The following is a 72,089-nucleotide window of genomic DNA, read 5'->3' on the forward strand; positions in this document are numbered from 1 at the left end:
ACGACCTGGACTGGACAGACCAGCGAGTCGTGTTGAATTCGGAATTCCCTCGGGCTAAATTAAGGTGAAACAACACCAAATAATCAGTTAAACATTCTATTCATGACAGAAGCAAACTGAATTTGGGAGGCATAACAGTAGGTGGTGTGGCTTCTCACAACAGGATTTGGCATGGAACTACCTCAGTAATCCGTGTAACCCGTGGAAACCTTATACATCAATTCAGGGAATAAGGAGAGAAAAGGGAAAAGAGAGAACAAGACAAGGAGGAGAAAAAGGAAGAGAGAAAGATTTCACCAGCCCTGGGTCCAGCGTTGGTCTAGTCGGCCTGCGGGCGTGGGCACGTGGGGCTTCAGTTTGTGTCCTTTTTATCGTCTTTTCCCCTCCTTAGGGCGGGCACCCGAACTCATCAGGCCAGTTAGGTGTCCTGATCAGTTTGTGAGCCTTTGGGCTTGGGGGTCGCCTGGGGAGCAACCTCCCCCTCCCTGGAGAAGTGATCTTTTGCCATGCACGGTGAGCTGCCCTGCTCAGCCTACCCAAAGCGGCGTTCTCGGAACAGGGAGCTGCGCACCCTCCGGCACGGCCTCCCCCTCCTGTTGCTGACGCCCGGTGCTGATCGGCTTCTTCTCACCTGCGGCTCCTTGCTAGGCTGAGTTCCTTGTTATGCAGAGTGAGTCGTTAAGCAGAACTTGCCCCTCCACAGTGTTTGAGACATTAACTCTTTCAGTCTCTCAGATACAGTTAGCCATTTATATGGTTTCCTGTCTAGCAGTTGGCATGCATGTACTGGCTAAGCTGTTAGCATGTAGAAAACTAGTAACCAGCCGCAGTATGCCCTGTCACTTGTCTTGCTTAAAATGGAGGGGCGTGAGAAGTAATTACAGGAAACACGACAGGGCAGAATGGCCAAAGAGCAAGAACTGAACTGATAATGTGAGAGGAGGGGAGGAGTTGTAAGAAAATGGATGACTGGGGATTCTTGTTGCTGAGTGGCAGCAGGAATATGGGACACATTCACAGAAATCACACTTCATTAGGTCCACTGTTCACTTGTTTTCTTCTTTGGGGATGAAGTTTATTCTCGATCTTGGTTTTCATGTTTCAACAAGTAGATATTGGTGTTCATAAATGATTGATTCCTAACTGTTATGATTAGAGTGTACCCAACATGGTAATAGTGGATGACTAAAAACCTTTTGGTTTAGGTGGAAGCAGGCTAGGATACCATAATGTAATTTTTTTTTTTTCAAGAACTGACTGTGTTTATTATTGGAACAGTGTAGGGATACTTATGCTGACAGGAGTGTAGAACAATGTAAGTGTATGCTAGTTGAAGTATTCTACACGAAGTTGATGAGAGTTTTCCCTGAGGAATGACTAATCAGACTAATAAAAATCAATATTCAAACTTGATAAAAATAGTAGTTGAAAACAGGTGAAGCTTCACCACTGTAGACAATGTGCAGCATGTCTTCTCTGGCCTTGTTTTTATATGGCATAGTCTGCGCTGTCTTCATCCTAAAGGCTGTGTGCTTCTCCTCCTGCTTTCTGTATGCACAGAACACAGCAGTTCTTCTTGCGTAAGGCCATTCATTTTTCTTCTTTCCCCTAGCTCTGTCCCTGTCTTTGTTTCCTCTGTGAAGCATATGTCTTTTTGCTTATCTCCCCCTTTTGTACAATGCATATCGCCCGATGTTGTGTGTAAATCTTTGTCCTACCGTGGGCCACCTTCTCCCACTTCTCCACAGTAAAACGTGGAATTGCTTTCTGCCTCCCTCTGAATAGTAAAATCTCCTTCTAAATTCAGATAAAAGTGACCGGCCCAGAGGTGAACTCACTCTGCACGATTAAACGACTGATTAAAATGCTAACAGTAATTTATTCAGGAACAGGCAACACGTAAAAGCCAGAAACACGGAATCTGAGCAGAACACCCGCCCAGCTGAGCAGCTGGATGCCGGCTGGCGGTGATGGGGCACACTGGCCCCCACGGCCTCACTGCCGCGGTTGCTTCAGGGCCGGCAAGGCCCTGTCACCTCGGAGGTGCCCACGCTCCCTCCTCGCACGACTCGGGAAGAGCCGGTCCGCGGCCCACCTGCCGCGGGAGCTCACCTCAGTCGGTACGGCCGCGGTGCGCCGCCGGCCTCCGGAGGCTGCAGCTACACAACCTCCACCCCCACCGGGCACCTCCGGGCGGCAGCCGGGCGGCAGGGCCCTCAGGACCGGGGTCAGGTCCCTCAGGCCGAGGGCTGTGGAAGCGGCGACAGCGCCAGCCGGGTCGGGGCGGGGTGGGACCACGCGTCCCGTCCCCGCCCGAGGCACCGCCCCCGCCCTGCCCCTCCGTGGGCGGCAGCGGCGAGCCCTCTCCCTCGGTTCCCGCCCCCCCGGCCGGGATTGGTCACTACTTCTTCATCGTGGCCCAGCATTGGCCAGCGCTCGTAGCTGTAAAGCGACAGGATTGGCTGTAGTGGCGGACGCGGGCAGGCAGGCGGCGGCTACGGGTAGGCGGGCGAGTCGGGCTCGGGAGGGGTGCGTGCGGGCCCCCGCGGGGGCCGGCCCGGCGGCAGCAGGTCGAGCCTGGGCCAGCCTCCGCTCAGGCCCGGGGCTCTGCGTGCGGCCTCCGCCTGGGGAAGGAGGGCGGTCGTGGAGCCAGGCAGGGCCTCGCCGTGGCTGTCTTCCGCCCTCGGGGCGGTTGCTTGGGCCGCGGAGCGGCGGCCTCCCCTCAGGGACAGGCTTGCGGGGGCGGCCCCGGCGGTGCTGTGGCCGAGGACCAGTGGGCCGAGGGAGAGGCCGAGAGTGCCGCGCGGCCGCCGCCGTCCTGCGCAGGGGGCCGTGGTGGCCCGGCGTGTCCCTGTGCGTGAGGGGTCGAGGCCGTTGGTGGGCGCGGTGAAGGCGGCGGGGCAGGCAGCTACAGAGCAGGCAGGGGCAGACCTTCAGTTCCAAGTTTGGGGGGTTTGGGGGGGGGGGGTGTTGGTTGTTTATCCCCCACAACTGTGTGACGGTGACTCGGTATCCCGGGGCGGTAGGGGGACCCTGCTGCGTGGTGCTGTGGCTGGAGAGCTGTCGGCGGTGGCGGGCGTGGGCTCCCCGTCCTGCGTCAGCGTGCCTCCGAGGGCAGCCCTGCCAGCTGGGCGGGTTCTCGCTGCCCTACCTCAGACAGAGTAAAAATGGGTGTGAGCAGGCTCACTTCTAAAGTAACTCACTTGACGTTGCTTAAGCATTCGCACCACCTGTTTGCTGGAGGAGAAGGTGGTCTGAGCCGGCTGTGAGCAGAACCACCGCTAAATTCAGGGACAGAAGGGATGTGTCTTGGGCACGGCAACCAGAGGACTTATGCTAAGGCACATCAGTTAAAAGCATGTGTTTTCTTCCACACGAGCAAAAATGCATTAACCTAAGTTACACTGCACAGGATGGGTTTTGCACCTGGATGAGAGCCGCCTTGAGGGTGTTTTCTGTGCGTGTTTTGATGTTGCACCTTCAGTAGGTTCACGTGAACTGCTTGTCTTCAGCTGTGCTGACAGCGGTGGAACTGAGTTCTCGCAGAACACTGTGCACTGCAGATATGCTTGACTGCATACTGCTAGTGAATTAACAGGTGAAGAATATATGTCAGTTACATAGCATATGAATCTGCATGGTGCACAAAGATACAAAAAGGCATGAAAAGTTGATACTATAACTGGGATGCTGAGTGCCTTATAGGATGTGTTTGAAAGCTTAGAGCCTGCATTTGGGTCCTTTCTCTATACTCTGACATATTCAGACACTACATTCTTTCAGTGTGGTTCTTGATTTGCACTTGTCTGTGTACACACTTATGCAATTTAGAGGAATGATTTTTTTTATTAAAGTTCTGTTAACGTTGTATCTAGAAAAAATAAATTATGTCCTGTAGCAATAAAAAGTGCTGTCAGACTGTTACTGTTCTCTGTTAATGCACAAATCATGAAGAATACATACTTTATAGATGTACATTTCATTTAGGAGAAGTATGCATATTTAAATTTGTGTAAGCAAATATATGTAATAAATTTATTTGCAGCTGAGTCAGACTTGCACAGAATTGATTTCCTGCTCTTTCTTACCCATTAAAGGAAAATATCTGGAAAAAGTTGTTCAGAAAAATCATTATTTTGAAGTTGCATTAAAACACAGGATCAGGAAACTTCTGTGAAATATGCCTATGTTTTTATTTCCTTTGCCAACTTAGTGAATTGCAATGCAGTGTAGGTAGAGTGCAAAAGTTCTTGACAGATCAAAGCCTCATCAAAATAAGACATATTTATGAATTATCGCCTTGTTAAGCTAGCTGCTCCCATGAAGATGTTTACTTGTGCAAAAGCAGTTTAGCATAGCAAATGAAATATACAGATATGATGTATTGGATTAATTCAGCAAATGCTGTTATGGGTATATTTAGCAAAATGTTAAGCTAGCATTTTTACATAGTAATCTCCCTTGTGGTCCATAGTACTTGTTGAGTTCTCTTTTGATTCTTGGTCTCTTACAAAGGCTTGAGTAAAACAAAAAGTATTACTGTGCTCTACAGCAGTAGAGGCCAGAATGCCATTGTACTAAGAACAATACATTTGTAAGGCAGACAGTCCCTGCCTTGCAGTTTGTGGTGTAGTGTGTGTGTTTGGCATCTGAGGTAATTGGAGTTGTGGATGTAATTGAAGTTGCAAGCATAAAATTTACAGTTCAATGAAGGTTTATCCTAGTATTTCTGAATAATATTTTGAACAAACAAAGTATGTGGAGCAAATTTGTTCTAATTCATTTATTCACTGATACATTAATGATCCCCCTGCATTTTTCTGGATAAGGCTGTGAGTCTGATAGAGTCCACTGCAGAATTATAATGATGCTTCAGCAGTGTTTTATCTATATGCTTAGTAGCGTGTTTGGACAGGTCCCAAAGGTCTACTTTGCATTCATTTCAGTTGGCAAATGTATTTAAAAACTGCAGCTAATGCCTTGAAACAATGTTCGAGTTACAGAAACAACTTTGAATGTGGCATAAATAGAGGTAAACCCAAACCACTGGAGGAGGGGAATGCTAGCTAACCTTGGCGTTCTGTTCAGAGCATCCGTGGAGAAGTGATCATTTTGAATGTCCTTAAAAGACACACTAACCTGAGCTTTGGATGGTACTTACCGTCAGTGTTTGGAACTTCAGCTTCTGTGGTTTTGCTAGCCTGAACTTGAACGAAACACACTTCATGCTGTTTATCACATGAATATCCTTAAGTGCTTGGAGTAGTGCTGTATGCATTTAATATAGGGGGACCTATCTGAGTTGTCAAAGTGTAAAATATAGTAGGTCTTGCAAGGACCTTGGTAGTCTTACAGGCTGCACCTGGCTGGCTGTTTTTGTGGTATTTGTGGAGCAGGGCTATGACTTAATTATATGGGAAATGGAGGTAATTATTAAAGAGCTTTTAGTAATGAGTGGAATAGTCTGCAAGGATGATGGAATGGGTGGACATGTAAATTGCTAAATGCTCATGTGTCAGTGGGAGAAAGTACTTAGACATTTTGCTGCCAATAGTGTTAATTCTGAATAGTTTTAAAACAGCTTTTCAAATTTGACTAATTTCAAGTGTGGTGGTTTTTTTATACTAGACCCTTATACAGCATTTCAGGTAGCTAAATATGTGACTGTGAAAGCAGAGAGAATTCCAGCTGGCACATATGTATGTGTCCTTTTGTGTGTGCTTACAGTTATTAAAACATAGAATCATAGAATCATTTCGGTTGGAAAAGACCTTCAAGATCATCGAGTCCAACCATTAACCATGCCCCCTACACCATGCCCTGGAGTACCCTGTCCACTCGCTTTTTGAATACCTCCAGGGATGGTGACTCAACCACTTCCCTGGGCAGCCCATTCCAATGTTTGACAACCCTCTCAGTAAAAAAATTTTTCCTAATATCTAACCTAAATCTCCCTTGCCTCAACTTGAGGCCATTTCCTCTTGTCCTATCTCCAGACACCTGACAGAAGAGACCAACTTTCACTACAACCCCCTTTCAGGTAGTAGAGAGTGATAAGGTCTCCCCTCAGCCTCCTCTTTTCTAGACTGAACAACCCCAGATCCCTCAGCCGCTCCTCATAAGACTTGTGCTCAAGGCCCCTCACCAACTTGGTTGCCCTTCTCTGGACACGCTCAAGCAGCTCAATGTCTTTCCTGTAGTGAGGGGCCAAAACTGAACACAGTATTCAAGGTGCGGCCTCACCAGTGCCGAGTACAGGGGAACAACCACCTCCCTGTTCCTGCTGGCCACACTGTTCCTGATACAGGCCAGAATGCCGTTGGCCGCCTTGGCCACCTGGGCACACTGCTGGCTCATATTCAGCTGGCTGTCAACCAGCACCCCCAGGTCTTTCTCTGCCGGGCAGCTTTCCAGCCACTCTTCCCCAAGCCTGTAGCGCTGCATGGGGTTGCCATGACCGAAGTGCAGGACCTGGCACTTGGCCTTGTTGAACTTCATACAACTGGCCTCAGCCCATCGATCCAGCCTGTCCAGATCGCTCTGTAGAGCTTTCCTACCCTCAAGCAGATCGACCCTCCCTCCCAACTTGGTGTCATCTGCAAACTTGCTGAGGGTGTACTCAATCCCCTCATCCAAATCATCAATAAAGATATTAAACAGAACAGGGCCCAACACCGAGCCCTGGGGAACACCACTCGTGACCCGCCGCCGACTGGATTTCACCCCATTCACCACTACCCTCTGGGCTCGGCCATCCGGCCAGTTTTTCACCCAGTGAATAGTGCACTTATCCAGGCCACAAGACGCCAGCTTCTCAAGGAGTACGCCATGAGAGACAGTGTCAAAGGCCTTGCTGAAGTCTAGGAAAATAACATCAACAGCCTTTCCCTCATCCACTAGGCAGGTCTTCTGGTCATAGAAGGAGATCAGGTTGGTCAAGCAGGACCTGCCTTTCGTAAACCCATGCTGACTGGGCCTGATCCCCCTCTTATCCTGGACTTGCCATGTGAGTGCTTTCAAAACAAACCGTTCCATAATCTTTCCCGGTACCGAGGTCAGGCTGACAGGCCTGTAGTTCCCCGGATCCTCCCTCCGACTCTTCTTATAAATGGGAGTCACATTGGCAAGCCTCCAGTCCTCTGGGACCTCCCCTGTTGACCAGGAACACTGATAGATGATAGAGAGTGGCTTGGCAAGGACCTCAACCAGTTCCCTCAGTACTCTTGGATGGATCATGACCTGAAGATTTTGTGGTTGTTCAGATGCTAAAATCCCCTGTGGTTTTTATGTATTGCTGTAACATCGGCAATATCTCTGTGGTAGGCGCTAAGGAGGGAAAAGAAAATACAAGGTGATGAATGATTTGAGTATGAAGTGATGCATCTAGTTGATACTACAGAAAAGTAGAATACAGAGAAATAATTCTGATCCTGAGGGTTGATTGTGGATGATTGCTCGGGAGATTAGTGATAATCGGTTACATCAAAATGTCCTACCCTGTCAGCTTGGTGTCAGAGGTGAAATTTCTGAAACAATCAAGACAGACGTTTCCATAACCTGAATTATTTTAAAACAATAGCAAAACTCGCCTTCTGCTTTAGTGGCTCTCTGGTTGACTTTATATCTTAAATAGGTGTGTCTTCATCACATGTTTGGTAAATAAGTTATTTGTAGCTTGGTGATAGCTTAAAAAAAATTGTGGCGTAAGATTTTAAGCAGTTCTCAGAGTCAGGAATCTGCAACAATATTTTTGAGGCCTCAAACTTGGCTGCTAGGTAGTGGATCTGTAATATGTTTCCAAGATTGTTATAAGGTGCTTTAAGGGAAAAGTGGTTGCTCTTAAAAGTAGATGACAAAAAAAAAAAAAATCAAGTATTTGTACTACACCCAGTAAAACTGGTGCAATTTCATACAGCATATCAATTGTTTAACCTTTTAGAAGTTCAAAAAAAATAAAAAAAGTGTAAAGTAATAGAGAAGTTGATCAGCAGAGAAATTGTGATTTATCTTGAAGTTATGTGAAAGCAAGCAAATAGTGATTGGGAGTCACATTGTAGGTTGTATCTTATGCTACACACCAGCAGTTTGGGAAAAAAAGCACACAGATTTTCCCCTCCACCCTAACATAGTTACACACGATTGTGATTCCAGGCCTGGGAGCAGAATAAATATCTGAAATTCTGGAGGGCTAGTTTAGGGACATGATTGTGGGGCTGGTAGGGACCTCAAACAGTTATGCTGTCAGGCTTTTCCTCTCTCCCAACATTCCTCACAGTGATTCTTCACTAAGTGTTTGTTTGAATCCCCTTCTCTGAGCTGCATTGCTGACTGATGTTCTTCAGCCTCCCCAGGCAATCTGTTCAAGTGATACGATATTCCTACTCATAGAATCATTTCCCCTGTGTTGTTTCCATGTGTTGTTTCCAAGTGTCAGGGAAGTCTTCCTTGCCACCGTTTAAGAGTGATCTTTTTTGAAGTATGTTACTTAAAACTACATGCAGAGTGCTAGATCTGATTCTAACAGCATCGATCAGGGTGGAAGGGTTACTTTTCCTGTCTTGTAGCCTTCACTCTACTACAGCTCCATATGTTGCTGTTTGCCAAAACAGAGGGAAGTATTGACTTGTGTGTAACTTGTGGTCCTCTATAATACTCTGCTGCCCTTCTGCTTAGCTGCACATTGCCAATTATTCCCCCTTTGGTAATTTGCTCAGTTGTTTGTTCCTACCTGACAATAATATCCTGTGCTTCTCTTTTTGAGAATGATCTCACTTTCTTCATAGGTGTATTAGAATCACTTCACATTCTTTTTCTAAATGTAAGTGTCTTGAATGTCCAACTGACTTTAGGTGACCTCTCCTGTCTGTTGGTTGATCAGAGGCTTTTGTTACCCTTGTATCCAAGATAGAGAATTCTGTTTATGAAAAAAAAAGAGTTTAAAGCAGTGAGTTTTTGTGGTTCTTGAGGAAAAAAATTACTTCCAAAAAATGACTTTTGCTACTTTTGCTAGTGGATAAGGAGTTATTACATGTTTGGGGTTAACTTTGCTTTAATGAAGACAGTTATGTAAGATGAAAGCAATGCAAAAATACATCTTTGGGCCTGATAATTTGCTGAATTGTATCTCTCCATCATGTCAAGAGTTTCAAGTACCTGAACTTCCACCTTGGGATTTTCTTGTCACCTCTTATTTGCTGTGTTTATCAGGCAGAAAGGAAGTGACTGTTCTAACTTCAAGTATGTTGAGGTCATCTGCACTGATAAAAGTGAAAGGGAACCTTGTCTGCTTGAACTATAGAAAAGTTTTGGCATTTTGTTTAGTACTGGCTTCTATTTGCTGTCTTTCAGTTAGAGAGATGCCTCCTCCTCTAGAAAGTTTGTAATTGGAACTGAAACAGAAATGCAAAATGTGAAAGTCATAGGCAAAGGAAAAAGAGAGGAGGGATACGGGGGTGAGGAGGGATTGGTGCTTTTTTTAGTGGATGAGTGCTTTGAGTGGCGGGGAGAGGAGGAGACAGACTACCAGTATATCTTTTGTTAAAAATAAGGACTGAATTTCTGCATATCTTCTGAAAAGCAGTAGGTAAAAATTACTACTTCCATGCCCTTAGTTTAGTACACATATTTAGAATACAAAAACTTGTGATGTTGAGATTTAATGTGGAATTTCTGCTGAAGCTATTTGTCAGGATGAAAACTGGAAAAGCAATTAATTGTGGTAAGCCAGAGCTGGCAGTTGGTAGGACAGATTTGCATGTCCTACCAAAGTCAGGGCTGGGTCAAAGTCAAGGAAGAAGAAAGGGATGCATTCAAACTACTTACAGTTTTGTATGAGAAAGTAGAGAGCTGGGCTAAATATGGAGCAAGTCAGTGTAAATAAACTGGAAATAATGCAGAAGATGAGTATAATGTTGGAGCAGCTAGATCGTCAGAGACAGTGAAAAATCAGCACTGGAATGGTCGCAGACTGGTGCCTGCTGAAAGGTGGGCCCATAGCTGAGGGTTGCAGGGGCCTTGGCAGCAGAGTTTGCATAGTGATTTCTGCCTCAAGCTGCTTGTGTTTGGCTTGGTTCTACCACCTCTGCTGTGCTAATGCAACTCTCTGCTGAGCTTTAAAAAAAATGAAGAGAGAATTAGACCATCAAAGAAGGGGATTTGGTAAAGCTGAGTAAGTTCACACCGTCCAATTTACAGCTGCACAGCCAACTGTTGTAACCACAGCTGAAGATGCATCAGAGCAAGCCAGCCTAACCCTGGCTCCTTGGCTGAAGTGAGCAGATGGCAGACATCTTATCTGTGTAGAGAGATTCTGTGCACCCATGTTGGTTGGAAGAGCCTGGATGAAGGAATAGGAACTGTACAGGATCTTGAACTCTAGGAGGTTATCTAAGGATAGAAAGGAACTCTATCAAGATGGTGGTTTGTAGCAACTCACCCATTTAGACACCTCTACCTGGGAGGTGGTGACTGGGTTCCACTTGCAAAAGGAGTTCTGGGCTTGAAGCAGTTTTGTGCCTCTATTTTTTCTTCATGACTTTACTAATTGCCCTGTGAATATATCTAACATATTTCATTCAGAGCAACCATTTAGACTCTCCTGCATATACTTCAATTCACTATTGTTTGTATAGTGCCAGCACCTGTTCCCTTTAAAGTCTGGCAAAATTTTTCATAATTTGGATAGAGTTGTGAATTGTATATGCTGACTATAGGAGGTCATTAACTGAGATTAGGAGTATGCAGACAATGCCCAAAATACTAATCGACTTACTTCTTTTAGACTGCAGGTTGACTAATGCTTTGATAAATGCAGAAATTGAACTATTTATATTTGTATGCCTTAATGGATTGTAATATTTCAGAACCTCAGTTTTGTATTTATGGCACAAAATGCTTACAAAACTGCAAACTTTTGGGGAAATGCAAAATGGAAACTGTGTAGTATTGAAGTGGAAGGAAGCTACTATCAGCTTGCTGGTGTTCATCCCCTCTCTCTTGGTATTTGGGAAGAGACTCAGAGCAGTATCAGAATATTTTGCAATTATCTTGCTTTTGGGTGTCTTTTGTTGTAAAATATGTGTGTGTGGAGATAGATGCTAGTAGTATTTTGTTTATATATGTATATATATATTTGTTCATTACGTTTTCAGGCAATTCCAAGGGGTGTCTGTATGTTAACGTAGTGTGACACTGAAGCATTCATACGGCATTACGCTAAGACAAATTGTATTCATCAATAAGGACAGGAAGAAAAAGACATAAAGCCTGCTTCAAATTTGTCTTCAGATGTCTTCTGTTGAAAGAGAAAGCTTTTTTTTCCTGAAGCAGCATTTTAGAGTTTCTGTCCTGTAAATTGTTGGTTACTAACCCTTTACATTTTAAGCACAAATAATATACTTCCTACATTAAAATGCTACTAAATACCTGGGAGGTGGGGTCTGTCTGGTGGTCTCGTCTTTCTCCTGTCTTCCAAAAGAGCAATCTCTTACTACTCTTTGATCTGATTTCATATTCCTTGGAGACTGCGAATTTGGCCCATGATAAGAATTGCAGTGGAAGGGTGCTCTGGAACTAAATCCCTCCCCTCCTTTTCAGCCCTGGGAATGCACACTTTTTCCTCTTCTCGCCTGTTAACAGGTGACTGGCTGTGCACTGACTGCCGCTGTGGTTTCCAGCCGCGCTGCTGACCGTAGCACGGTCTGGTCCTGACCTCTTCCTGCTGCTGGAGCTGAAAGCCCATGCGAATAGCCTCACTCCAGCGATAGGGCTGTAAGGCACCTGGGGAGGCTGTGTGCGGGTGAGGTCAGTAGAGAGCAGGGAATGAGTGAACTGTCTTAGAAGTGTCAGTACCTAATTGTGGTACTGTATATGCTTAGTGTCATAAGACTGTCTTGTATCGCTGTTCTACTGTTGCTAGCATTGATTCTGGTTATATCAAAATTGATGAGGTCAGGCTAGTAGTATAAACATGTTGACACCAAGTGTGCATGCATGCTTTGAACTTATGAGTTTAGTTTGGAGTGACTTAACAAGTAGGTGCAAAGAGCCCAGGAGTGTTTTTGAAGTTCACAAAATACAAATTTGCTGTGATCAATATTTTCATTAGCTCTCTAAATAGTGTTAAATGCAGAATTATTTTTGTCATTAAAGTGGGCAAGGTGACAATAAGCATTTCCTTTACTCACAAAGGTTTTCAGATATCTTTAATTGCCTGTGCTGTATTTCCAAAGTTAGGCCCACAGTGGAAAAAATATCTGATTTGTGTTTGCTGAAAGGATGCTTTGCACTATTGAGATTCCAGAGACCTAAACTGGTCAATCCGTTTGAAGGTGCAGCCAGCTGCTGTTTCAGTAATTAACAAAATAATCAGTTTCTGTAATCTGAGAGGTAAAAAAAAAAGTTATATTTTCATTTAAAGTGAATTCAGTGGTAGGCCAGTCTGCCAACTTATTGAACTTGGACCACAGGCTACTTTTAGCCTCAGGCAAAGAGAAGGAACTATAGTAAGTAAAAACATTGACTTAGTGGAATCTATAGCTCAAAGCAGAGTGCAAAATGACCTGGAAGGTTAATGAAAAGATGATAAAGCCTGAAAAATAAATCCCTGAAGCATATTCCATTTTTCAGTGTACATGTAGCTGAGCTGATACTGCTTATGGAAATAATCACTACTGTGTTCTCAAATATCCTAGTGAGCAGCCTAAAGTCACCACTAAACCAAAGGCTTTGAAGAAGGAACCTTTGGATGAATAAATCCATTAGAAAAATGTTTAATTTCTGCTTATATGGTGCACTGGTTTGGGCTGGGATAGAGTTAAATTTCTTCTTAGGAGCTTGTATGGGCTATGTTTTGGATTTTTTGCTGAAAAGAGGGTTGATAACACAGCGATGTTTTAGTTCTTGCTGAGCAGTGCTTACGCAGCATCAGGGCCTTCTCTGCGTCTCACTGCCCTGCCAATGAGTAGGCTGGGGGTGCACAAGAAGTTGGGAGGGGACACAGTCGGGACAACTGAGCCCAACTGACCAAAAGGATATTCCAGACTATACGGCATCACACTCGGCATTAATACTGCTGGGGGAAAGAAGGTTGGCCAGGCTGCTGTTACTTTGGAACTGTCTGGGCATCAGTGGGTTGCTGGTAAGTTATTAGGGGTTTTTTTCATCACTCCTTTTCCTTGCTTTTGTTTCTTTTCCACTTTATTCTTTTCTTTTTTCCCTTTTAAAAAATTATTAAACTGTCTTTATCTCAGCCCATGAGTTTTCTCACTTCTACACATCGGACTCTCTCCCCTGTCCCACTGGGTGGGGAAGTAAGTGAGCAGCTGTGTGGTGCTAGCTGCCTACCGGGGTTAGACCATGACATACAGCTTTCTGAGGTTTAGGTAAATCCCAGACAGTGGAGGTAAATTCTAACTGCATATTCGTTGTTTTGAGTGGTAATTTGCTGGTGTATGTAGTTTGAAGCTTGTGAGAATAGTAAAACTTTTAAAGAATTTCAGTGTTAATCTGCCCAGAGTGGCAAGAGAGGGAAATTGTGACTGGAGTATATTGTTTTAAATTACTGAAATATTCCTCTCCCTTTTTTGGATTATTCCATGCCTTTCTTTTGTTAACTGGAGTAATCTCTCCACTGTCCTGAGCAGTGGTGCTTAGAAAACTGAAAATTCTCCATTCTAATTCAAATTTCTTTTTAATTTATCTGCTCTTGGAAGCTTTCAATACCTGCAGGGAAGAAAGAGATGTAGAATATTGGTTACAGATAAAGAATACTGGATAATACAGTTTAAAACTTAATGTGAATATTTTTACCTGCAACTTTTATCTGAGTTGATCAGGGATATGCTTCCATTATGATTGAGAATTAGTCAGGTAAGGGACCGGGTCTCAAGAATGTGAAATTTTTTAAGTTGCACCCGTTTGACAGCCAAATGCATTCATATACTTCTGGGCGTAAATGCAGATTTTTTTTTTTTAAGATGATAACCTCGAAAATGGTAATTGTGTCAGTATTACATGCATTTCCTTTTCAAACCTGGAATGTGAGATCCTGTTCTTGCCTTGTGGAAGAAAATGGTTTCTGTAATTCACAGATGTAAAAGAAAAAAGAGCAGCTGAGTAGGATGAAGGAGATTTGTTTTTCCTTCTATGTCAAGTGTTGGTGAGATTGAGACCAGAATATGCATACAAGTTTAAGAATGCTGGGAAAAATCTGAGGAAGAGCAGAAAAAGTTATGTAATGTTGAAAGACTGAAAAAAAATACTTCACATATCTTAAAAAAAAAAAAATAGCAAGCTGGTTAAATACCTTCTGCAGCACAAAATTCACACACACACACACACCCACACCCACACACACCCCCCTTCTCCTCTTTGGGATGACAATCTCTTGGGACTGCTTCCCTCCCACCCCTTGCTCTCCCTATGCTACACACTCCTAATTCTGTTTTTCCCCGTGAGGTATGTAATAGGCCTAGGAGGTGACTGTATGTGTGAATCAATGATACCAAGGAAATAAAACTGCACATAATAGGGTGAAAACAAGATCCAGGTAAATTTGATGGAATGCTTAACTGAAAATGCCCCTATGAGGTTTCTAGGTTTATGGGATATGGTTTTTTTCAGTGGAAGTTACGATACTCAGTTGCTTTCTCCTTAAACTACAAAAATTGCTAGGTATGTAAGGGAAGGTTTTTAGTATTTCAGCTCTTGGAAGAGAGGCAAGATTTTGTTCAGTTGTTCAGAACTGCTTTAGATAAACTGTGCTTTCTTTCATTTATATATGTGGTGTGTGTTGGGGTTTCTGTTTGTTTGTTTGTTTTTGTTGGTTTTTTTACTGTTGCTTCTATGGACTAGTCTCTGCTCCGATGAACGGGTGCCGTCCAGGTAGATGAGAGCAGTTCTGGGAGTCACGAATGGGGCCAGCCTGCCCGCCCCACTGGCAGTCAGCATCGCCCGGCTCAGGAGTTGGCGTGTGCCGCAACGGCTGCCTCGCCTCTGCACGGGTGGTGGCGATTTGTTCCATTAGTGTTGTAGATGGAGGTCGTGCACTCCCTGATCCCAGAAAGCTGCTTCTCTTGTTCCTGGCGTGCAGAATGTGAGGGAGGGGATAAATGGAGAGGACAGTAAAGGGAGATGTCTGGGTTTCCGTGGGTGAACGCTGGGATCCTGTGCGAGGACTCAGCATGGAAGTGACTGGGAAACTTCAGGGGTCCTAAATCTGGCTCTGTAAATTCAAATGGTTTGAGATTTATATGTAGGATTGTGGTCAAGGGGATGAGTCTTTTCTGAATGCTCAACTTACACTGCTAGGTTGTGAACACACGTATGCATGCCTCTTGAATATTGTGTTACTCCTGGAAAAACAGTGGCTTGGGGGGGGGGAGAAGGCAAGTTGGTTATGCAAGTCAGATGGATTGGGTCTAGATTCCGAGGCTTTCTGTATTACAGCCTGTAGTTTCCTGCCTCTTGGGAGTGGGGACCTTAGTGCGGTACTTAGAGAAGTAAAGAGGAAGCATGCAGCTCTGCGTTGGTGACTAAGGCAGTGCCTGGGAAAGGCACTGTTCATGCACTGTGCGTTTTCGGAGGCACTCTCTCCTGTTGGTTTTGTTGGTTTTTTTGTTTTGTTTTGTTTTTTAAATCCAGCTGTGATAATCTAAAATGCTTTTCTGCTTTATGACAGCTGCTAATGATCCTTTGAGAAATTCAGGTGACTGTCATACCCTTTTGAAAGGATGAAGGTGTGTGTATAAACATCTTTAGCCTGAGAAGTGAATTACTAGCCTGTTTCCCTTACCTTGGTTATTTAGTCACTGGTGTGTTGCATCTCTAAGACTGGTTTGCAGAACTGTGTCTTGTCAGCAGGTATTGGGCATGTTTTGAACAAGCCTACTAAACTAAGCTTCTGAAAGAAGATAGAGCAATACCCACTTTTAAGGTTGGGTTAGCCTGAAAGAAGGACCTGAGAGAGGGTATTGTGTGTTTCAGGAACTTGATTGCCTTAGAGGTTTCTTGTAAATTGGTCTCTGGATTCAGATGCCTAAACGCTGCCCATTTTAGGCATGTAGGCAAATAAATGCATGGCTCCTTCTCTTATTTTGAGACGTTTTATATCTAGGTAGAAGTTAACCTCCCCTGTAAACCAAATGTGACATATAAACTTTCAGTAAATGGTGAAAGCTTTCACTATATTGATCCAGTAAATTTTTCCCAGGGCAGAATAATAACTGCATGATGAATCTTTTAAGAACAGTTGAATACAGCATGAGGTACTCTGTGAGAGAATTATTTGGAACAAAAAATGTAGTGAATTGCACACAGCTTTAAAGATTTTGCATGCTGTGAACACCAAGTTTAAAAAATAAAACATTTTCATTTGGAGAGTTTGACTTTGAGTGGACATCTGGTTTTGAACAATATGGGTGTTTTAGAGAACAAACTAAAATTAGGAATTAGGCAGTTATGTTTTATTTTTACCTTTTTTGTTTCAACCACTTATATTACCATGTTTGAGAGCAGATTTCTCTGTCGCTGTGCTGTTTTACTAATCTAACTGTTGGATTCTGCTCTGCAAGTTAGGATTTGGCTGCTTGTTGTCAGCTCCCTCTGGCAGTCTGCTAACCAGCCATGTTATAATCAGTGGAAATTTAAGAATTGTCAGAGCTCGCTTGAATAAAAATGACTTGTTGGTTGACTTAGTAAGGATATTAACTGGCTGACTAATTAAGAAAATTAATTATCAGTCCCCTTTTTCTTACATTAGTCGCAGAGACTTTTTTAGCAGAGATGATAGAGAGTTTTCACCTTTCTAAGGATTGCAGGAGTAGTATAGTTAACAACAAACTGACCATTAGAGCTTCTGTTGTTTAATGTGGGATGGGCAGGTTTGGAGAAATACCTGAAAATACTTTCAAGGAAGATTCTATGTAATCAAACTACATAGAGCTTCACAGATAAGCGAGATAAAAAGCCTCTGATACCTGCTATTTTTTTTCTGCAAAGGTTTAACTGAGTTGTGTCCCCAGTCTGTATTGCCATATTGCAGCTAGTGATGGACATGTTTGGACTTGCAGTGTTCGTGAAACTGGGCTAGAGATTTCATGTGTGGAAAGAAGACATGACTAGGATTAGATGTTTTAAGGGAGCTTTAGAGCCATAGATATAATGTGGTGAGTTATAGCATGACATTTTTGTAACAAAATGTTTCTTAGAACTGGCTAAAGATAACAAAAAGTGAAGTGGACAGCGCGTTATAATTTACTTAAATGTTGCAATTTTAAGCAATCAAATTGTAAATATTTGCCTTTTAATTTTAAGCACTTCAAGTATTGTCACTGTTGCTGTCAATTCACCTGGGAATGAAACAGTAATATTTTAGACTCTTGTGGCAGGGGTTTTATTGTGAGTGTAATTTTATTTCGTTTACTCCAACCTAATTTTTTTTCTATGTCGGGATGAAAAAGAAGGTGATTATTTTTCTTTTCCTGGACGTTGCATTTTTTTCTGAGGCCCTGAATCTTCCACCATCATTATATTACTCATGTTTCTGTCTTTTTTTTTTTTTTTTTTCTTTTCTGTGGGGAAAATCAGGCAGAAAGTATTTGGATTTTTTCCACAGAAATTTGACTGAAGTGCAGAATGCTAGAAAGTGTTTTCAGAATTGCCATGCCGGCAATTGTAGACCAAATTCTTGTAGGAAGTTATGCGTCTGGACCTCTTAAGGCTAGCTTCTACTCAAAGTTGTAGCTTACAATATGTAGCTTTCTTCTATTTGTGTCTCCATTAAAGCTCTTGAGGGATCATGTGATTTCTGAGAGTGCAGCCCCAAGAAAAATATTTTTTTCTTTTCCTTGCATTTTATTTTTCATGATTTATGTCAGGTAGGCAGCAACAGAGTCAGCTTCCTGTATGTCAGTCCTAGCAAAATGACGACTTCAGCAGTGATGCTAGTTTCAAAAACAAATTAAAAAAAACCTGCTGGGACTCTGATGGTTGGTACATGTGTGCAGTTGTATCTTCTAGGCAGTCCAAATACTGTAACTACCAGCCTTACTAGTGGCTATTCTACTTGAAGCTGTATAAAATAACTGCTTATAAATGGTGTCTTTGCATATAGACATTTTCTTTTGAAGGATAGTGAAGAGATTGGTTTCACAGCCAGGAAAGAAGAAAGCTTTCTTATTGTTCTGGGTTTCAGAAAACTCTGTGTTAAAGGTTGCAAACTTTATCTTCCTGGACTTAAATGTGTCCTTTTCAGTTTGGTGAGTTTCAAGAACAGAAAAGCTACTGTTAATTCCATATCTAGTAACGATTAAAAGTGACTTAGAGGGACATGGAGAAAGCCACTGAACATCTGAAATACTGAACTTCTAATTGCATTCGTACAAGCAACAGCCTTTGGACATGAACCCTGGTGTTAGATTATTAATAGCTGATACTAATCCTGTATTATTAAAATCTCTCTTCATTACAATATTGGCAGGTTTCCCCCACTGTCTTTCAAGTTTCCTTATACTACTTATCTCATGTTTTCTTGGTAAAAGCATTAAGATCCATTAATGTGGAATACTGCTGTAATAATAGGAGCCATATGTGGGCAATTGCCTTGTATGGCTATGCCTGAACATACTACCTAGTGTAAAGAATAAAGCCTTCTCCCTGGGACTTGGGACTTCTGTTTTAGAAGGTGTGATTTGATTAATTGTACTTTTCCCATCACAGAGATAAGCTAGCTAGGGCTGGCTGATTTGTGCTACATTACCTGAAGGCTTTTCCATTATAGTGCTTGTAAATGTTTTTTTTGCAAGCTGACATATGGGCTGTATCAGAGCTGTGTGCAGATGTGTATCACATTCAAAAAATAAGTCATGTGACATCTGGACTTGATTTTTAATTTTTTTATAAAGTCTCTGTTATTTACTACAGACATGTTAAGATGGGGGCAAGATCGGTGTTTGTCAATATTATTTAGTGTAGATGAAAATTCTATTATGTGCTTTCATAACACATGAGCCCAGAGCACTTCAGGTTCTTAATAATCATATTGTTAGTGAAGCTCAAGACTTTAGAGAAATGGGAAATTCCTTGCTAAAAAAATTATATCAAAGTGTTGGGGAAGAGGGAAATTATAAAGATGTATTGTTGTCTAACAAGTGTCTGTGTCTTTTTGTTTCCTCCATGTAGCAATGGGTCAAGAAGCTGGCAAACTGGTCTGGCCCAGACCAGCAGGAGGATATCGGACTATTACACGTAGAAGATACAGAAGAAGACACACCTATGTCAGTTTTAGACCATCTTTGAATAGCCAAGACAGAGATGAATGTCAACACTATGAAGACCGCGAAGGATCAGATTTGGAGAATGTTCAGACAGGGAGTTCTTTATGTATGTGCATATCTTTGTGTATGTGTCATTTAATTGTGAACGGGGATGCTTGGGGGTGGAAGGGGAAGGCACATAGAGAAATGTGAAGGGAAGAGTAAAGTGTAAAAGTACACGTGTAAAGTACATCTCATGGCTTTATAGAATCAAACTTAGCATGAAGGCACGTTAGTCTATCTTAGGCTGTTTAATTTTCCCTGAAGAAGGGCATTCCTGAATGAGTTAATGCATCCTAACCAACTAGATAATCATAACATTGTATAATTAAAATAATTTTGTCTTCAAATCAAATTACAAATCACATTGGGAAGAGAATACATATTCTAACCTTCTGTTTGGAACTAAACTGTGAAATATTTGACTTGTCATGGTCCAGGTTGTTCTGTCTTTGTCAACTGTAGTGTAGTTACAGTGAGATTTAGTTTAAGCCTATAAAACAACTTTAAAGATTCTCTTTTTAGTTGTTTATACTAGTCAGACCACTTCCCTTGTTTAATGAATATTGAGTGTTAGTATTTACCAAAATGTCTTCTGTGACTTTAGCATCTGAATAATAATTTCATAGAGAAATACAAAATGGCTTGTTGGATTAGAGACGTAGTCCCATGTCCTTGAGTGCATGAAGCTTTCTGCTAAAAGAATGTTTGATATAGCCTCAGGTCTCCTGAAGTGCCAGGTCCTGCACCTGGGTCGCAACAACCCCATGCAGTGCTACAGGCTTGGGGAAGAGTGGCTGGAAAGCTGCCTGGTAGAAAAAGACCTGGGGGTGCTGGTTGACAGCCGGCTAAGTATGAGCTAGCAGTGTGCCCAGGTGGCCAAGAAGGCCAACGGCATTCTGGCCTGTATCAGGAACAGTGTGGCCAGCAGGAGCAGGGAGGTGGTTGTTCCCCTGTACTCGGCACTGGTGAGGCCGCACCTTGAATACTGTGTTCAGTTTTGGGGTCTAGAGCACAAGTCTTAATAGGAGGGCCTGGGGAAACTGAGGTTGTTTAGCCTGGAGGAAAGGAGGTTGAGGGGAGACCTTATCGCTCTCTACAACTACCTGAAAGGAGGTTGTAATGAGGTGGGTGTTTGTCTCTTGTCCTATTGGTTGTTACCTGGGAGAAGAGGAAGGGGTCTCAAGTTGCACCAGGGAAGGTTTAGACTGGGTATTAGGAAAAAATTTTTTCACCGAAAGGGTTGTCAAGCATTAGAACAGGCTGCCCAGGCAAGTGGTGGAGTCACCATCCCTGGAGGTATTTAAAAGATGTGTAGATGTAGCACTAAGGGACATGGTTTAGTGCTGGACCTGGCAGTGTTAGGTTTATGGTTGGACTAGATGATCTTAAAGCTCTTTTGCAACATAAATGATTCTATGGTTCCGCAAAGTAGCACTTTTTTCTCCTTCCTTTTTAGACTATTTTGTAACTGCTTTCTCCTAATTTTCTTTTTTTATAGTAGCATAGTGCTAACTTACTTTGTCATATGCCTTTGTTCTTGGAGACTGTTATGTGATGTAGATCATCTTGAGGTGGTTTTAATTTTTTTGTAATTTGAACATTTTTGCAGTTGTCTATGCTTCATACATTTTCTACACTTTCATCTAGTTAAAGGTTTATTTTCTGTAAGGCAGTGTTGACACTTGTCGATCTTCCTGCTGTCTCTGTATAATGCTACCACCTTTCTTGTTTCAGTTACTCAGAAATGAGCATGCTATTATTTTTAGGGGTCATAAGAAATATGCAGTTTAGAGTATGTTATCTCCTTGTCCTTCATACAATTGCTTTGTATATAAAGTCTAAGAGTGACTCATTTTCTATATTAAGTCTAATAACAAATTGCCTTTCCTTTTATATTTGGTCTTTTTTTTTTGTATTATGACTTTTCAAATTTATCTTTGAGAAATGTTTTGGATTCATTTATTTCCCTTACTTCAACTAGATTACATTTTTTCCCCAGTCCATACTCATTTTTTGATGGGTGGGTACTACCTAAAATATACTGCATATTTCCTTGCTAATTGGCTTGACATCTTGTATACATCTAAGCAACTGTAGAAGATGGGTAGAGGGAGATATCCTTGGAAATATTAAACATCTGACTGGACTTGGTCCTTGGTAATCTATAGGTGACTGTGCCTGAGCAAGAGGGATGAACTGGACATCTCCAGATGGGCCTGCCTACCAACCTCAGTTGTTAGCAATTTTGTGAAGGTGCTTAAATATTTGAATTAGCTAAATGTAATGTTACAGTATTGCTTCCTGCAAGCCAGACTCCTAGTGCTGAGAGGCATAGCTCTCATAAGAGCTCAGCACCATGAATTCACCAGCCTAGGCATGGATTAGCTATTTAGATGAGATTCTTCTTTTTTTTTTTTTTTTTTTTTAACCCCGCAACACTCATTTGACATGGTTTCCTACCTCTGCCTGTTTTTAAAATAACATGCTAGGGAATCCCTTCAATTAACCATGCATGTCTCACTTTTTTTTGGTCTTGTAGGTAAGTTTCCAAATCTCTTGATATCAACTTAAAAATTTCAAGTACTGTCATCAAGTTATACAAGCCATTGCACGTTCAAAAATAGTTTGGACTATTGCCTTGGTTAGGAGTTTAGAAATTACTTGAACTAAACATTAATTTTGTAGCAGCAGCAGCAGTATACGTGTTTTTTACCTTCTTTAACTCTTGCTGCTGGGTTTGATATTTATTGTCCCTTTATGCAAGAGGTGTTCAAGTGTAATATAACCAAACTGAATTTGCAGTGATGGTAACTACTAACTGTAATTCCACATTCATCCCTGCTATTATTTTCTTCTTATGGGGAGTTGCACTCACAGCTGCATGTACAAAATGTAGTGCTATTAGTATGTAATTTATAGCAGCAATAAATGGCTTTATCTGAGTGTGGCAGGAGACGCAATTTAGCCAGTTAATAAATGGATAGTCCAGTTTTTAACTTATGGAAATAAATGTTGTAGCTTTTTTAATCTTCTAGTGTTTTTTCAGATTTCCTATTCTCATCTTAAAGTTCCCTTTTATATAAACAATGTAAAAATGCTGCTTATGAACATGTTCCCTTAATACTTGGGGTTTTTGTATCACAGGCTGAGCTGAAATTGTATTATTTAAGTCTATTTCTATATGGGTAGTTTATATAAGTGAGAATGTAAATATATTAGTGAAGAATTACTATATTTCTGGTAAATGTTTCTCTTTATCAAATTGCACTGCAGTCCTAGTGAATTACTCTTTCTTTTTCATGAGCAGTGATTGTAGATGAGAATATTGCTATTGGTTTTGATTATTCCAATGCATTCTTTCTTACAGCTTTCTCTGAAGGTTCCAACGCATTGGCTGAAGTTTATTCTGGTTTATTAGATGAGCCTGTGTTAGAAAATACTGGAACTGGAGAACCTGTTTGCCAAAGTGTACTAAGCCAAACTTCTGAAGCAAACACATCGCCATTTTCTCTATTCTCTTACGGTCTGGAAGACAACCAAATCTCAGGAAACCTTATGAATCCTTATGAAAATTCTGAGGCCCTTGCAGGATATGCGTCTGGAGGGAGTAATGATTTGAATGGTCAGAATGGTATTGCTTTTGTAAACATTGACTCTTATGAGCCAGATAGCAGTGACGGAGAGGAAAATGATGCTCAAGAAACATTTTCTTTGGCAAGAGAAGTTGGTTTATTTCAGGAAGCACTAGGTAACTTGCTTTCTGAGTTAGAAGGCGGCATAGAGTCTTTTACTGAGTTACAGTCCCAATTGCCCACTCTCAACCACAGTGTTTCTAGAGAACGTTGCGAAGAAGCAGGACCAATGCCTTTAACGAGATATTTTAGTATAGATTCAGACTTGGCATGTCCAAACAACATGACATTTAAACCTTCTGCTGAAGATCAAGCTCTACCAAAAAGTAGCCTGAGTGGTGCCAGTTATGAAACACAGCAGATAAAAGTAGCAGATGTTGGAATCGGAACCCCTACAGAAATTGCTAATGAATTAAATGTCAGTGATGGAAACACTGCCCAAGGAAATTCACCTGAGCTAGTAGTGAGACCTAAAATAAGAAAACAAAATACTGCAAACAAGTTGGAGAGAGAGAAGCTTCTCCCTAATGATGATGAAGAGGAAGGTGGTTCCTGGAGGAAAATTGGAATCGCTGAAGTCCAGCGAGGCCATGCCGAGTATGCCTTGAGAAACAGCAAAGAGAGGAGATCTATGTTCTTTGACTCAAGAGACTATGAAGGTGATCGAAAGAACACAAGAATAGACCAAAGGAAAAATGCAGCAGCTCAAGAACAAAAAAATAGCACTTTTTGGGATGAGTTTGAAGACTGCAGCAGATACTTCTCAATGACCCTCAGAGATGAAGACAGGTAAAATTTCATTTTTGTATCTGTCTTAGTGTAAATAATGTACAAATCTGAATAATTTATTAGCAAATGGGACATGACATAAGCAATTTCAGAATATGATCAGATAACAAGAAGCCAACTTTTCCTTTCAGTTTTCTTTCACCCTTCCTCAAGTCCATCTAAAGAAATGGTGATGTACATTCTTCTGGTAATGTAAAAAGCCTTTCCTTATGTTTAGGGTCAAAGCATCTTACCACTAAGGAAGATTACTTGTTTATTTTATTTTTAGTGAGTGGATGGAGGGTAGAGAGGGAAAACCTTGTTCAGCATGGTTTTTGGAATATTATGGGTCTTTGAAAGTTCCCTTCAAGACTTGGTATTTTCAGAATTTGTTCTTTTTGCCATCAAATCTCAATATTCTATGTGACAGCCCATGTATGTTCTTGTCTCCAGCCTTTTGAAAGAAACTATTCGTTCTTGTCATATCTGAAGAATAACTTGATGGGATTGCTTATAATCCTGTTTTTTAATGTGAGTTTTTCAGACTCGTAGGTGTTTCCAAACAGTTTCAGATTTACAAATAGCTCCAACCTGGACACCAGGAGCAGTATTCAGGCTCTTCCTGGTTTGGGCTCTCTACCCAGAAGACAGATTAATTTGGATAAACCTTATGTTGATTAACTTTTACTCATATAATGCTGTTTAAGAACTTTTCACTGTGAATTGGAATTATGTAACTGAACTATTTGAGGGTAAAAAAAAAATTCTAACCTGTTCATTTATGGCAAATGCAGTAGTGTTTGTGATAGCTTTTATTTGGGTTTTTTGTTGGTTTTTTCCTATTTTTCTTCTAGTTTGCTTTCATCTTGTTGATTCTGTTCCCACTGCATTCTTTATAAGGCATGTCTTCTGGATGTTGATGTGGCTTTTTTCTTTGTGTTCTTGCCATTAGGCTTCATAAGCTAACCTGCTTGGTGGTTTGTGTTTCCACTGTTTTTGTGGAGAGAACAGCATGAAGATTAATCTGCATAAAATCTTGTCTTTAAAATATTGCAGAATCCCAATTATGAGAACAAAATCATTAAGGCATTGTAAAATGGAGTGGTAGACTTAATTTTGTTTTTTCTTATAAAAGATATAGGTAGACTTACAAATGAATCCTTTCCTTCCTTGTAAGGTTTGCTTTTCAAAAATTTTTGTTACTGCATAATCTTCTGTTTTCCACTTCTGAAATGCCACTACTGGAAGATTAAAATGCAATGGAGGAAATGGACTGTATTTTACAGTTACAGCATTGGCTTCCATGATGTGAAATGATGGACTGTTGTAGCATGACAAAGAAATACAGATTGCTTATCTGAAAGTGACTATGTTCATCATGATGGCACTAACTGAACCACTAAACAGGAAGTATATGTGTTCTTTAACTTAAAAAAAAAAAATTATTTGCATTCTAAATGCTCAAAAGACTTATCCTTATGAAGTAAATTGTCAATGATTACTCTGTACAAAGTAATGTTTTTCCACTCTTGAAAGGCAATTTTACATTTAAAGGGTTAAACCATATTCCATGTTAAAATATACATATATAGCTGCATAAAAAGCAGAATTGACATATGTGTCCTGCAACTCAAGTTTCACTTATTTCCAACCCAGGGAGAAATTTACCTTGCTGATTGCTGCAGCTTGGGCCTTCACCTCACATTTTTCCTTCCTTGAAGTGCCCAGCTCTTATGGTGTTAGCATGTAGAAGCTATGTGGGAAGGAGAAAGTCCTGCATATTTGTTAGAACAGCGTATGCTCTAAGTTGGAAGGGTCATGGTAGGCCCTCAGAGGGCAGGCCTGGTGCGACAAGGATCATATCCATTAGCTCCCTCCATTTAGTTTTGGATCATATGGCAAGTACAGGCCAGTTCAGCCAGAGGAAAGACCATTCTCAGAAAATCCATGTGCCAATGCTAAGTTAATATGTTATGCTTTTGGCAAGTGACAAGTCTATAACTCTCTAACCATAAAGTGATGTTCTGCACGTCTAGAATTGGGCACAGTTAAATGCTAAGTTTGGAAATTTACACATTCAATGTTCTTCCTTTGTTCAGTATTAATGACTTTAGGTGTATCCTCTTTTCTGGTTTGAATTAGTGTTTGTGTATAAACTTTAAAGAGAACAAATTTGACTAACAACATAGGAATATTATTATAAACTGTGTTGGAAATAATTTCTGGATTGTAAAATTGAGAAAACTAAAATAAGAGATTTGAGTATTTGGGCTAGTCTTATAGTATGCTTAGATAACCTTAAAAAAAAAACAAACCAAAAAAAAAACCCCAACAAACAAACAAAACAAAAGGTTCTAAAACGTTAGTGTTCAGCTTTAATTGGTGCAATATAAGATACATCACACTACATATCAGAATTTCTTAACAGATATGATTTCTACTGTAAAGTAATCCTTTAAAATAGCCCAAAGTTAATTAATATTCTCATTTCCAGAAAAATATAGTCCTGCTTCAAATTAAAATGCTTCCATATAATCTGTGTCTTCTTTATTCTTGTAAAACTTGCAGTGTATAATGTGCAGTTTTTCAAAAGTACTTACAATTTATTAAATAGCAAGTTTTATTGGTATGTACTTGTAATATTAGATAGAAGGAACATTTCTTTAAAGTGAGTTTGTAGGTGGAGAGATAACATTGACACTGCTTTTAGCAGAGTGACCACTGAGCTGCAGGTGTTGTGGATTGCTGTGTAATATGTGGTCTAAGCATGTTTGCTGTTCACATATTATTAGTTTTCTATAACTTTTTGAAGTGACATAGCTAGTTGACTATACTTTGAATTCTGGTAGGTGTCAACTGTCACTGTTAGTATTGAGTAAACCTAAGTGGCATTACAAAAGGTAGCAGTAGGTAAGTTCATCCTTCTTGAGACTCTAACATCACTATTTTAAGCTGCCTACAACTTGTTGTTTAGTTCCCTTTTCTATGTGGTGGCTGAGCAAATTCTCTTTGAAAAAATCACTGCCATTCATCTGTTTGGGCTAGTGAATGATATAATTTGCAGTAAGTCATCCATTGTGCCTTTGTATGATTAAAAAGAAAGGACCATGGTATATTGCTTAGAGGTTGAGACCTTGTACTTTAAGTTTTGTTTGGCTGAGAGGTAAGACCGACTGCTTACTCATTGTTAAGCAGGCATTGGTGTTCTCAGTGTCACTGCTGCTGTTTTCTCTTTGTGTGCTTGGAGAAGGATGAGTATAGTGGGTCTGGGTTTATATTCCTGAGTTGTTTCATGTACTCTGCAATTGTAGGGAGTGAAGAACAAAACCCTTTTGCAAAGTAGCATGGGCAGAATTCTTTGTTTGGAACTGATCTTTTTTTAATCAGCTCTTTATGTATACTTGCCTTGTAATACATCTATAAATAGTACAAAATTAATTTCTCCTAGAAAAAATAGTCTATATTGAGAGCAGTGTTCATAGAAAAGTAGGAAATCACAGAATGTTTGTGTTTGTTTTCTTTCCCCTAAAGCAGTGTTGAAATTCACACCTCGTTGCCTTCTTTAAATTGCAGCTCAGAATGCAGTGATGGAGAATGGTCTACAGCTGTGCCTACCTATTTGACTGCTACAGAAAAAGAGGAGTCCTCAAGTGATGAGAGTTGGGAGTCTGCCCCAGGCAAGGAGGAACATGGGCCCGAAGTGCAGAGCAACAGCAGTGGTGTAGAAGAGAATACAGACTTCTGTTTCCAAGGAGGGTATGTTTTTATTTTACTAGCTAACTTCCTTTAAGTTCTGGCATCAGTACATGACACTACACAGAATAACATCAATTCTAAAAGTAGTTATTATACTAGCAATAATCATTTGCCTACATCAAAATAATCTGAGGAGTTGTATGTATTTCAGATCGGGGAAAAAATGGTATGTCATGCAAACAATTATATTTTATGAAAGATACAGAAATAATGAGAGGGCATTGACATGTAGTGTCAATAGGGATAATAGGCTCAATATACCAACTTTAAAAAGCCAGATTAGGCAAGTTAATTGTAAAGATGTATATGTTACTTACACATCTTCTGATACTGCTTAGTTCTTGCACAGCAGTTGTTTACCTCTTTGTTTTATTACTTCTTATATTCCACTGCTGCTCTTCATTTCTGCGGCCCTATCAGTGATTAAAGTAAACTTGAACTACTTGCTTGCCGAGAACTTCCTTATTTTTTCTGGTCATTCAGTACTTTAATTTCTAAAATGTATCTACCTTTGTTGCAAGGCAAAATTTATAGCTATAAATGGCCAAGGACAGGTGTTTGTTGTTTTTTTTTTTTCTTTCCCTAAGCTTGTAATATTGACCTTATATTCTTAGTTTGGGTCTTTATAAAGCAACAAGCCATGCCTAAGTGTTCTTTCAGCTTCTTCCACTCTTAGGTAGACAGTACCTGTTACCAAGCAGTCCAAATCACTGTTACTGCTTTTTTGGTATCCCTGCCTCTTGAGGTTTGGAGAATTAGTGTGGCTTTATGAAAACATTACAAAAACTCATCTGTTTCAGAACAACAGTGGAGCTGTGTACTCTTTAGCTTCCTTTGATGTGAACAGTCTGCAAATGTACCCATTTCTAACATGATTCCTTCTTATTTTCCCTTTGATAAACAAAGTGGGACTCGCAGCCCTGTGGCTCTAAACATCCAGGTGACTTGTGCTCCTCTAAAAAATCCAGGAATGAGAGGAGTCTTTCTCCTTATGCAAATAGCTTCTTTTGCAAATAGTATCTCTTTGCATTCAGGCCAAGCTTCCCCATGAAGGCTGTTCCAGGGTGTCAAGAAAGCCTTTCCTTTTAGTAGCTTTAGGAACTTGTAGATGAATAAGAAAATCTTTAGTACCAAATTTACTAGCTCTGGTGGGGATACTACCTGTACTAGGGAATATGCAAAGCAAGCTACTTACTGTACTGCTGGCCTTGAGCATTAGGCAAATAATTTTGCCATAGAATCATTCCTAGATTCTGAGGCTGGAGCTGATACCACTGGATGTTTCTTGGTTTTTACAGCAAATGATAAATTCCTAGTCTGGGACTCTGCAGTCTGGGAAACATGCATCTTTAGCCTTTGTAATATGTGTAGCTTTTGTTGCTTACATGTGTTTGTAAATTCTCCTAGCTTTTTAGTTTTAGCTTTTCATTTATTTATTTGAAGGGAACAGACATTATTGGAGGAAGGAGAGATTCCTTGGTTACAGTACCGGGAAGAAGTAGAAAGTAGCAGTGATGAGGAAAATTATCCATTTAGTGATTTTTTGCATCCTGTATTCTTCCTGTTGGATGGAAATAACAACTTTGAGGATGACTCCAGTGTGAGTGAAGACTTGGATGTGGAGTGGAGGTATGCCTTTGATAGCTTTCTGTGTTAATTTCAGAGGTTTTGTAGCTACTGTTTTGCTTTTTATGTAAGATGTCAGAAATACTCATGGCTATCAGCATGCACTTGCTTCAAAGGCTGATAATCTGAGTTTTAAGACTTAAGATACTTCCAGTGCTATGTGTCTTCTAGTGAGAGGAAAAGGATATAGATTTGCTAAATCAGGCTGTGATCCGAGAAAATTCTGGAGCACTAAATATTCAAGGGATGGGTGTACTTTTTCAATTAATTTTCAAGATGATAAGTATAGTGGAAGTATAACAAAAGTAAAGCAATGTGAATGTAATCAGCATTCAAGTCAGTGTTATTTTATAGTTGGTCTTTTCCTCTTTTGCAACTGGTGTAATTTAGATGTTATAAGCCTATTTTATTTCTCTTTGAAATGCCATGTGCTGACCTAATAGTATCATAATTTTGAATGCTTCACTCAATTTTCTGTCATTAGATTACTGAAGAATATTGCAATATATTTATTACAAAAATTCTGCAAGTACCAGGAAGAACAGCCTAATCCTAGAATAGTGTAATGCGTTTGTTTTAACTTGAGAGTGAGGTAGACAGAATGCTTTCCAGTGAGGGACTTAACACTTGTTCTCTTCTGCTTATTAAAAATATTACAAACTACAGCGTAGACATACCAAAAACACTGGTATTTTCTCCTTGTGAAGTTACATTGTGAAAAAGCACAACATGGACTAATGCATGAGAGTCCAAGCTAGAAGTAAGGCATGTGTTCTTACAGTGCCAGGCAGCAAGTTAGCAAAGGAATTGTAGGATATGGACAAAAACTGTTTCAGTGTTGGAGGTTAGCCTTGGTAAGCTTCCTAATTACTCAAAATAGAAAGGAAGATGCTTCTCTAATAGTCTGTTAAGTTTTGTCTGTTGAGCATACGCAGATCTGTAAATGATTATGCTTGTGCCTGCTTTAAGATTTGGTCTTGGAATGTTGAAAACAGAACTGGAAGCAGCTGCCAAGCTATGAATTGTGACACACGATGTAATCAAAATCTGAATGCTAGTTGTAAAGCGAGCTTAACAGCATACATATGAAATTTATTAGCTGAACTGTATGCCCTTTTACTCTGGTGTAGTCAACAGTAAAAGCTCCTATCATGTTCTTCTGAAGTCTATATTGTCTTGAGTTTACCACTGTACTGGGAGCAGGTGCTGGCAGTGGGGGCTGCTGGGCAGCCTCTGTGAGGAGAGGCCGAGGCTGCCTTGTGTGGGACACCAGCAAGTTCCAATGGACCCACTGCAGGGTGGCGCCTCTGGGAGAATATTTAAGGGTAAAAAATGCAGCACAGCAGAGTGTGTGAGAGAGGAGCAAAGACAATGTGAGAGAAACAACCCTGCAGACACCAAGGTCAGAGAAGAAGGGGGAGGAGGTGCTCCAGATGCTGGAGGAGATATTCCCCCGCAGCCCCTGGAGAAGACAACAGTGAAGCAGGTAGGTGATTGCTGAAGTAACTGTGCCTGTGGAGAGCCCATGCTGGAGCAGTTAGTGAAGGACGGCAGCTTGTGGGAAAGACCCACACAGGAGCAGGTGTATCCTGAAGGACTGCAGCCTGTGGGAGAGACCCCAGACTGGACCAGGGGAACAGTGTGAGGAGGAAGGAGTGGCAGAGAACAACTGCCCTGGACTGACCACCACCTTCATTCCCTGTCCCTCTGCCCTGCTTGTGTAGGGGGACATAGAGGAGTCAGGAATGACGTTGAGCCTGGGAAGAGAGGGAGGGCTAAGGGGAAGGTGTTTTAGTTTTTGTATTTGTATCTCACCATCCAAATCCATTTTTATTGGCAATAAATTCAACTGGTTCAACCTTTTAGTTGAATTAAGGTTCCCCGTTGAGTCTGTTTTGCCTGTGACGGTGATAGGTGGGTGATCTCCCTGTCTTTATCTCAACCCATGAACTTTTAGTCTTACTTACATGCCTGTCCAGTTGAGGTGGGGAAGTGAGAGAGCAGCTGGGTGGGTGCCTGGCAGCCAGCCAAGGTCAACCCAACACAACCACCTCATGAGAGTGTATGCACACAGCTGTTAACAGGTGATATACAGTAATTTGATGTAGCCAGCCCTCATGTTGTTACTGTTTACTTTGAAATTAAGACTGTGTTTCCTAACTCATGTTTTTCAGACTACTTGATGAGTTTGGTGATGGCCTAGGACTTGCTCAAGCCATTCCTTACATGACTCCTCAGTTTCTCACAATTATGGCCCTAGAGGGACGCTTACAACAAGCTATGGAGGTATTAAAATATTCTTGGTGGTATTATATCAGTGATGTTGTGACATAAGTTTTTATTATTTAATCCTTTTTCAGCATAATCTGAAAATCAGGAGGATCAGGGAAAAATTACTTTCCTGTTTTAGCTTGAACTTTCAAGTCTGCAAGCATGAAAATGAATGTTGGAATTTCTTTTAAATGATGTAGTGCAAAAAGTTGTTGACCGGTGCTATTCCTTTTAGAATATGGATTTATTTCCTCTTAAAGGAAAAAAAGATATTGATTTCTACCAGTATAAACATATGCCATTTAAATTATTCTAAAGAGTGTTGCCAAATTCCCTACATAACAAAGGAATGTTCATACCTGGATCTGTGCCTATGAATTGTCCCAGGTTGTGTTTGGGGTTTTTTGGGGGGGGGGGGGTTTGCAAGAGTACAATTGGATGTCTCATATTTTTATTCCTCAGTAGAAGACTTCTCTGTGTCTGACTGTCTTGACTCCATGCATTTTAAATTAAAACCAAAACCAAACCACCGCAAAGCAAAAAAGCCTTTTATCTTTACCGTGTTCTAATCTCATTTCATCTGTCTAACTTTGGATAAACCAGAGCATTTGTTATCGAGAACCGGCATGGTTATTATCTTTGTCTTTTATGTGTTACGTGACATTGGTCACTGTCAAAGTGAATATGGAGCTAGTTGAAATTCAGTTTGATGCAATGCGACAATTCTTGCACTGCCAGAAATCTCCCCTGCAGGGTATTTGTCAAAATAAGAGTTAAATGATGTGTAGACATATAATATGGTGTTACAACAATTAAATTGAATGTTTTGTGTGTGACGTAAGTTGAGGGGCAGCAAGGGGCAGTTTGACTACTAGCCTTTAGTCTGCCCTGTTCACCCCTTTTAACTGTATGTCATAGTGTGCTTGCAGATGGTATACCAAGGACACTTTAAAATGCTTTCTAAAGCTGACAGTCAGTGGAACAATCATAGATATTTTTTTTTTCCATGGATATGTGCAAAATCAATGATTTTGTGAATAAACTTCATGGGGATTTTCCAAGGCGGTGGAAGGGTTGTTCCCTGAAGTTGGCAGTCATTCAATTTCCAGGTATTGTGCATCCCCCAAGGTGTATGGGAGGTCAGTATTATTCATTATCAAGTACCATAGGGTCTTCTCCAGCTGTGTAGGATCTTGTTAGCACTACTCATCTGGAGACACTTCAGAACTGCTTATTAATGCATAGGAGGTCTCTTTATTGTTACTATAAAAGCAGTATTTTGAAGTTGTATAGGGAAGATTCCTTGTCTCCTGTCATAGCTGCTGGTTCTCACTACATCAAAAAGAACAGAACTACAGAAGCACTTGACCTCCTCCTTTGCACCAAAGCAAGAGGATCTGTGTAGAGAGGGGAAACTAATTCCATCTTTTTTTTTTTTTTTAATCTATATGTTAACACCTCAAGAGGAGACTGAGGTTATTATGGCTCTGAGTTTTTCTTTGTCATTACTGTGTAACAACATTTCCCTAGTTACTCTGTCAGAAAGAAACATGTGCGCTCTTGTCAGGTTAACCTGTAAGAACAATCCTAGGTTGCTATGTGCATGGCTGGCTGAGAAGATGCTGTAATTATGTCAGTGTCACTAGGAATGGAGTGTCATTGAATACACTTGGCAAGCAGGTAGATGACTACAAAGGTAGTTATTCTCTGGTACCTGTGGTTCAGGTCTCTGTGGATGTTGGACGAGAGGGAAAGCCAATTCTCTTAGATGGTATTTGTGCTTGAAATTAGCACTTAGGTGTCTGAAACTTTATGGTGGGGATAGAAGTCTGGCATAAATGGAATTAGCAGAAAGTGGTAACTGAGTATTCAAAGGAACTACTGTATTAACTGTGACTAAATGGACAACACAGGTTTTGAGTAAGAACTCTGAATATTTCCTCCAAATATCAGGCAGAACGTACAGAGCACCTCTCTTTCCAGTATGAAAATGGTTACTAGAATTGTTCAGAAAATAAGAGCAAGGATTACCCAAAACTGTTCTCTCTTAGGCAAGATTGCAAGTATTTCTGGGAGTTGAGAGAAAGTGAGCAAAAAAAGGCTCTGTCATGTCTATCTACCCAGAATTAATTTTAATTGTCTGCTGAGATACTATCTTTTAATGACTATAGCAAGCTGTTGACAGGATCAGGATATCATGTTTTCTGCTTTCTAAAAACCAGGACTTGCAAATGGCTAGTCCAGTATATTCTCTTAATAAAATATGATGTGACCCTGTCCCTGACTGGATTAACATAAACTAGAAAATTGTGTTCCTGGAAGGATGTTCAGAACAGCCTTTAAACACAACTTTCCTGGTTGTCAGACAGTTGTAGATGAAGATGTAGAAGTGTGTTCCACAAATTTAAAAATGTAAAATCTTTCATTGAAATAGTAAATTCTCGTAGTGTTACAAAGTCTTTTCCTTATCTTTGGTACTGTTGTCACAGTGCTTGCTCAGATATCCAAAATATGGTGTACAGCATTTTCAGGAGGAAAAGATTCTTTAAAAAAAAAATGGTTTCTTTTGTGATGCGAAGCCCAAACTGAACTAACTTTTTAAGTTTGGGTAAGGGACATTGCTGAAAATGTCTGCTTACTGCTAGAAAATGCAATTTCTGATTTTTCCATTTATAGGTTATATAGAAAATGTTTGTAATATGACAATTTTTGTTCTGTAGTTTGTTGCAACTGTATATGTGTATCGAGTAAGGAGTTAGAGATCACTGTGAGGGTTATCTCAGTAACTAAGGTCAGGGTGATCAGGCTTGAGAACTCTTTGAGGGAAGTGAGAATTGAAGCTAGTTGTCTTTCTTCCTCATGACTGGAATTTTATGCTCCTCATCCCTCTCTACAAGAGTAAAGGGAGTTATTTCATCTGTTCTTGGCATAGTTCATCTTATGGCTGTGTCCCATCCCAACTTCTTGTGCACCCCCAGCCTACTCGCTGGTGGGGTGGTGTGAGAGGCAGAAAAGGCCTGGACTCTGTGTAAGCACTGCTCAGCAGTAACGAAAATATCCCTGAAGACATAACTTCCATTTAAGTAATACTATTAGAATCGGATTCCTTTTCTTGCTTATTTGTTTTTATATGGAATATTACATTTGTGAGTAAGCAGAGCCCAAGTTCTCTTACCCTTTTCAGATTGTTCTGACATATTTGGAGACTCTTGGATTTGATGTTGAACAGGCTCATCCACCAGCTACTAAAGAAACCATAGATTGTCTGCCACAGATTACCGTCGCAGATGACCAAGATGGTATGGAAAAATAATTAAGAATTAATTTCCACAAAGTTTATAAGAACAAATTTAGCTTTCTGTAATATCATAGATGCAGTATTTAAAGATACTTATTGTGCAGCTGGCAATGCTGTTCTAAGAGCTTTTGAATCTTGAATCAGACTGAATATAATTTTGGTCAGTTTGGAAAACTAATCTTTACTGGAGTAAGCGTGATTGTATTTTGTAATCATTAGTGATACTGTTGATAATATAAGTGTTTTAATTTTGGCTCCTCTTGGATGTAAAACAAGATAATAATAATGCTTTTCCTTTATTGTGAGTGTAGGTCAAGAGCAGTGTTGTACTATCTGTTGCAGTGAATATGTGAAAGATGAAATCATAACAGAGCTGCCCTGTCATCATTTGTTTCACAAAACTTGTATAACTCTTTGGTTACAGAAAGTAAGTACTACAGGATTGGTGGGGGTTCGGGGGGGGGGTGAGTCTTTGCATTCTTCTGGGAAGAACAGTTTGTAACTTTTTGAAAATGTGGGATGAAATACCAAGAAATAACTGGCTGTTAATTTTATGCATTATGGAACCAAATTCTAGTGCAAGTGAGGAAAGTAATTTATATCTATACTCACCTGAAGGGCAATTTCTTGAATAGAGGGAGTATTTTTGTGAGGAACAACATGGTCTGCTTTCAGTAAGAATGAAAGAGATGAATGAGTTGTAACTTGTTTTGGTATGAGAAAAGCTTTCTTTACTGTACTCACACCCTGAAGTAAAGATGGCTTGATTCTTCTCTGAGAATAGGCAAGGATCTGGTCTGTCTTGCCAGAATGTGAGTCCCATTTATGGTAACAGCTAAGGTTGGTGGGAGAAACACTGGAATGCTTGTAGATTAATTTAAAAAAATTGCCTTTGGTAAATCTACATGGTATTAGATTTCATTTTCATAAACTGTAACCAGTTTCCTTCCTAATGTCTTAAAAAGGCTTGCATCATATTGAGGCTAGATGAAAAGAACTGTAATTAATGATTTGGTATTCTTTTTTCCTGGTACTTGCACTCTCCTTTACCTACCATATAAGCCTAGACTTGCTAATTCTCAGCAAGCCTACAGTGTAACACATCATTTCCTTAAGAGGTACTTGATTCAGACTAGGGAGATCAGATCAGAACACCTCTAGTATGCGTTCTTGGTGGGTTTATAACTTTTTTTTACTTTGATAGTATTGATTACCATGTTGATACTGCTTGTGTAATATGTCTTGCCTTTTTCTGCTGTCATAGTAAACTGCTCTTGCTGAAAACTGGGACAAAATACTTCCTGTTAGATTTGGGCAGTACCTAGTTTATTTTTAATCCTTGCCTCAGAAAAAAATTACCACCTGTAAAATCAATTCTTTGAAGAAGATCCTACAGATAGCCTGATGTATCTGCTCTTTAACTGGTTTAAAAGCAAAACAAAGCTTTCTTCTGAGATTGTTAGCTGTCTCTTAGCTCCAGGTAGCTATCCAGTCAAATTTGACTTTGAGACAGTGCTGTTGTGAAGACATTAAATACTTCATAAATAATAACCTTTAGCTTTTAATAGAATTGAATGCGAACTGTGCAAATGACCTGGTTTTTTTTCTCTTTCTTTTGTAGTCGGGAACATGCCCAATTTGTCGTCATGTGCTTGCACCCGTGCATACTTAAGCAGCTGCTGCCACTGTTTCCTTTCTGTCTGATCATGATTGAGCATCTTCTGTTCACAGTGCTGCTGGAGCTTTAAACTAGGGTCTGAAATAAAATCTTTGCTGCCAAAATAAAAATTTAACTTTTGCCTCTAATTACAGTGTGAAAACAATGAGGTATAAAATACTATATCTAAAATACTATCTATATTATATATTTCTGTTTAGAAAGAGGGTGCAAGAGTTTCTAAACTCTTCAGGTTTATAATAATAGCTTAAATTTTCAAACTGTAAGTTAGAAGAATTAGGTATAAAATACTATATGTAAAATACTATCTATATTATATATTTCTCTTTAGAAAAGAGGGTGCAAGACTTTCTAAACTCTTTGGGTTTATAATAATAGCTTAAATTTTCAAACTGTAAGTTAGAAGAATGTGTAGACTTTTTTCTTAGCAGAATGTTGCTGGTAACTGTAATGTCTAAATCTTGTATTATGATAAATTTTTCCAAAGAGAGAATTCATGTGGCACTTTCATGAAGTTCTTGTAGCTGCGGTGCAGTTGCAGCTTATTAAAGTTATGCTTATAATCTGTTCTAGGTACTATAACTGAACTATCTGGTTTTGTTAAATTTAGTGCTACTAAGTGACTTAGTAATTGATCTCTCGTATTTACATCAGATGTGAAGATGTTCTGTGATGCCAACAGTGGTAAAATTTGATTTCACTGGAAACAAATTGTATAATGGAACAATATTTCTTACTAGCTTATTCCATAATAAATTTCTTTCCTAATGTCAGCAGTGCTATTAAATTGTTGCTGTCGTGTCTCTCTTTTGTAAATGCTAGCACCGTTTTTAAGCCTGTGTCCTGAATAAGTATATGAACTATGGAACTTCAACATTTGAAGTCCTAAGTTTCTAAGAATTTGCATCTCTAAGAGCTGGGCAGCTGGTTTCTTCAATTTGTGTTTAAATTCCATTCTACTAATTAGGTCTCCTGCATGTGTTCATACTCTCTCTCTCTCTTTAAGATATATTTATTTTTATATATATCAGGGCTGAGGTTGCTAATGCAGATATAGTTAAAATATTTTTGGCTCTTGGAGTCTTAAGTCTCAAAAAGGTAGTAGATACTTCACACATTTAATTGAAAAACACATTTGAATACTTGGCTATTAGGATTATTGTTATTTCAGAAATTTAAAAAATAGTAATGTTTCTGGTATTTGCACTGGTTGCAGTGGTTTATGCTACACTTAATATTTTAAAGGAGAAGAGACTGGTCTTTAAAATGTATTTCTATAAATAATACTCCAGTATACACAAAAACTTTAAGGGACATGGAGTTAATCATTACAGGACAAAGTTAATATTTGGATGTGCTTATGTGTACTCATGGCTGCACAAAAACTTTTCTGTGGCCATTGGATGGACATACAATTCCTAAAATGTTGGTGCATGGGAATAATACACAAGAAATCTAATCAAAAACCCCTCAAAACAGTTACAGATTTTTCTAGTAACTTTCAAATTAAGCTGAATTATAATAATCTTATAGTAGCTCACTGGCTGCTCAGTTATGATTATGGCTGCTATCATAGTATCTCATTTCTTCACAAATATTAATATATTCTTTTATTAGCACTAGAAGATAGTAATATTCATGTTTGAGGGACAGTCTACAACGTCCTCAAGGGGGGCAGCGGAGGGCAGGTGCTGATCTCCCCTCTGTGGTGACCAGCGATAGGACACGAGGAGATGGAATGAAGCTGCATCAGGGGAATTCAGATTGGTCATTAGGAAAAGGTTCTTCACTGAGAGGGTGGTGTGTCACTGGAACAGGCTGCCCAGGGAAGCGGTCACTGCACCAAGCCTGTCCGAGTGCAGGGAGCGTCTGGATGGTGCTCTTAGTCATATGGTTTAGTTTTAGGTAGTCTCTGCGAGGAGCAGGGAGTTGGACTCGGTGATCCTTATGGGTCTCTTCCAACTTGAGATATTCTGTGATTCTGTGTGACGTACTTTGCAGTGTAACTTGTGGACTGCAGCAGAACAAAGAACCGGTGGCGGTTGCCATGAGTCTGATCCTGAGGTTTTCAATTATGTAATTCCAAAACTTAAAGTATAAGGAAACCAATACAATAGGATACTGGTGAAAAGTGGCAGATGTGTAGCTCCTTGCCAGCTTATTTTCCTGTATGAAAAATTTATATTTGCTGAAGTAGGCATCAGTAGGATTTAAGGAAACATAACAAGAAACATATACTTCTAGGCATACTCACTGGCAGAATTCATACTAATCCAAGAAGTGCTACCATCTTCCACATCTCTATTACAACAAACTAGTGCTGTGGAGACTGGTTGATCCATGACTACCATCCATCCCAGATGATAAAATAGTAATGCAGCCTTTAAAGTTCATCTAAGGGGGGTGGGAGGGGGTGTATGTGGATTTAAGAGAAAGTGGAAATGAAAACATCTGTATTGCTTGCAGGGAGAAAAAAACACCAGAATGGTGGAATTAGTAGTACTAAAATTGTTCTTTGTTAGGGACTTTTGTTCTTCAGTAGCTCCCCCTGCAGCAAATGTTGCAGGTATTTTAACAGCCTGTACTTTGTTTCTCTGGAACTGCACAATATGTTGGCCTTCATTTAATCCCTTAAGTACAGTGTTTTATAAAGAGAATTACTTTAACTCCTGTGGCAAGATTTGGAAATCCTCTTGCTAGAAGCTTTTGATTCCAGACTTAACCAGCAGTGTCAAGAGCTAAGCTAGAAGCTTTTTCCTTCTGTAGTTATCTGTTGCTGGCCTCAGCTCTGACTTCCTGTTTCTAAACAGCTGTCTAAAAGAAGAGTGTTCATGTTCTCTCTCTCTCTCTTTTTTTTTTTTTTTTTTTTTTTTTTTTTAAAATGTGAATGCAGAGATCTTACTTGGAGATCTTTTCCTGGCTCCTCATCTGAGGAAAGAGCAGATGAAAGGTCTTTCTAATGAGGTGTCTGGAAAAAGCATATGCTAGGTCATAGTCAAAAGATTACCAGAAGTGTGTAACACAAAACAGAAAGTAAAAAAATCCAAACCTTTGGATCATGTCCAAATGTTTGTTGTGATTATTTATTTTTTGGGGTAAAAGATGTATAACAGATGGCTAAGCAGATTCTGTGGTTCCTGTTTCAAATATACAATTGTTTGGTTAACATGGGCCTAGTTCTTGAAAAGGTCCTGCAAAGTATGATGTTTTTCTAGAATAATAAAAATTAATTTTCTTTTTGCTCCAAGAGAACATTCTAGACATTTTCAAGTAAAAACTTCTAGCTGCAGGGAAGAAAATCTTTTTTCCCCATGTTAGGTAAAACCAAACATTCCACAATAACGAGAAAGCAAGTGTGAAAAATAAGCTTGTTTCTGTCAAAGGTTCATGTTGTCTGTACATGCACTAGTACATTGGAAGCATCTAATTTAAGTAACTACGTGATGTAAACAGAATTAATTTTAGTATTTCCATAAAACACTTTCCTTCCAAAGTTAAAATGCCCCCCCCTTTTTTTTTCCCTTAAAAAACCCAACAACAGAGCCTTTTTAATGTTTTCTTTTCTCCTTTCAAATTCTAGCAGGTTTTGAAAGGATAAATTATCTGTTTAGGCTATTAGATACACAGGTAACAAATTTTTCTTAAATAGCCATAATGAAAGAAATTCAGTGTGAAAAGAACCTCCCTTCAAGTTAAAGGGGAAGTTCCCTTAGTTCTCGTGCCTGTGTATGTCTTAGGATTTTGATTAAGGTTACTCGGTGAGCTGTCTGATAAAAGTCACAGCTCTGCAGACACCCTTCTTGTTACACAACGCGGAAAGCTCCTCTTTCCCCCTGTGTTTCCTTATTCTGTGCTTGATTGAACACTTGAGGAAAACCAGCCTTTTTATTTGCTTTTTTTTTTGTTGATATAGCGGAGTTGCAAAATGCAATTATTCTTTATCTCTGCAACAATAACTCCTTACAAGCCATATAAGCTGTTTATATTTCCTGTGAAAAGAGTTTGAATCAGAATGGTTTGGGTTGGAAAGGACCTTCCAGATCATCTCATCCTAACCCCTCCTGCCATGGGCAGGGACACCTTCCACTAGACCAGTTTGCTCCAAGCCCCATCCAACCTGGCCTTGAACTCTTCCAGGGATGGGGCATCTGCAGCCTCTCTGGGCAACCTGTTAGAGGGTCTCACCACCCTCACGGTAAAGAATTTCTTCCCTACATCTATTCTAAATCTACCCTCTTTCACTGAAGACGCTTACCCCTTGTCCTATCACTACACCCACTCCCTATCTTTCCTGTAGGCCTCCTTTAAGTACTGGAAGGCTGCTATAAGGTCTCCCTGGAGCCTTCTCTTCCCCAGGCTGAACAACCCCAACTCTCTCAGCCTATCCTCATAGGGGAGGTGCTCCAGCCCCTTGATCATCTTCATGGCCCTCCTCTGGACCTGCTCAAGCAGGTCTGTGTCTTTCTTACACTGGGGGCCCCAGAGACGAACACAGTACTCCAGATAGGGTCTCAGGAGAGTGGAGTAGAAGGCGAGAATCACCTCCCTCGACCTGATAGCCACACTTCGTTTGACGCAGCCCAGTATGCAACTGGCTTTCTGGACTGCAGGTGCACATTGCTGGCTGATACTCAGTTTTTAATCCACTAATACCCCCAAGTCCTTCTCCTCAGGACTGCCCTCAATCGGCTCATCACCCAGCCTGTGTTTGTCCTTGGGATTGCCCCAACCCATGTACAGGACCTTGCGCTTGGCCTTGTTGAACTTCATGAGGTTCGCACTGGCCCACCTCTCAAGCTGGTCAAGGTCCCTCTGGATGGCATCCCTTCCCTCCAGAGCATCGACTGCACCACACAGCTTGGTGTTGTCGGCAAAGTTGCTGAGGGAGCACTCAATCCCACTGTCCACATCCCTGACAAAGATGTTAAACAGCGCCGGTCCCAGTACCGACCCCTGAGGAATGCCACTTGTCACTGGTCTCCACTTGGACATCGAGCCATTGACCACAACTCTTTGAGTGCGACCATCCAGCCAGTTCCTTATCTACTGAGTCGTCCATCTGTCCAATCCATATCTCTCCAATTTAGAGGCAAGGATGTTGTGTGAGACAGTGTCAAATGCTTTGCACAAGTCCACGTAGATGCTGTCCGTTGCTCTCCCCTTATCCACCAAAGCTGTAACCCCATCATAGAAGGCCACCAAGTTTGTCAGGCATGATTTGCCTTTAGTGAAGCCATGTTGGCTGTCGCCAATCACCTCCTTATTTTCCATGTGCCCTAGCATAGTTTCCAGGAGGATCCGCTTCATGATCTTGCTGGACACAGAGGTGAGACTGACTGGCCTGTAGTTCCCCGGGTCTTCCTTTTTTCTCTTTTTAAAAATGGGGGCTATGTTTCCCCTTCTCCAGTCAGTGGGAACTTCACGAGTCTGCCACAACTTTTCAAATATGATGGATAGTGGCTTAGCCACTTCATCCACCAGATCCCTCAGGACCTATGGGTGCATCTCATCAGGTCCCATGGACATGTGCACCTTCAGGTTGCTTAGATGGTCTCGAACCTGATCTTCTCCTACACTGGGCAGTTCTTCATTCTCCCAGTCCCTGCCTTTGGATTCTGTGAAATGGGTGGTGTGGCTAGACACTTGCCGGTGAAGACGAAGGCAAAAATATTGTTGAGTCTCAGCGTCCTTCATGTCAGTTGTTGCCAGGTCTCCTGTTTTGCTCATCGGCGTGGGGACAGTTTCTTTCATCTTCCTTTTATGTACCTAAAGAAACCCTTCTTGTTATTTTTTTATGTCCCTAGCCAAGTTCAGCTCCAGCTGTGCTTTGGCTTTCCTGATACGCTCCCTGCATTCCTGGGCCATTTCCCTATAATCTCCCCAGGATGTGTATCCCTGCCTCCACTGCTTATGCATTTTGGTTTTGTGTTTTAGTTTGGCTAAGAGGTCTTGACTTAGCTAAGCTGGCCTCCTGCCTTCCCTGCCTGTCTTCTTGCACATCAGGATTGAGAGCTCCTGCTCCCTAAGAATAATGTTTTTAAATATCTCCCAGCTCTCATTTGCTTCTTTGCCTCTGAGGGCAATTTCCCAAGGGATCCCATGCACTAGTGCCCTAAACAGCTGAAAGTTTGCCCCTCTGAGGTTTAGGGTCCTGACTCTACTTTTTACCTGTCCTGTACCCCTCAAGATTGAGAATTTTACCAGGGCACGATCGCTGCAGGCTACCTCCAATCTTGACCTCTCTGATAAATCCTTCCGCATTAGTGAACAACAGGCCCAGCAGTGCCTCTCCTCTGGTTGGTCTCTCCACCACCTGGACTAGGAAGCTGTCCTCAACACCTTCTAGTAGTTACCTGGGCTGCTTGCAGTTTGCTGTGCCACTTTTCCAGCAGATGCCTGTGTGGTTGAAGGCCTGCGAGTGTCATGCTTCCTGCAGCTGAAGAACAAACTGTTCATCAACCTCCTCTCCTTGATCAGGTGGCCTATAGTAGACACCAACCACAAAATTTCCTTTGTTGGCTTGGTCTCTAATATTCACCCATAAGCTCTTGACCTGCGCATTGCTGTTCTTCAAAGATAGCTCTGTACAATCAATCCCATTTTTGCCATAGAGGGCAACTCCCCCACCTCTCTTTCCTTGCGTGTCCCTTCTGAATAGTTTATAGCCATCAGTCACAGCACTCCAGTCATGCGATTCATCCCACGAAGTTTGTGTGATACCAGTCAGGTCATAGTTATGTCTCATCTTTTGGAAAGAGATTGGTACCAGCTGGATTCTGTTCTGGATTTTTAATCTCTTGCATGACATCAAGGTAAAATCACAAATGTGGGAGACTTTTGAGGCTGTTAAGCCAACAACACTCAGGAACGGCCATACCCTCTGTGTTTGCTTTAAACATTTAATCCATTTCTCTGTTGGGTCTGCCAACACGTGGAACAACCTGTTGGGTCTGAAGTAGCTTAAGTTAATTCCTGAGCTTATTTCTTCACATGCTTCATCAGTTGTCTTTGGTCTTGGTTTGGCGTGGAAGTGTTCAGTTGAAACTCTTGCTGCAGGCAGTTTTTCATCTGCCTGAGTTCACCAGTTAGGACTATTTCAGAACTCTGCACCACTGATTCCACTTAGTGCATGGCACTTAGTGCTCTGTTAGCTCTGGTGCTTGTTTGACATCCTCAGAACCTCAGCATGTAGTCCTGCTTTGGCCCTAGCACTTCCCTCGAATTTTCATACTCTACATCTAAAGTAAATCTGTCACTGGCTTTGTGTGTGATGTCATGTCCCCTCAAAATACAATTCTAGTGCATCAGTGTTCTGACTTAGCTTTCTAGACTTGAATTCACTGATCATCAGATTGACTTTTTGACACTATGGGAAATGATGTGCTTAATATCTGATGAGACTCAACCACCCCACCCCACTCCCACCCCCACCCAAAAAAAGGAAAAACCCCAAACAACCAACCCAAAACACAAAAAACCCCCCCCTCTCAACCTATAGCTACAGTGTGCAAAAAGATAAACAAGCAAAAGCTTGTTTTGAACAAATAGTCCATTTCTGCTCTGAGCACACTGAAAATATTTTCTTTCTGTTGCTTTTAACCTGTTCACTTGAATTTAATTGAGAGGTAGATGATGAAGCTTGTAGGGACAGCCTTTAGGACGAATTGTTAAATCTGTAACTATTTCCAAGATACTACCTTTTTGGTGCATTTTTGAAGATACAAAAACTCCCTTATTCTTCAGTTTGCATAAAGAATTGCAAAGTTGTATTGTGCAAAAATTGGGTGTTACAACAACAGAATTCTTCTGAACATGAAGATACAGTACGTTGTAGTAGGTTTTGAGGTCTTTTTCCTACAGAGATAGTTTACCAGTTTTAAATTGAAATAATGATAATGAAATACTGTCTCGTGGGAGCAGGGAACTGGTTATAACTTGTTGACATGATGATACGATTTGATATTTGTGCTTTGTTTGTTTTGCAAAGAACAGAATTTTCTTAATTTCTTTTTTTTTTTAGTGGCACTAGCAAGGCCCACTGAGTGATTCTTGTAACTCCGATTTTTTCTGGTTTTTTTTGACAGACCTCCCCTGGTTGGGAATTGCTGCTTTAAATTCGAACCATATTAATACTTTAATGATACCACTTGTTTTTCTGCATAAAAACTGTGATGTATGCTCACAAAATTCAATTTGTTCTTACTTGAACAGAGTACAAATACAAAATGGGGCTTGCTGGGGCTGACGTCATTTGTCCAATACATGGCTTACTCGAGTCATCATAAGTTCACAAGCATTTTTGTTGCGGTGGTAAAATGGGTTGAGGGAGGAAGAAAAAATTAGTACTCTCAGGAATGGGCAGAATTGTGAGACAAGAAGCAGAATAGGTAATTTGAGGGTGCTGTCAGCTGAAGGAGGGGAGAGGGTGTCTCTTAGAGGTCTCCTCCTGCCCCCTTCTGCAAAGCTCTTCCACCAGCTTCCAGTCTCACCCCAGGACCAGCAGGTGCCCTTTCCTTTCCCAGGCCTATGGCGTCCCATGAGTATAACTTCTTCTGTTTGTTTCCCTCAGCAGTGACCCTGCTTTCCTTCTTTTGTCCAGTCAGCTGCTAGAAATAGGAAAAAGAGAGGCTCTAGTTACAAACCTGGGACGCTGGCAGAGGTCAGTGGCCAGGGAAAACCTCCAGAGCTTGTCCTGTGTTGCTGGAGGCAGGAGCAGTGTGGGCTTCCAGAGGGGTGGATCACCTTCATACCTTCTCCAGCTGCGCTCTTCTGTAGGGAGACACTGCGGAGGTTGCTCCAGCTGCACTCTGCTGGGCCTCAACATAAGCAGACTGGGTGAGCTGCCTCTTTTTGTGTATGTGTGAGCTAGCTGTAGCAGGGTAATCATGAAACCAATTCTGGCAAAGACTTCATTCCAGACGTTCAATGCCATGTAACAGCAATGGCTTGCTTGCTTAATAGGAAACTCATTAGATATTGTGGAAGTGTGTATGCCACCATTTAAGTAAAAAGGGAATTCAAATATTAAATTTAATTAATATTAATCACTGGAAACATTTCAGCATCTTATGGGTGGAATTATAATTTGTAGGTTTTCAGTTGTTAAAGATCGAGAAGATTTATTTATACTGCAGCCTCGCAGTAAGACACAGCTGTTGCCACTTGATGAAGTATACTGCTATCGTTGGTGGACTTGTCCCTCCTCAGAAAGTCAAGACGATGACTAAAACAAACAAAAATAAGTTTCCTCTTGGATTGCCTGGCTGCTCTTTTACCTTGAAAAAAAAATTTTTTTTTTTTCCCTCTTCCTTTCTTGGCAGATGTAATGAGGTTTTGTGGAACACTGAGGGTATACAAAGACAGCCTTTGTTGAACTGGGGCTTTATTGATTATGGAGGGGGGGTTCTAGTTAGTGAATTGTATAACAGCTGGCAAATGCTAGTGGATAAGACTCCTTGTCCTGTGTTATACAGGAGACAAACGGGCTGACAATCATCTCTGTGTAGCCTTTGGATGTATGAACCTGATATCAAAAGTTACACCAGTGTGCAGGAGTCCTGAAGTGCCCCTGACTGTTGCCACCTTGTCATTGAAATCCTGTCCAAACTAACCAAAACAAAATTTGGTACTTGCTAGAACCAAGGGAGTACAAGGCTTCAACATGATCTCATGTCACAGTCCTCACATACAGTGTAATAAGATAATTAAAAAAAAAGTTCTCTTCCTTGGGTCTGAAAGCAAAATCTGTCAGATGATTTTAGGAGGAGAGAAAAGAGGGTATTCTGCTAAGAAAATGATATATTTGGTATGGATGTAATTTCTATAAACACACCCAAAGTATATTTCCAGATGTGTTATCTTTTGCTTTGAACTTGCAATGACATCAATCCTGAAAAGGCCCATTGTGTTTTAGCGAATTTAAAACTATCGCCATTAAGTGACACATTTTAAAGCAACAACATCAGGGTTACACTTATTCTTTCATAAAACAAATGTATGCAGCTGTAGGAATCCTGTTTCACATTCTCCTTTGAATAGGGCAGTCTCTCCGTGGTGATGGAGTAACACATCTGAGTGAGCACATCTGAATTAATACTGTGAATTTAGGACTTGTTGCTATAGGTATCCTGTTCTGAAAAATGTCAAAAGATGGGAAAAGAGAAACAACCCCGGCTCAGTAATTTGAGTTTCATTTTATCTGCATGTTTTTGGAATCCATGCTCTTTCCCCTGTATTTTGTGTTGCTGAGTGCTTTCGGATATTCACAGTAGAAAACAGATAGGAAAATATGTTGGTCGTGTGCAGTACTTTAGTCAGTGTGGTGCACACAGACAGCTAAGATGCATAATTATTTAGGCAAGAGAAGGAATATCACTATGTGGAGAATAAGTCTTTATTCTTTATAAGCTAAAAAGCAAAATCTGTATTTACAGATCCTTTGTTTTTTCAGTGGTAAGCCTCTCCATAGATAGACAATTACCTTGCTCTGAGCCATATATCATAAATAATGATAGACAAAACAACTAATGACAGTTATTAATGAATAAGTATGAGGATTTAATGGTGTCTCGTGGCCAAAATGTAAAGGGCATTTCATTTCTACCAGAGTCGCTTTGCCCTCCTGAGGCATAGGAAAAGGCTTTCAAGAAGTAAAGGAGAATTAAGTAACAAAAAGGAAGGATAGTGTAAAAAGGATTATAGTCCAGTGTTTCTTCAACAACCTTTAAACCACAGTAAATACAAGCCCTTTTTTCAGTTGTGAAGCAGAATTGTCCTCAACTCACCAGACAGAAGCCTTTGAAAGACCTCAAGGAAGTCAACTAAAATGAATACGATGGTGAGAACTATATTTTCCAAGTCAGGTTAGGTATTTTATGTCAGATTTTCTAATTGAAAAGAAGCAAGGGCTACAATTTTAGTGTTGTAACAGTAGCAGTACTGATGAATAATAGCTAGGACCTGGGGGTTCTTTGATAGCTTTGCGATAGGAAAACCTGCTGAAATAAAAATTATAAGTCAAAATATTTCTTTATGGTATATTGAGTACCATGACCTGCTAATGTGGAAGATCATTTCTGTCAATGGGTAGAAGAGCTTCCCTGTGTATGAGTGGAATTCTCTCCACTTACTAAAACCAGAAATACACAAAACACTTTTCTAATGCTGCTTTAATGGTGCAGTAGGAAGATGTCAGCTGCAGAAACACTGACACAGATCTGAAAACGCTGTTTGCATATTCCATGCAGTTTGGTAGCAGCTGAATTCTGTTTTAAGGTGATAACTTTCAATTTGCTAGTCAAAGAAGATGTTCTTGTTAGCAATACCATAAATAGGCTCCTCTGAAGCTATTGTAATGAAATGCATTGGGGCCTGTATAGAACCAGTTCTGTATACATATATGCTTTCTTTATTGTTTTACATGCCTGAATCACAAGCCGTGTAAGAAAGGAGAAATTTTTGCTTTAAAGATAAAGAACGGGGTTTAGTCCTTCATTACTTACATTAAACCTATTTTGGTCCATAAGACTGTCAGACCTTTTTTCTGACAGTATGAAAGATAACTAAATGGACCAACCCAAAGCGACTATAAAATCACACACAAAAATAGTGGAACCTAAGTAAAGAGTTTGCTACTCAATGGTGAGCATTTGGGACATGAAAGAATAACATTTAAACAGAGAAGTGTTGCAAAAGAATAGGCAATCTTCAGCAGTGTTTGTCAGCAGTAGGATAGCCACGGTCCACCTTCAGTTCTCTTTCTCCCTGTGAGACAGCAAGTATCTTGCTTGGAGCTTTTTTAACAAGTTTGAAATTCACTGGTTTTTGAACTTTCAGCGAAGAAACACCCTTCAGGTCCTTTCACTTCATGCAGTTTTCTTCTGAAAGTGGACAGCAGGAAGAGGATAAATGGGAGCAGAGAAAGTGTGGTCTTTTCAGTGAATCTAAGCAACCTACCTTACCAACCAAGACCAAATCCAGTTGTGAATGAGGGGGGAGGAAGCCAAAAGAGGAGCATGTGGCACAACTGTGCTTTTGGCAGCCCTGTCCCACAGCACAAAGCATGCAAGCTTCCCAGGCACTGCTGTCTGGCCCACAGCACTCTCCTAGCTCTTCAGAAAAGGCGGAGCCTTACTGCTACAACACATTCAAAACTCTCTGGGTCTAAATCTTATCTGACCTGTGACACAGTTTTCTTTCTGATTGAAAGGAAAAACTTGCATATATTGCTGTGTCAGGGACACAGAAAGGATGCTTATGTGCCCCTAGGGTTATTAAAAGTAATCGCGTTCTGTGTGCATGAGGTACACATCACCTGCAGAGGGGTCTCTATCTTGAAATATCACAGCTCCTTCAGGCTGTTTTACTGTATACTCCCCTACTCTGAATCGGTTAGCATGTCCAACATACAGTGGAATTTCTAGTTCGTATTAAAGGTCAGGAGATGAGATAGAAATCCTTTCAGGATTTTAATTATCCACGTGAATATACATCAAATATTGATGAACTTTTTGACAGATTGTGATTCTGTCATTACATCATGTTAACAAAAAAAACCACTTTAAAAATAAATGTATATATTTATATTGGCTACAGTTAGAAGTCATCTCATGCAGCTTTTAGCTTCATTCTTATTAACAAATACTTTTGTCTTCCTGTATCACACAAATTAAGTTTTGATGAAGATCTAATTCTTCAAAATTCTTGCTCTTTTTCCATGCATAGATTTCAAATATATTTGCAAACCCCAAATGCAAAAGGCCATTGCTGTTATATGACACACATCCTTGTTCAGAAAATTACTTTCTTTTTCCTGAGATGGAGCGGTGAGAGAGCAGAAAATTTGCTGAGCCTTTGTCTGTTTCCTCAAATCAGTGAGTCTCTTGTCTTCTGTATGTATGACAAATTGACATATGAGGTAATGACTAATTTTGCAAAACATCAGAGTATGACTTAGAATGGCAAAATTTGATGAAAGATGTTGTGAAAGTTCAGTTCGAAATCCTAAAATACATATTCATTGCAAAGATGCTTATATGCCTGCGAGCATTTGCATTCTTTTCTCTGCTACTTAAAAAACTAATGAAGGGAGGATAGTGTTAGATGGTCAAGTGTTAGCTTTCCAGCCTTTAAATGTCTACATCAGGGGCTTATTACGTTTTTTTAACCATGACCACTATCATTATTAGCTTTTTTCTGAGAATCTGTCTAATATAACTGGGTAGTGATTTATAGTTCAAAGTGGGGAAGCAGGAGAAGATTAAAGGCTGTCCCTCAGCAACAAAATACAGACTACAGTGTGGAAGGAAAAAGAAAAGCTTGGTAATTTTCCAGAAATTAAAATAACAATGTCACCATCAGTTTTGTGGCTCCTTTTTTAGGCAATATTCCCACTGAAGTCAGTGAACTAAAGTAATATAAATATATTTAAATTTTTCTTCACAGAGGTATTATTCAATGCAGAAGCATATCAGTTCTTCTAAAATCAAACTCAAGGCATATGCCATTCATTTTCTTTAGCTACTCATAAGATTTTAGATTGTGGCTTTTATAATTTTGACTTGGTAAATTCTGGAACACTTGATAAAGCATTAGGGATCGTTGTAAGCAGTACTTTCAGGAATGAAAAACATTTCATCTCCTAAATCCTTGTATAAACCGGTGTAGGATTACACAAAACATTAGGCAAGAACTGTGCAGCAAGGGTGGATGGACTACAGGAGACTGAAATGCCTGCAAAATAAACATGTTTTACATAAAAATGGGCAGTCTTTGCTTGCCAGCTGTCTCATCGTTATCAGATTGCAGAGTAGTAGAGTCATCTTGGCAGAGTTTTCAGGAAGGATGTGAAGGAGGACAAAGCAGAGGCTTTATAGAGTTTGACAGGTAGCATTGCAGAGGCACTATTATATGAGAAGGTATCTTGGCACTGGAGGCATAAGTCTCTCTGGCAATACACACTAGTGCACTTTACACATATTTGCTGCTGCATTTTGTCTTGCAAAATATTTGATTTCAAAAGTCATACTGTTTTAAGTCTTAAGTCTGTTCTGGTTTAAGCCTGGTTTAAGCCATACAGTTTTAAGGAGATCTGCCTGAGTTGGGACTTCCGGTTTAGTCCCCCTACCATATGTGTTTTCTTTGGTATCAGATGGTTCATGCACAGATCCTCAAAGATGGCCTTTATTGCTGCATGTAGCCACCAGGAACTTAGTGTGCATCATCATGGGATAATACGGTCTAACAGGTAATCACAATATACTGCTTTTATACTGTCCAAACCATGCCCTGAATGTGTTTGAGAATCACCAAACTAGCATTTATTGGAGGAGAGAAAGAAGGATTTATGGAGAACAGTGTGGGAGACCATATGCTCATGGGTGCAGCCATATGACCATGATCCACGGTGAGGATATTCACCAAGGTCTTTGCAGCCCTTCTGCCTATGCTGCCCCTCTGCCAAGTGCCACCTGTGCAACAGCACTCTGCAGGGCTCATGTGGAGCAACAGGGCTTTGCCTTATTCCCAAATGGATAGAAGGAAGAAGAAGACTTTGTTCCCTGGTGCTCAAAAAGGAATCTGAGCCAACAGACAGTTTTGAGACTTCCAGTTGAGAACATTTGTGCCCTTCCAAGAGTATTAAAAGGCAAAAAAGTCGTTTTTGTCTTAGTACTATGTTGTAATATCTGGAAGGATGCATAAACCATATTGGTTTGGAAGTCATTAAATTGATGGATTAGTATTTAGATTGTGTATTTAAAAACTGGTGCAATTCTGTAATGACTGTGTGGGCAATGTAACTTCAGAATAACTAAATGCAATCTATTACATTTTTACAAATGCAAGTAAGTTACAGCATCCGCTTGCACTATTACTAATGTACAGTGTGCATCTGTGCATGTATGCACACAGGAGAGAAAAGTAAAAGGTTGACATTAAGGTGAGAGAACAGTGGAAACAGATGGCTCATTCACTTAAATATATACTCTTGTCAACTTCAGTAGAATAAATATCCCTAATAAACTTTCATTGTTAATTATATATATGAGTGTGTATGTGTATGATAGCCCTTAGAATACCTACATTTTTTAATTGACTGTAGTTTCAAATTTTTCTCATATATTAAATCCATATATTAAATTTTATATTTTAAATGAAAAATGACTACAGTACAATTTGAGACAGCAACTATTTTATTTGTACTAAAATCTCAAGATACAGTAGACTTATATGTTCTTATTTAAACTTTTATGACTAGAATGTATACCTAAGTGTCCATCCACATGAATGTGCTTGTAACTTGTAAATACTCAATTGACAATTAGAACATGTGTGGGATAACTTTATCTTGCTGTATTTTTGAGACGAGTTTTACATATGTGTTTATTCCACAATGCCATCTCTTCCATATTTATCACAAGGGGCTCTATTCATTTGAGTAGCAGCAAGATCCTGAAACAGAAATTTATGGCAGACGGAGGGCAAAATCAGGTATTGTCTTGGTTTCCCTACCTATTGCATAGTTTTTTCTATGTATTTTCCTTAATACCAAGACTAATAATAGGCAATAATTGCATCAGGTGTCAGGCAAACCTGCTTGTGCCTGGTCACTCTGCCTCTGAAGTGAGGATAATGTCTGCCAGTTGTATGTGTCTCAAAGACTGGATTAGTCATAGAGAATTTGGTCCTCTAAAGGAGGTGATTTTGCCAATATTCTTTAATATATTTTAATTTATATGATTTACCAAGTCATCTAAATTAAGTAGCAAAATCAAATTCCAATTGTCATGAATCTCTGAAAGAATTACTATCTGTGATTTGCAGTTCTGTCAGCAAACGGTAAGTATGTAACAGCAAACATGCAACCATGGATAACACATGTGAAACTTGGTCTTCAAGAGATTGCAAAACCTCAGGCATATGCACAACATATCCTTCGACAAGCTGCTTTTACAATCTGCTGGAAACTTGGTGTAATAGTTTCACAGTTTGCCTGCAAAGCCAGTGAACAAAACTCACTGCTGCAGCAAATTAAACAACAGGCACCAGAAATTAGCACTGAATCCATGTCTGGAAAACCTGCAGTGGCCACAGGCCACATCATCACAATTTATAAACATTTATGAAAGCTCAGCATCATCAGGAATAGAAAGAAACTGAGAAAACTCTTTCAAAATTGTTTTGCATATGAAAACTAGCATTTTAAACACAATCAGGTAACATGAAGACATTTGAGAGGCAGTTGCATTTTCCCGCATGATAAATTTTGAAAGGAAGTTTCTATTATCTGTTTTACTACCAGGATAACAGAATAAGTTACTGCAGTGAAACCAAAAAGGTCCTTACTAATGCTTCAGCACTGGTAAATCCTAACTTTTTGCATACTTTGACTGAGAAAAATGTGGTTCATAATAAATGTGTGATAAAGCATGAATTTAGTATTTGCTTGAAACAAGAATATAATTGCATTTGAATGTAGGAAACTACAAGCTTGAATTTGTTCTGTGGAGTTCTGACATGTTGATTACAGTATTAAGAATGGAAACATAAGAGACCTACTTGGTAATGAGCTTTGTTACATGGCACTGGGCATTATTATTTGGTTTTGGTTTTAACTCTTGCTGTCAAACAGTGTGCTCACAGAAACAGTCCATGGGGTCGGTGTGTGGTTAGGTTCCCCTGCTCCCCAGTGCTCATGCCTCAGTTTATGCTTCAGCATGCATTCCCGTTTGACCTGGTGGATCTCCTTTCCACCCACAGGATCATTCTTGCTTGGAGAAACTAGCAGTCCATACTTCCTTTTAGCCCTCCGTTGCATTAGGATTGCTCACAATGATGGGACTTTTCCATCTCCACTCTGATGTATTTCAGCTCGTTCATAATTTAGTTTGGACTAAATTAGTCTCCTGTTAACTTTGAATTTATGGGGTTTACAGCAGGGTTTACCCTGGGCTAGTATTTGTAAATTGGATCTGCATAGACACTGGTTCTTCTTTTTTCTCTTTTTTCCAGCTAAACAGCTTGATCCAATTTCATCTGCTCTAGCTGATGTACTCCAGGCTGGGAGTTGTTGCAGCCGTCAGCTGCTGTCTGACAGTTTCATCTTATTCCAGGTTACAATGTAGGGAGATTTAAACTGATGCTGTACTTTCATTCCCTTTTTTTTCTCTTTTCCAGTGGCAATGTCATGTACATTAACACTGTGTACAAGAGTGATGTGTTGCCAGTAAAAGAGGCTTTGTAAATGTCACATTTTCAGTTGTCGATACATGAATCATTTTTACTTACCAGTTTTCATAGTCACTTTAGACATAACAATGGAAATGTTTTAAGGAATTTTGACATTAGAAAATCTGCACCGTGTAGCAGATTACTTCACAAATTCATATACACTTAAATATTCACTGCTTTATTAAGTCAGGGGTATAAAACAAGTTATTTGATATAAGCTCTTTTCTTCATTCTCTAGGTCTGGGAGGGCACACAACCCTTTCCTGCTCTCCCTGTCATCTGGGACCACATTTTATCCTCTGTTTTGTTCTCGTTTGTATCACTCAAGTACTGACTGGTTAACTGGGCCTGCATTTACAGAAATACTATACTGCAAGTATCACATCGTAAGAGTGCCAAAAGAGAAGAAGCTACAATTGTCTTCTTCTGTGTTGAAAATCACATTCATCACTGCTTCAAAGTAGGCTGAAGAGCAGGGATGCTGCACTGTTGCACAGTGATGCAAACTGAAGTCCTTGACACCCCTTTAGCTCAAAATTATTTTCAATTATGTTTTCCTGGGCAAATCTTGTAATCTTTACCTTCACAGCCATAAAATGAGACTGATGAGGCTTACTTTAACATGTAAAGCACAGTGTTGGTCCTACAGGAGTTACAGTAGATTACACCAGCACTTCTACAAGAAATGACAGGTCATGTTCATCTAGAGTTTCACAAAACCAAACAATCAAAAAGGCTTCTTTTTACAGATACATGACATTCTGTTAAAGACTTTTGAGATCTGTGACTAACATAATGACAAATCATGTCACCTGTTCCTGAAAGCCATTTTGAACTCAGTATCATTCCCATGTATTTTTTAATTTCTGAATACTTTCTTTTCTAGCAGATGCCTCACATTTATTTTCCTCCTAATCACTCTAGAACAAGATCACTTCAGAGGCATACATTTACAGATGCATAAATTAATTCTTCAGAGCATTAACGTCTGCAACATTATCTTTAAGCCTCACCTAAAAGAGAACCACCGCTCTGGGAAGAGCGTAGAAAAAGAAACCAGATTTTCTTTTTGGTATTTTCTTGTTCTTTGACATTTTTATTCTTTAGTGCTTAAAAAACCCTTGAGCTCAGCTTTGTGCTACTGATTTATATATTAGCAAGAGGAATTCTTTGAACAAATGGACTTTCGTATGGATGGTTTTTGTAATGATGAGCAGAAAAATTCATAAAGGACCAGGTGTCTTACTGTTTGCTCGCTTAAAACTGACTGTGGAGGTTCCTAAGTTCGACAGGTGGCCTCGCCATAGGCTTCCTGCATGTTCAGTGGGGAGAGAGAAGCTGCTCCCAAAGCTCTCTTGGGTGGCTGTTCTTCCTCTCCACTGCTTCCCTAGGTTAGCCTAGACTAGAGCAGCTTCATTTAGACATTGAAATGAGGTGCCTATCTACACCATCAGAGTGGGGTGAGATAGGAAAACTGCTGTCCTCCAGCTGTGCATCTCTCAGGGCTGCCAGGAATGTGCACATTTTGGGTGGTCTCTACTTCATTTGTTTTTGTAAAGGTGTTTTGATATGTGGTACTGCTGGTGCCTGTTAGCATTATATAGGAAGATAATGTAACATCAGCTAGAACAAAAGCTGAAGACTGAAGAATGTGTCACTGTAAGGTGTGCACTTAAAATACCTTTAAAACCAAAATATTCTTCTGTTTGGGCCTTCTTTTGCTGTAAGCCTGTTTTCCCACTTTTTTTTTTTTTTTTCCAGAAAAGGAAATTTGAGATTAAAAGTGGTAATGGAATCTTGCCCAGAGCTGAACATAGTTATGGGATGCTTAAGCCCAAGTTCATGAAGATGTTCTTTTATCTATTGCTCAATACAAAAATTCAATAGCTCGTTTAAAAGTTGCTTGTCCTTTCTGCACTCATGGATTTTTACCTCCGCCATTCACTTTCTCCTAACATCCCAGAGAAAACTAAAAGGCTGTGACAGTGATTGCTAGGAGGAAATGCCAAGAAGGTTAGGGAGAAAAAGAAATCCTATAATATACTGCAGTACAATTTCTCCTAGGTATGAGGCAATTTAGAAACAGTTCATGGAATCTGAAAAACATGATTGGATACAAATTCATCCCATGCACTGGTATGTGTTTCCAAATGTTGCATCCGATGAATGACGTATGTGTATATATAATGATTCATTGTGATATGTGTCAAATATAACTGTAATATTTAACAAATACATGCTCTTTTCTCATGTTATTATTATTTTGCATGTGACTGCAATGTTCTGTTCATTGCACCTCTGCCCATTCTTTGCTGCTTATATGTGGAAGTGCGTTCCCATGTAAAATGAAATAATTTTTTTTTTGACTGCACATGAAAATACAAAATTTTTATTGTTTGCTTACTGCAACTTTGTTGTTGCCATTGGTCTGGTTGTTCTTAGAAAAGAATTTCATAGAATCATCATAGTATGGTTTGGGTTGGAAGGGATCTTTATTACTCATATTGCTGGCTCATGTTCTGTTTTTCATCCACCAAGTTCCCCAAGTCCTTCTCCACAGGGCTGCTCTCAATCCTTTCATCCCCCAACCTGTATTGATACCAGCGGTTGCCCCAGCCCAGGTGCAGGACCTTGCACTTGGCCAATTTAGAAAAATTGTTCTTATATTTGTAATGAAATGAAAAAAACTGAACCAAATTCACCCATGCATTAACTTTATTGATTTCAGTCTGCTTATCCTTAGTCTCTTTTGGAATATTATGTCCAGGCAATGCACTGTGTATTTATGCACTAGACAAATAAGTCTCTGCAGGTGTAGGAGAGATATCATACTATCCTTACAAGAAACAGTCCTGTGGTGAGCATCATCAAGAGAAGCAAGAAATCATTGTGCTGTAATGTGTAAAACACATTTGCTGCAAGCAATGAAGATGAAGGATAGACAGCACATACCTATTACAACTCTTGTAGAAGTGGCAGAAAGTTAAATGCTTTCTATTAACCCTTTGGTTATTATCACGTTTCTGAGCACTCAGACATGTATGAGGTAAAAGTATTTTCTGAGAGCAGAAGTGATCTCACAGGAAAAATGGAAGACTTGAGAGAGTGGGAACATGGGTGTCTTATTTGTCTTTCACTGTCCTCTAACTTTCCCATCTTTCCACTATACTGTACAGTGCAGCCATTGTCAATATTGGATTTCCTTATAAGGTCCCTGAAAATGCATTCTGGATTTGAAAAGTAGGGCTTATTAGTTTCGGGTGGATATAGTATATTTTTTTCAGAAATAGTAAAGAGGAGCAAAATATAATCCTCATATTAATCCTCATATAAAATATTTTATCCTCAGCTGTGGATAAGTGGACAGTCATTTGTCCAGCACAGCCGTAAAGGGAAAGAGGAAAGCATTGCTTTAACCTGTTGTTTTGGCACCCACTGCACTATCTCTTTATTGTTTTGGACTTTTCTCCAATCAAGTACTTATTTCTTCCTCCACTCTTCCTGTGTTGTGTCCAGTCATGAGATTTTCTGGGTGCCTTGTGTTTTCTCAGCTTTTCCTCTGCTGTTCCACTATCTCTTTTTCTTTCTCAAACATCTGTTTTTCCCATGCCAAAACACTTCTCTCCAACCAGCTCGCAGAAAAGCTGCCCGTTTAGCATGTTCCCAGGGGAGGCAGAGAGGAGGAGGTTGGGTGCAGCTGCCCAGGGCACGCTGCAGCCCCCCGTGCCCATCTGTCCCCCTCCCTTCAGCTCCTGGCTCCTCATGGAAAGATGTGAACCAGAAGGGAGAAGCACAGGTGCCAGCAGCAGCTCCAGTGTTTTTACCCAAATGGAGGTGTCCACAGGCCTTGTTAAGTTTCTGGGAATGGGTTGGTTAATTTTCCTTACTTTGAAAATAATGTAGCAGTGGTATTTCAGTGGAGTGTTAAATCACTTCGCAGTAAGAGATTTCTACATTTAAATGTCAAATCAGATGGCTCAATCTACTGAGTGGTAGCTGTATTTCAGTCAGCAGCCTTTTTATAAAAGTAACACAGTTAGGGTTGCTCTTCCCATGAAAGCTCCCAGTCAGAATGTAGTGAGGAAGCCAGACCCCTTTGGCTTAGAAAAGAGCTGCTGTAGGGCTGCAGGAGCAGTGGTGGCCCAGGCCAGGTGTGGTGATGAGCCACTTACTGCCTCCCCCAGCCCAAGAGCCGGTCAGCAGCGAGTGACACCTACAAAAAGTCACCTTCAAAGCTAATAAAAGGAGGCAAATCCTTGTGCCACAATCAGGAACTTAATCCTTGCCAGGGGACCTTGTGGCTGCATGCAGCTGCAGCATGTGGCCCAGCTTATGCCTGCCATTAATCACCTTGTTGGTGGTTCCTCGCCTCGTCAGATGCTTTTCACGGTTCCCCTCCGGGATGCTGGGTTCCCCCCTGGGTGGAGAGTGGCAGCCCCACTGCCAGCCACTGCCTCCCAGAGAGCAGCATCCAGATGTTGGGCACATGGGTGCCTGCTCATCAGGCAGTTCTTTTGACTCTGAAATGGAAGAAATCAAGGGGGAAAAAGCAAAGAAAAAAAAAAAATCAGGAAGAAGAATGCAGAGAGATGTCTTAGAGAAAAATCCAGGCAGCATTAACTATTGCTGTGTTTATTTATTAATAATATATTTATTAATGGTCTTGCTCCTTAGAGCACTGATCCACAGAGTGCAGCTCCCCTCTCAGTGCCAGGGACCTGGCAGGGGGCTGCTGGGGGCGCTGCGGGTTAGAGCTGGTCTGCATCAACCCCCTGAGACAAACCCAGGGAAGGGACCTGCTCAGGTGCCTCAGAACCTGTATTTTGTAAAGTAAGTCCTTTTGATATATACTTACGCGTTTTATGTGGTAAAAATTTTCAGTGTTGAAAAGTGTAGCGCAAGGCATTTTTTTTTCTTCGGCGGGGGGGGGAAAGATTTTCCTCCAGTTTTCAAGGCTTTTGTGCTTCTTTGCTATTAGGTGCTCCTGGAAAAATGAACATAATTTAGTGTGTAGTAAAACTATTATTTGCTTGTTTGTAAGTTGTACATGAAGTACTGGCTGGTAGTGAGGAACGCCTTTTAAGCAACAACGTTTTGAAGGGAGAAGAGAGAGTCTTTGGAGGGATATGTTTCTTGAAAGGTGTTTTGGAGTGCCTGTAGCAACAGTAGTGTGGGAGGTGTAATGTGGCAAGCAAAAAACCAAATGTTGTTTGGCCCTGAGAAATCAAAAGCCTCAAGTATGAAATGCTATCTTTCTTGCTTTTGCTTATTATTTGTCTTATATGAGCAGACCAGGGGAGGGAAGTGTCCTGCAGATGAAGAAAGTGGAAATAAAGTGTTAAAGACATGTGGAATGTTTTTTCCTCTCTCTCTGAGGACTGTGAGGTGGTTGCCCAGTAAGACTGGAGCAGGTCTTGCAGGCTGGAGAGGAGCCACCAGGCCCTGGGAGCTGCCAGCTGTGTTAGTCTCATAAAAGTGAATAATTTACCCTAAATTAAGGGCAAGGCAATATCACAGTTGCCTTATGCTGGGTTAAATGAAGGCAACTGCCTGACTGCAGAGCAGCAAGAGTAAACCTCAGTGTGGCTTGCTGCAAGATCCCAGGCCTCCCACACAAATAAAAGCATTTACTGAGCAGCCTCTTGTACCCCCAACAGCAGCAAATCCTGGGAAACTTCTGGGAAATTATTTCATAGAATCATAGAATCATAGAATGGCTTGGGTTGGAAGGGACCTTTAAAGGTCATCTAGTCCAACACCCCTGCAAGGAGCAGGGACATCTGCAACTAAATCAGGTTGCTCAGAGCTCCATCCAACTGGACCTTGAATGTTTCCAGGGATGGGACATCTACTACCTCTCTGGGCAACCTGTTCCAGTGTTTCACCACCCTTATTGTAAAAAATTTATTTCCTATATCTAGTCTGAATCTACCCTCTTTCAGTTTAAAACCATAACCCCTTGTCCTGTCACTACCGGCCCTATTAAAAAGTCTGTCCCCATCCTCCTCACAAGCCTCCTTTAAGTATTGAAAGGCCACAATAAGGTCTCACCAGAGCCTTCTCTTCTCCAGGCTGAACAACCCCAACTCTCCCAGCCTTTCCTCATAGTAGACGTGTTCCATCCCTCTGATCATTTTTGTGGCCCTCCTCTGGACTCGCTCCAAGACGTCCATGTCTTTCTTGTACCAAGGACTCCAGAGCCTGATGCAGTACTCCAGGTGGGGTCTCACCAGCGCAGAGTAGAGGGGCAGAACCACCTCCCTGGACCTGCTGGCCACCCTTCTTTTGAAGCAGCCCAAGATACAGTTGGCTTTCTGAGCTGCAAGCACATATTGCTGCCTCATGTTCAGTTTTTCATCCATCAAGTTCCCCAAGTCCTTCTCCGCAGGGCTGCTCTTAATCCCTTCATCCCCTAGCCTGTATTGATACCAGGATTTGCTCTGACCCAGGTGCAGGACCTTGCACTTGGCCTTATTGAACCCCCTGAGGTTCACATGGGCCCACTTCTTGAGCTTGTCCAGGTCCCTCTGGATGGCATCTTGTCCCTCAGGCGTGTCAGCCTCACCACTCAGCTTGGTGTCATCTGCAAATTTGCTGAGGGTGCACTCAATCCCACTGTCTATGTCACTGATGAAGATATAAACAGTACTGGTCCCAATTTCGGCCCCTGTGGGACACCCCTTGTCACTGATCTCTGTCCAGACATTGAGCTGTTGACCACTACCTTCTGGATACGACCATCCAGCCAATTCCTCATCCACCGAACAGTGCATCCATCAAATCCATATTTCTCCAATTCAGAGAGAAGGATGTTGTGGAGGACCATGTCAAAGGCCTTACAGAAGTCCAGACAGATGAAATCTGTAGCTCTTCCCTTGTCCACTGATATAGTTACTCCATCATAGAAGACCACTAGGTTGGTCAGGCAAGACTTGCCCTTGGTGAAGCCATGCTGGCTGTCTTGAATCACCTCTCTGTCCTCCAGGCTTCTAGGAGGATCTGTTCCATGATCTTCCCAGGCATAGCAGTGAGGCTGACAGGTCCATAGTTCCCAGGGTCCTCCTTTCTACCCTTTTTAAAAATGGGTGCAATGTTTCCCTTTTTCTAGTCACTGGGGACTTCACCTGACTGTCATGACTTTTCTAATATCATGGAGAGTGGCTTGGCAACTACATCAGCCAATTCCCTCAGGACTCTGGGATGCATCTTGTCAGGTTCCATAGACTTATGCATGTTCAGGTTCCTCAGGTGGTCTTGAACCTGATCTTCTCTTACACTGGGAGGGACTTTGCTCCTTCAGTCCCTGCCTTGAGGTCCATCCACTAGAGAGGTGTGAAAAGAGAGATCGTCAGTGAAGACTGAGGCAAAAAAGTCGATGAGTACCTCAGCCTTCTCCTCGCCTATTGTTACCAATTTGCAAGTCAAATTTGTTATGGGGGGTACACTTTCTTTGACCTTCCTTTTATGGCTGACATTCCTATAGAAGCCCTTATTATTATTCCTTGCATCCTTTGCCAAGCACAGCTCCTTGGCCTTCCTGACCCCATCCCTACACAACCAAGCAGCGTCCCTATACTCTTCCCAGGATACCTGTCCCTGCTTCCACTGCCTGTGCATTTCCTTCTTGTCCTTTAGTTTGACCAGCAGGTCTTGACTCATCCAGGCCGGTCTCTTGCCTTTCTTTCCTGATTTCTTACACATGGGGATCAAGAGCTCTTGCACTCTATGGAAAGTGTCCTTAAAGATCTGCCAGCTCTGTTCTGCTCCCTTTCCCCAGAGGACAGTTTCCCATGGGGTCCCATTGACTAATGCCTTGAACAGCTGAAAGCTTGCTTTCCTAAAATTCAGGGTCCTGACTCTACTCTTTGCTTGTCCCATATCCCTCAGGACTATGAACTCCACCAGCGTGTGATCACCGCAGCCCAGGCTGCCTCCAATCATGACATCTCCAATTAGCTCACTTGCATTGGTGACCAACAGGTCCAGTAACAAGTCCCTCTGTTAGGGCTGTCTATTACCTGGCCTAAGAAATTATCCTCAATGCACTCCAGGAGTCTCCTGGATTGCCTACAGCTTGCTGTGCTACTTTTCCAGCAGATGTCGGGGTGGTTGAAGTCCTGCAGCAGGATGAGAGCCTGCAAGCGTGTTGCCTCCTGTAGCTGGAGTAAGAAGGCTTTGTCAATACGCTCCCCTTGACTGGGCAGCCTGTAGTAAACACCAACCACAAGGTTCCCCTTGTTGCCTCAGTCTCTAATTCTTACCCATAAGCTTTCAACCTGCTCACGGCTGTTCTTCAGAGACAGCTTTTCAAAATCTATCCATTTCTTGACATAGAGGGCAACCCCTCCACCCCTCCTTCCTCACCTGTACCTTCCGAACAGCTTGTAGTCATTGATAGCTGCACTCCAGTCATGGGATTCATCCCACCAAGTTTCAGTAATGGCAGCTAGGTCATAGCTTACTAGCAGCACGGTGGCTTCCAACTCTCCCTGTTTGTTGCCTATGCTGTGTGCATTCATGTAGAGGTCCTTCAGCTGGGCTGTTGGCCGCATCACCTTTTTAGAGGAACACACCTTAATTCATCTGAGGTATTTCACTGGTGTTTCCCTGTTGGCTCCTATTACCTCAGGAGCCCCGGGTCCTCTCTGTAAGACTTCAAGTGTGTACCCAGCACATCTCAGAACAACAGGCTGAGGGTCCTTGCTAGCATTCTGTCCCTCTAACCTTGGTGTGTTGTCCCATGGCTTGTCACAGGTGAGCCTGATGTTATCCCCTTCCCCCTTCAAGTCTTGTTTAAAGATCTGTCAATCAGCCCTGCTAGCTCATGAGCAAAGACCATCCTCCCTCTTTGAGAAAGATGAATCACACCCAAGGCCAGCAGGGTGCCATGTAGACCTTAACATTATCGAAAAACCCAAAATTCTGGCAGTGACACCAGCCACAGAGCCATGTATTAATAGATTGAGTCTGTCTGTTTCTTCCAATGTCACTGCCCACAACTGGAAGGCTAGAGGAAAAAATTACCTCTGCTCTGGATTCCTTTACCAACTGTCCCAAGGCCCTGAAGTCTTTTTTGATTGCTCTTGGACTATGTGTTGCAGCTTCATTGCCACCCACATGGAAGAGCAATAATGGGTAATAGTCTAAGGGCCATACCAGGCTAGGAAGTTTCCTAGTGATGTCCTTATCCTAGTCCCAATGGAGGCAGCAGACTTCCCTAAGAGGAGGGTCTGTCCAGCCTATTGGACCCTCTGTTCCCCTCAGAACGGGGTCACCCACAACTACAACCCATCTTTTCTTCCTTGTGGAGGCAGTCATGATACAAGGGGTAGGCCTTTCTGACCTTGGCAACACCTCTGGTGTAGATGGACCATCATCCACATCATCAATTGACTGATATTCCACATCCAGAGCCTCGTACCTGTTGTATAGATGCACCTGGGAAGGTGAGTTACACAGGGAGGGGGTTTGCATGCCACCCTGAGCATAGACTTGCCTCCATTCACTCCTTTCCTTTAAGCTACTGCCTTCTGCCTGGTGGGGGCAGGATACAGAATCCTCTTGATCTTCTGTCTTTTCTGGTGGATGTTCCTGTTTCTGTCTCAGGGAGGGCAGAGCATGGTTCCACCAGTCTATCTCTTTCTCAGACTCCCCGATGCTCCTTAACCTGTCCACTTCCTCTCAAAGCTCTGCCACCAGGCTGAGCACATCGTCTACTTGGTCACACCTACCACAGCTGTTCTTGCTAGTGCCAGCTCCTGGAAAGTGGGAGTAGAATATGTCAGCAACAACAAAAACAGCCATACCTGAAAACAATGACAAATGACATCATCCAACATGGGAGGACTTCCCCCTGTTGTAGTTGTCACTGCTCTGACCTCAATGCTCAGTATGCATCTCACTAGCTTATTGACAGAAAATTATTAGCAGAGAAGGTCTTATAAGACAAGTTACTGCACAAACCACCCAGAACCGTAATAAAGACTTTGAAAAATATCAGTGGGCCACAAATAAAGTCTTGTTATTGGTCCCTTCCGCAACACATGCACATACACACACACACGTATAAAGACGTCTCAGCATTAGTGGATCTTGTATTTAAATCACAAAATGCTATGTTTTTCCTTCTTTAAGATTAAATACAGTTCAAGTGACTTGCTCAGTTCAGGCAGCTTCAGGTTGTTAAATAACTATAAAGTGCTCTGCTTTTAGAAACAAAACAACTCTAGGAACCTTGGCTTTTTTTTTTCTTTCCTGTTTCATAACGAGTGCTGGAAAATAAACTTTTTTCCCCTTTCAATACTGAAATTGCTACTTAATGCTACTGTCTGGCAATAATTTAACTTTTTTAAAAAAACAAACAACTTTCTGCTGTAATTCCAGAGACTTTACCATGTTCATTTAAACTCCAAAGACAGAAAGAGTGATTACTATTAGAAAAAAAAAAAGTCCACTCCTATTTTAATTAAAAAGATGCTGTATTTGTGCTGGAAATTACTTCATTTGAATTAAATATGAAATTAATTTAATGAAACTTATAAAAAATTTATATTTTTAACGTGAATATCTAAAAAAGGCAGAAAATAATATTTTTGTTTGTTCTAGAACTTTGTTGAGGACTGAAATGTGTTTTGTCTCCCATATTATTTACAGTTGTTTTCAGCACATAAGTCACAGATGCTGTAACATGAGTCCTACAATAAAAGTTCCTCTTAATCTCACACCACTACCAGCTGGGAATTTATACTTATCTTATTTTTAAACTTTATCTTGCAGAGTACATTAGCTCTTGTCATTGCTTTTTCCTTGCAAGGACACACTATGGCAAAATATCTGGCATAATATCTGAAGTTTTGAGACATCGGTTTTTTTATTTACAAAAGCTAGCCAAGCTGTATGATCTAGAAATGGTTTAGTGGTAAGCACTGCAGAGGTAGCCCCACTGGGCTTCTGAGGAGTGCTCCGGAGTGACAGATCTTTGGCCTCATAAAACAAATTCCTTAGCAGCCATTGCAGTTCATCTTTCCCCGCATGAGAGTCTTCAGTCTGAAGTTGCTCTGTGCAATGACATGAACTGTCAGGCAAACCTGGACTCTGACCCAGATGGTGTCTGTGTCCCTGTAGTAATGAACCTGGTGCGTGTCACCCCAGCTGTTTTCTTGTCTGCCTACTTCATGGCTCTTGCCAATAACCTACTACAGCTCTGGGTGTTGGGCAGCTCTCACTACTCCACTGAACACCTGCAAATTCCAGAGATGCAGGAGAGAGTGAGGGAAAAATCTGTGCTGCATGTACAACAGGTCCAGCACAGCATGGGAAGCATTACATTTCTTCCCGTGAACTTGAAAACTACAGGCAGTTACATCCTTACTTATCAATTGCAAACCCTGATACAAAGGCTCGCATGCTTTTGTTTTATCAGTGGTTAGCATGCTGTGGAAAGGCTACAATAATCCATTAGCAAAGTGCACTTCTGGGATACCGTCATTCCAGTTTTAAAGAGAGGAGAACTGGGCCATGGGAGAAACCATTCTCCCAGACCCATATACTGAATTGTGACAGAATCAGAATTAAAAGGTCTTGGTCTTCATCCTCTCAAGTGTTGCTGCTGCCTTTCATCTGTGTCTTTTCTTCTTTTTGCACTGCTGCAGATTTTCTTGGCTTTGTGTTTCTTGCTGTTGTGGTGTTCTTTGTCCCAAAGTTGCAAAACTGCTTTGTCCCTTCACTTATTACCTCTCCTTCCTCCAGGTCCCTTATCTCCCACCTTGGATCAGTTGACTCATTTCCTTTTCCAGAGTTTAGCACAATCAAAACTGATTATTATTGTACAGGTCCCTGTATGTTTTGGGCTGAAATTATGACTTATTAGTAATGGCACATCTGAACTGACAGAGAAAACCAAAATACTTGACAAGCTGAAGTAACGTGATTAACTTTTAAATGCATCTCCATTTCATCCTGTCCAGATTGTTGAAGAGACCAGGGAGTCTTGCTAGATCATATTTTTTCTACATTTTCTTTTCCAAGCTGGAGTTACTCTTGTTCAAATACTTTTGGCCTGCTTTGTGGTTTTGTTGGGTTTTTTTAAATTATTTTTTAAAAAGCAAAAATCCAGTGATAGCACTTAAAGGATAGTTTGGATCTCTTGACCAGGTATTGAAAAGGTTGTAATGCAAAATGCTGGCTTTTACACTGCTTACATATGACACCCCATCCTCTGTAATGCTTTCTGGTAATGGCAGCCCTAGGTGGCACAGAATAAGCCTGCAATCCCAGGAGTGTATTACCTAAGGACTTTTAACTTCAAAACAGTGCAATTGTTGAAATATTGAGAGCTTATGTAATGTGTTTTGTGTTCAAAACCTGTGTGTGACTGATGAGCCTCCGTATGGCTTGTTCCACTAATGTTCTTGTCTAAAATAACACCTTGCTTTAAATGACTCTGGTGTGCATGCGAGTAAGTGCTAAAGCTGTACCTCATGGTACTTGTGAGTACACATTTTGATCAAATGCAGGAAATACGTGATCTACAAAGAACTAAACTTACAGTTTCTTACAGGTCCAGCTGAAGCATGTCTTGGATCAGTGAAATGTGTCTGCATGTCTCAGGATACCAAACTGGTGACTTGAAGCACAGGTTATTGGTAATTGCTTTGGAAAAAGTAGCCAGACTTGATTAACGAGACTTCACATAATCTCTAAACTAAATGATGGCTTTAAATGGTAATTTTCACCTGAGCTGCTGGGCAGCTTACTAGAAATAGCTTTGAGATGAGATAAAGTGTGTGGAATTGTTACATGTCTGAGTTTGTTTCTAATGCTGTCTTGCAGCCTAAGAACAACATACTGGCCTGTAAGAAACTATAGGTTTAGTTCTTTGTAAATTGCATATTCCTTCCTGAAGGAAGAAGGGCTTACTTTATCAGAAGTGAAACACAACAAATTTGTCTTGCACCTTGTTTTTTAGGGTGGATTTGAGGCCTTTTTGAGCATATGGATCCTCTCGTCCAAGCCCTGTAATATCCTTACCTTGAACAACCTGTGGTGTAAGCCATCTGTCACAGTAACAGCACCCCTCCTTTTTTTTTTGAGGAGTCATGCTGACATCAGTGCAGCTACTTTCCAAGGAAATTTGTGGGGATTGTTAATTGTTACTTGGGTTTGTATGAGGAGTGGAAACAGAAGCTGGTCCTTGCATATGTAACAAGCTTTGCTGAATCCTACCATGCAACGAACAATTCTGCTATCTTTGTCTAACAACGTCTTCTCCACCCACCCCAAAACAAAGCCTTCACCAAAGTGGCCCAGACTTAGTCCTTGGTGACAAATGTTATTGTCTGCTACTTTGTACAGCTCATGTTGCAGTAGAAGTTTTTCTTTTCATCTTCCTACTGGCACACTTACTGCACAGTTTTAAGTCCTGGAATATGCATAAGAGGTTGTTTTCCAGAGCAAAATGACAATAATGTCCTCATACAGTGCAATTTTTGTTTTCCCCAGCATTCCAGTCAGCATCAAATCAATACCAAAAAGTTCACTGATTGAAGTTAAACTGTACCCTAGCAGCTGTGATGCTGCCAGTCATTGCAGACTGCCTAGGAGTGATGTTTAGCAGAGATCTTTCTGTACAGCCTCCCTGTGCAGTGCTTTCCAGCAGACCACCCGCTTGCTCTGACTAATAATGGAATAGCCTTCATTTGAGGATAAGTTGACAAAAGTAATTTATAAGAGGCAAGAAAATGAGCAGTTGAGTTATTTGATGCAGCAAGTTCCTATACTGATGTGGCAAACCCTAGGCTACAAAGTGTACCTGAAATCCTCATTCAACACTTCAGACATGTGTCATTGGATGATGTAAATGCAGCAAAGAGGCTGTTTTACTGTTCCTTTACAATCTACGATCAATGGAAAACAAAAACAGAGGACATCCATCACAGCCAGAGAAGCCAGTAATACTTTATGAGGAGGAGGAAAAATTGTTCTGGAATATTCCTGTAAACATCCTGTGTAGCACAGCTGTCACGTATCTGGATCAAATAATGGTATCAAGAGGCAACGCAAAAGAAATCTGTATTCACCAACTTGATCTTGCCCTCAGACATATGGGTGCTTATGTATCTCTTATCTTAGCCATACCTCCTAAATATTCAACTACAACTTTTAGAACAGGATATTGACCTCTAACACAGGTACATCATGCTACCCTTCCTTAATGCTTTTGTCCTGCTGTAACAGTAGTAGCCCTGATGTAGCTAGAGCAAGGGACAGCAAAGACGTAGGACAGCAAAGATTCATAACAACAGACGGTGCTACATGTCCTTGGGAGGTACAGCTCTACTTCAAAGAGGTGCTAGGGGCATTGAAAAGGTAGTATCGCAATATTAAACACAAATTTTACTTATTATTGGATAAAGTTAAGAGGCTGTGCTTCTGAACATGCACTTTACTTCTTCCAGCCTTCTAGGCTTCCCTGGATCCTCTTCATTTAGTGCTTTGTAGCACCCAAAACAGGAACTTCTTTTCCCAGGTGAGCTAGCACTCACAAAGCACAGCGAAAGCTATGCTTTTCGATCCTCCTTCTTATTTTGCACTTGTGGTGGGTTGACCCTGGCTGGACGCCAGGTGCCCACCAAAGCCGTTGTATCACTCCCCCTCCTCAGCTGGACAGGGGAGAGAAAATATAACAAAGAGCTTGTGGGTTGAGATAAGGACAGGAGAGATCACTCACCAGTTACCGTCATGGGCAAAACAGACTCAGCTGGGGGAAAATTAACTCAATTTATTACAAATCAACCAGAGTTGGGTAATGAGAAATAAAACCAAATCTCAGAACACCTTCGCTTCACCCCTCCCTTCTTCCCAGGCACAACTTCACTCCCGGATTCTCTACCAACCCCCCCCAGCGGCACAGGGGGACAGGGAATGGGGTTTACAGTCAGTTCATCACACGTTATTTTCTGCCGCTTCATCCTCCTCAGGGGCAGGACTCATCACACTCTTCTCTTGCTCCAGCGTGGGGTCCCTCCCATGGGAGACAGTCCTCCACAAACTTCTCCAACGTGGGTCCTTCCCACGGGCTGCAGTTCTTCACGAACTGCTCCAGCATGGGTCCCTTCCACAGCGTGCAGTCCTTCAGGAGCACACTGGTCCAGTGTGGGTCCCCCACGGGGTCACAAGTCCTGCCAGAAAACCTGCTCTGTGGGCTCCTCTTTCCACAGATCCGCAGGTCCTGCCAGGAGCCTGCTCCAGCACGGGCTTTCCACGGGGTCACAGCCTCCTTCGGGAACCCACCTGCTCCAGCGTGGGGTCCTCCACGGGCTGCAGGTGGATATCTGCTCCACCGTGGACCTCCCTGGGCTGCAGGGGGACAGCCTGCCTCACCATGGTCTTCACCACAGGCTGCAGGGAAATCTCTGCTCCGGTGCCTGGAGCATCTCCTCCCCCTCCTTCTTCACTGACCTGGGGGCCTGCAGGGTTGTTTCTCTTACATGTTCTCACTCCTCTCTCCGGCTGCCGTTTTAGTCTGTCCCAACTTTTTTTTCCCCTTCTTAAAAATGTTATCACAGAGGCGTTACCAATATTGCTGATTGGTTCGGCCTTGGCCAGCGGCGGGTCTGTCTTGGAGCTGGCTGGTATTGCCTCTGTTGGACACAGGGGAAGCTTCCAGCAGCTTCTTACAGAAGCCACCCCTGTAACCCCCCCCCGCTACCAAAACCTTGCCACACAAAACCAATACAGGACTTTAAAGTCTTGTTCCTAAATCCTCCATAGGATTGCTCATGGAGTTGCAGAGCTAGAATTTAAGCTGGCTATAAATATAGTTTGAATGCTTCTTCTTACACAGGAAACAATTAGCAGAGAAATTTGTTTTTAATCAGAACTTGTGCTGCAGTTGGGACAACATGTGCCCCTTGATTAATTTTGTAAGACAGGCAATGGGTTTGCCCAGGGGGCTCCTGTATAGTTCTGGGGAAGAATTGCTACATTTATCTGCAGTGTACAGCAGCTATGTCCAGAATAAGGGATGCTTTAGCTTTCAGGGAGGGTTGAAGGTTGTTTTTACAATACTGTGTTGGTTACAAGGGATTGTACCTCTGGTTGTTTTGTTTTGTTTTGTTTTCAGGCAAGCAGCATTTTACTTAAGTGATGCTTTTTTTCTCTACTGATCTGTTCTGTCCCTGTTGGAAGGTAGAAATGTGGAAATGCATGACCAGAAAAGAGAATGTGGAAGACAAGTGGCAAGTAGCTTTGTCAACTGGCATGCAAATAACTTGCTGAGCAAAATATTTTCACTGCTAATTTGCAAAAGTGAGGAGGTGAGAACTGAAATGTTCCAGGTAGCCAGAGTTGCCCTTTCCTGAATATGCTGCAGGAGCAGGGAGAGGTGAAACATGCTCTGAAAAACATGTAGTGGGCTATGGAGAAAAGTTGGGAATGTTTCAACAATAGTAGGGGATGTTTTTCCCTGGTTCAAATAAAGAAAAAAATAATCGACTGCTTTATTCCTTCTTCACATAAAATAGACCTTTAGTAGATCAGTTAGATTGTACTTACTGTAACATCAATTTCAAGGCTTTGCTTCCTGGAAGTACTTTCTCATGTTCTTACAAGGATCATCCCAAAGAACTAGCCAAGATTGCATGAAATTTATTTCAGCTTACTTATATTATGAATTTGACAACTTTTTATGTAGGTAGATTTCCTTATTTCTTTTCATGTGTGGAATATTGTTTTCTTCCTATTTCAATACCTAGTGCTAATGTCCCACTATTCTGGACATGGTATGTACGCATATAGATGTAACCTTCTCAATGAGAACGTAGGCAGTGGTGGACCAAACAAGCTGTTGAGGGCCCCAGGCAGGACACTGAGGTGGGAGAAGTTAATGTAAAAACAGTGTAAGTGCACACAAGTTGCAAGTTATTTTCTATAACAAGGGCAAGTCTATGATTCACTTTTAAGTGCATCATTTTTATTTACCAGGGGTGGAGAACATCTGAGAGCCTTCTTATGTCATGTCTAAAAACAAACTTCAGCTGATCTAGTGTGTTTTGTTTCGTTTTGCTTTTTCCCTTTTGAATTTCATCTACCACTGGGTAGGACTTGTTTGTCTCTCTCTTTGGTTACTTAAACCTTTCTCAAAGATCTATTGGATTGAAATGTTCTCTGCTCTCTCCCTGCCTAAAAGTGTCTCAGTCTTTCCTGGAAATCTGTCTCTTTAAAGCTGTTTTATTCCTCAGTTCCTGCTGGAGTCTTCAGGCCCCTGTGTCAGGCACTGAACACCTTTGACTTTCAGTGGGGATATTCAGTTCAGCAGTGACTAACTTTGCCTCATGCTACTGTAGCTGGACTGCAAGTTTTACCTGTGTCAATCAGCTAACATAGTGCTAAATCAGTTATACCTGCATAACAGTCACTACAGTGCAGTTTTTCTCCCTGTGTTCCCACCTGAATTTGGGTGGTTATTTGCCCCTCCTTTTCTTTTCCTCCCTCTTTAAACTTTCATCTTTCTTGTGCCCTCCCCATTTTACTTGCCCTGCCTTCCGCCTCTCCCTTGCTTTCTCCTTGACTAGGCTTAATCTTTATTATGATGTTTACTTTTCTTCCCTGAGAAAGCAGGCAAGGGGATTTGGTACTGTAGAAAGGGGGTTGTACATTGGTTTGCATCTGCTGCCTGGTTCTGCATATACAGCATTCTCTTCCCAACAGCGGTGAGCAAATCCAGAGCTGTGGTGGCTTCTCTCCCCACTGCTGTGTGGGCATAGGAGGGCTGATACGGGGATCTGTCTTCTGTGACTCCCAAATCACACGGGAACACCTTCTTCACTGTGCCCAGAACAAGACCATAAGAGCAGGAATGTGGCTTACAGTGGAGAGGCAAGTAACAGATCTCTTAGGGTAGGCTCTTACTTGGTTTCCACTTTCTTTCCCTCCCAACAAGAATGCAGAAATTCTAGCCCTTTTAACCCCAAGCAGAAAAAAAACCCCAAAACCATTAAAAGGTGTGGATCTAATTATTGTCTTGAATTAGTGTGAGTTTCTACAGGCACAAAACTAACCTGGCAGGAATTGGGATTATATGATTTACATAGGACAAAACCATTGTTGCTTTGAGTTTTGGAGAAGCCAGCAGCATGCCTTTCTAGAGTACATGTGTTTCTGCAATTTTGCTTATTGACGTTTCAGATAAATCAACAGTGACTTATGATACTTCGCACCTTGAAAGGTGGCATTTTATGCTAGAACACTTGAATAGTTTTTCCTTTTTCTAAGTTGCTTGCCAACTGTGGCCATAAATATAGACTGAGTTGGGTGAATAGAATCATTTAATACATTCCAGACAATTTATATTTTACAATGCAAGAAAGTAGAATTTCTCATGTTCTTTTCCCTCTGTTTCTTGCTCATTTTGGCTGTTATATTGCCTCTTGCATGCTACAGCAAAAGTCCAAGGAAAACCAGTGCTCCACATTTGTCAGCCAGAGTCTTTGGTGGTTCAATGGTCTATACAAGTT

The 72,089-nt window shown here is 41.1% G+C and overlaps 1 protein-coding gene across 1 annotated transcript; it reads left to right on the forward strand.

The window, feature by feature from the left end:
- Window positions 1-11,677: 11,677 nt before the first annotated feature.
- Window positions 11,678-37,132, forward strand: PJA2 (praja ring finger ubiquitin ligase 2). Its single transcript, XM_052778596.1, has 9 exons — window positions 11,678-11,802; window positions 19,180-19,380; window positions 22,684-23,737; window positions 27,290-27,472; window positions 28,916-29,101; window positions 31,273-31,384; window positions 34,554-34,668; window positions 34,979-35,094; window positions 36,289-37,132. The coding sequence occupies exons 2-9, from the start codon at window positions 19,182-19,184 to the stop codon at window positions 36,337-36,339; spliced, it is 2,016 nt and encodes a 671-aa protein (XP_052634556.1). The 5' UTR covers window positions 11,678-11,802; window positions 19,180-19,181; the 3' UTR covers window positions 36,340-37,132.
- The last annotated feature ends 34,957 nt before the right edge of the window (window positions 37,133-72,089 follow it).

Source organism: Harpia harpyja, chromosome Z, assembly GCF_026419915.1.
Source record: "Harpia harpyja isolate bHarHar1 chromosome Z, bHarHar1 primary haplotype, whole genome shotgun sequence".
In the NCBI taxonomy this organism is placed as follows: Eukaryota; Metazoa; Chordata; class Aves; order Accipitriformes; family Accipitridae; genus Harpia; species Harpia harpyja.

Coding starts and splice junctions, on each gene's coding strand:
- PJA2 (XM_052778596.1), top strand. CDS start 19,182: ATGGGTCAAGAAGCTGGCAAACTGGTCTGGCCCAGACCAGCAGGAGGA. Junction 19,381..22,683: donor TCAGACAGGGAGTTCTTTAT/GTATGTGCATAT, acceptor TCTTTCTTACAG/CTTTCTCTGAAGGTTCCAAC. Junction 34,669..34,978: donor CGTCGCAGATGACCAAGATG/GTATGGAAAAAT, acceptor TTGTGAGTGTAG/GTCAAGAGCAGTGTTGTACT.